Genomic DNA, 72089 nt, shown 5'->3' on the forward strand with positions numbered 1-72089 from the left:
TTCTGTAATGTGGCCTCTGCCTACATTTCCAAACCCATCTTGCCAGCACTCTCCAGGCACACATCTCCAAATCCACCCATACTCTAGCAGTTTCTGCAACAGCAACAGATTCATCTTTCTGTTTTGTTCCCCATTGCCTGCATATCAATCTTTCATTCATCTAATGAAACTAGCTTACAGATCTCAGCTTCCCAGAGACCACTGGAGGTTTCTTTCTTGGCTCGCTTTTTGCACAGCTCTACATGTTCCTGTCATAGCATTTGTTCCACTGTTCTGTTAAGGTCAGGGCCTTCACCATATTCATCTTTGTAGCACCAGGGCCAAGGCAAAGTGTCCAGGTTATAAAAAAACAATCAATAATAATAATCTGGGCCCTACTATGTGCAGGGCAACATTTGGGGAAATATAGGTGTTTCACTTGGGATCCTGACAGAGAGAGATAATATAAACAAATGAGGTAACTGAGGAGAGTAGAAAGAAGGGACTTTTTCAAAGTTATGGGAGAGTTAGTGGAAACCATCAAGGGGCAATGAAACATGGGATGGGAACAGCAGGGTCTTTAGGGACAAGTGAGGTTTGGGTTAACAGTCTGGAGAGGTCTACATGTGAGAACTATCTGATAGGATCCATGGCCTTAGAGGTAGGGAAACAGTCACTTTCAAACTGTTACCAGGCAGGGAGGGAAGCCAAGAGATTATTAGCTATCTCACTCCTCTGTCCTCCTACAAGTGACACTATTGGCCAATCCTAGTCATAAGGCAAAGGATCCAGTTGCTGTGATTTATAAAGTTCAGCCTCCTTAAGCTCAGAACACAGTGATAACAGGTATAAGGGAATTTAAGGGGGAAACAAAAGTGTTCAGCACAGAGACGAAAGTCCAAACTCTCCTCTTTAAAAAGCAGAGGCTAATGGTGGCCTGTTAGAAATTGTGAGAACCAGAATGAGATAAGGAAATTGGGAGAGCTTGGAAATTAGAAGGGCAGCAAGCAGTGGAGCACCAGGATTAATACAGACAGTCCTAATAAAGCATCAGAATAAAGAACAGGGCAAAATGGTGGAAACCAGATGTGAGGCAGAGGGACATGAACTCAGGATTGGACAGGAGACTTTTAATGAAAAATAGAAGGTGGGGACAAGAAAGACTCTTGAAGACAATAGAATTGAGTATAGAGACTTTTTGTAAAACATCTACAGATTATTGATGGGTGAAGAAGGAGCTACTAAGACTGCAGGGGACTAAGATATGATTCCTAACTTTAGGAGCTTTATAAATTTCTTACACAAAACAGGCCAGATGTAATTCAAGAGTGTAGCCCATCCCCTCTCACATCATAGGATCTCAGGTCTCAGAGGTGTCTCCTAAGATCCCTAATCCTAAACCTTAAAACCATTTTTGAAACATTTCCAGCAACACAACCCTCAAATTCTTGGACATCACACCTATCATGCTTACAAAGTAGATAAACATGTAATTATATTTTTATGTTCGTCTAAAAAAAATTAGCAGTAAGTTGGTTATTGTAAGTCTAAGTTTTGATCAAATCTCAACACACAATGCAAAACTCAAAATTTTATTTTCAATCACCATCAGTTCAATCAAGAAAAAGGTCATTTGCTTAACAAATAATGGTTATTCTCGAAATGTCTCTCCATTCTCTCCGCTTGAAGTGCCCCTATGATACTGCTTCGTCCAAGAATCTTTCAATGACAAGAGACAGAAACCCAGCTCAAACTAATTAAAGCAGGGAAGGAAACTGGGAAATCCAGGATTGCAGCTGGATTGTGGCATGTCTGGATCCAGGGACTGAAAGGACTCTGCCTTTCTCTCCTTCTCTGGGTTCTCTTTGGAGGAGACAGACTGTCTTCGCTTGGTGGAGTAAGCCCAGACTCTCCTCCTTTCTTTCAGTTTACCAACTTCGGTAAAAAGACAGTGTTCCATGCTGGCCACAACACAGTTTCCCATGGCTGTCTACAAGTAATTTGGCCTTGATCCGGTGCCCACCACTGCTGTAGGAATAAGGGAGGGAAGGGGAGTGAGCAAAGATTCCATTAACTTGGAATCTCTCTCTTTCCCTGTCTCTTTCTCTTTCTATCTACCTACTACCTACCTATCTATCCATCTACAAGTAGATATATCATTATATGGAGTAATTGTGCTTTGAAGTGTTGATTGAATTGAAAAGAAGGGCTGAATGGAAGGAAAGGCAAGACATGAAAAGGGATAAAGGACATAAGTGTGCCATTACTCCACCTTTGTGATGACTAGGTGACATCAGAATTACTCAGAGCATTGATTGGAAGGACTCCTAGGTTTTGCTCTTGTTCTTTTACCCAGTGGCTTAAACCACAGGGATTTTAGATACAAATACTATGAGGCTCCAATACGCATCTTGTTTAATTCTAAAACGCCTCCTACACCCCTTCTTGCCTTCTGCTCCTTCTCACCTCCCAGCTTAGTTAATTTTGGCATGCAAAATTGTTCCTATCAAGTGAGTCAGCCCAGGGAAGCTGAAGTATGTCAGTGCTGCAAATATTAGATGTATTTGCAGTTCCATATCTTATCTCAAAAATTAATCTACATGTTGCAACCTACTCCACAATCTAGTGTCTTTATTTTAACATAAAATACTGTGTCTCCCAGGTCTTTAACTAAAATAGTAATAGGGAAATAAAGGTTATCAGTATCCTTTCCATTTATACCTCTTTGGCACACTGCTCTGAATACCTCACTCTAATGGACAAATCGGTGTTTACTCTCTCCCATAGAAACCAAACAAGGGTAAGGCCATGGGGTTCTAAATGCAGGCTAGAAACCAATCTTATTGTGCCAATATCACTTTCATATTCTCTGAAATTTCAGTTTCCCTGAGTATTTTGATAATTACCAGAAATTTCCCAAATGGGAAACTAGCAGTTATAGTTTTCCAAGAAGCAACTGCCCTGAGGCATTTCAAATTGTTATAATGTCCATGGTAATCTTACTATTTATTTTTTTATCAAAGTTGACATTTTTGAGGTGAAAAAAAGGCTTTTTGAATTTGAGTCAACACATTGCCATTAAAGTGACACAGTACACCTGGAAATTTGACAGTGCCATCAGCCCATTTGAGAAAGTAAGGTTATAAAGGCTGCAAGAATAAATGCGTGTATATATATATATATATATATATATATATATATATATATATTTTTTTTTTTTTTTTTTTTTTTTTTTTTTTTTTTCTGCTGACCTACCTGCCTGTTCTGCTCCCTGGGAGTAATCCTTAGGACCATTGTTCTGTTTGACCCTGGTTCTGTCTGCAGGGAGGCTCCTTCTTGTCCATTACTCAACTTGGCTATTTCACATATGGGTCTTAGAGACTGTATCTTCCTTTGGGGCTGCATAGCCTGTGAAGCCTGATTCTTTTTCCTTGAAGGTTTGGGGCCTTAGAATTGTTTTAGGTCTCAAACAAAGGATTATTTAGACCAGATTTTGTGGTTTCCTTAGCAATGCAGTCCCTTCAAAAATCCTGTAGGCTTCTGATCTATGTGCCAGCAACCATACACAAAGTTCTCTAACAGGAAGGATTCTCAAACCTGTTGTATTTCTCTGCTTCCTTGCTCCATCTCTTTCTTGCCCTCTCTCCCAACTTAATGATGAGTGCTTTGAGACTCTGCAATGGTAGGTTGGAAGCCTACACTCTTCATCTAATCTTTGCCCCAGATCACTTTATTCAAATAAGAAGTTATATTAGCATTTCTATTCATCTTCTCACATCTCACCTTTAACTGCTGGAGGTCTTATAGCACAGCAAGTCCTCAATTTCTGGACTGTCTATTCCCTTTCAATTCTGCTTGTATACTGGACAGTTCTTTTCTGATATATTCTTTTTGATACCTTGCCAAAGGCAGCCAAGAATAGACAATACATAGTATAACTCCTATCCGAGTCAACCATTTTCCCTAAAACTGTGAGTTAAATCAGCATCTATTCTGCCTCCTGTGTTAAGAGGAGTTAACAACAGTTTTTCCAGCTGCTTTTACACAATGTAACATGGATAATTCATTTGCCATATAGCTTAATCTCTGATATTGACTTCCTTGTTGTCTGACAACTAAGTCAATACCACATATTATAGCTTTACTTTAGAGCAGTCTGATTCAAAACACCCATTCCTATATTAGTCAGCCAGGTCTAAATAAATGTACCCTCAAATCATAGTGGTTTCACTCAATGAACATTAAATTCTCCTTCACACATCATGGTAAGGATGAGATTGGGCAACCCTCCTCCTTCTTGTAGTGGTTGTATGTGGAACCCAGGGCTCCCTAGGTTGCCATGAAGGGAGAGGGAGAGCTCGAGAATTGCACGCGATGATTTTAAAGGCCGTACATGGGAAAGAGACAAATACATTAATGTTTTCTACAATCCTCTGGCCAGAACGCAGTCACAGGGCCCTATCTAGTTGCAGGACAAGCCAGAAATATAGCCTTTCTGCATGTCCAGGAAGAGGAAATGGTCCAGGGAGCACATAATATTGTCTTTGCTCCGGGCAACTGCAAGCTAGTGGATAAGTGTACAGATTCTGGTTTTGCCATGTACTGGCCATGGGACCTTCAGCAAGCTGCTTAACTTCTGTTTGTATCAGTTTCCTTCTCCATAAAATGGGTATAATGAAAGAGCAACTACATCAGAGGGTCACAGTTTCATGTACACAAAGCAATTTGAAAGTTCTTGGTACCCAGTAAGTGCTATATAAGGTTATACAAGTGTTACATAGAAAGTTGTTGAAATGTCAGAACGGAGCACATAATGGTAATTTGCAAATGTGCCATTTTTAAGTGTGTCTATTTGACTAGTAAATCAGAACTTCATTTCTTTTTTAAATCTTAGCCCACATGGCTCTTAGACCAAAGTAATGTGTATCTTCATGACTCATTTTATACCATTTTATTTTAGCTCATGTCAGTTTTAGCTGTGTGTTAATCCAAAAGGATGACACAAAAACAAAAGGTCTTCAGATGGGACTAAAGTGGTTCTCACTCAAGAAACTTTCTTATGAAATGCTCTAGAGGCTTTACTTGATTAATGACTGTCAAATTTACCAGGAAGTAAGGTCTGTATGAGAAAATACTGTTTCATTCATAAATTTATTTATTCATTTACCAAAACTTAATAATCACTTAGCATGTGCCGGGTGTCGAACTAAAAGCAGAGTAATAAATAACTGAATCTCCCTATGGCAATGGGAGCATATTGTGTGCCTGTGAAATAGAATTTATTATCCGTGTTTTTATAAATAGGGAATTTGGAGTTTGAAGAGGCCCCATGGATGCTCTACCTTAATTAGCATAGTAAATGGAGTCAAGATTTGTATCCAGATTTATCTCATACCAGTATCCACACTCTTTCTACTCCACTTCCATGGCGATTATGGTGTTGGCACAAAACAGCTGGTACACTCAAAATGGGTAAGCCAAGGAGAGTTTCAAAAGGGGTTGCAAATAAGAATGTGGGCAAAATGTGGGGAAACACAAGGGATAATGAAACACCCTAGGAATGGTAAAAACTGAGCAGAGTGACCACCTGTAAGCCTAAAAAGAAAAGAGGGTGAGTGGTTAGCAGAAGCCAAAGAGAGAAGGCTGCCTGTCAGAAAATGAGAATTTTAGTCCGTGGATGAAGCCAGAAAAATGTGAACCAACAGTGAAGGAGCCAGGGCAATAAATCTCAAAACTCGCCCTCCCTTTGATCTCCTGCCACTGCTTCTTATTGGCCCAAACACGTGGAAGCCAGAAAGCAAAGGAGCCCTTTGATGAAGCAAGTTCTTTTATATAGTTCAACCTTCTTGGGAACAGAACAGGGTGGAACATTGAGGCAAGAGAGTGAGTTTGAGGGGAACATCAGAAGATAGCCAACGTGAATAAAGGAGGAGAGTTCATCTGAGGTGGCACACCAGATAGCCAGCAAAACCACTTTAATAAACGGTGAGGTCACCTAATTATACAGCAGTTTTTGGAAATACTATTAGCCGTGATTCAACTTGGTTTTCACAGAAATGACTCTATTTTTTAGCATAAATATTACCTCAATTTACCAATATTTAATTATTTTAGTGTAATAATAAATGCAACTGGCACAATCAGGTTTGAGAACACACACATACGACTCTTAGTAGGCTCACACATCATCTAGTGAGATATCTCCTCTCTGCAGAAATGCTTTCCCTCTGCAAGAATTCAGTGGCCAGTGGAATCAGTCCTTGTGCCTTACCAAATGATGAAGCACATCAGTAAAACCAGCAAACTGGATTTAAAGGACAACAAAGAGATCTTCCAGTGAAGTTCCAAGCTGAAAATCTGGCAGTTGTGCTTGGAACTTAAATGGTAAAACATTTGGCTAGATAAAATATTCTAGGTCATTTTTCTTAATCTTTTCTTCCATACAGACTCAACAGCCTTCAGTTTCTTATCACAGCTGTCATTGGTGGTTAACGTCTGTGCGGTACTGATGTCTGAAAATTTCACAGATCGGCGTCTGCTCCACTGTCAGCTTGGACCATTTTTTAACCAACCAGTTTTGCAGGCAACATGAATGATTAATGGAGCCTGTGGGGTGAACTAGCAGCTTGTTTGGTGTTTCTGACCTAGGTTCTTTAAAACTCATTACAGGTACCTATTGAAGCTTTTCTAATGGATTTAAAATAGATTTCACTATTGTTAGCGTGACTCTGCCCTTATGCAATCTTGATTTTCGTGTTCCTGGTTTATGCGTTGTTATTTGTCATTGTTAGGCACTATCAATCGACTTACACTTTTTTTAAAAAGTCAATCTACACTTAGGGTGACAACTTAGCATTTTCCATTTAGAAGACAAGGCACTTAGTACAAAGTTACAATGTCTAAATAACAGGCATTCAACACTAGAGCAGTGGCCATTCCATAATGACTACTTTTGGTCGGGTAGGCGCTTCTTTAAAGTGGGATTTATGTTCTTAATATCACAAATAAGGCCAAGTCTTCACTAAAATAGTGCCCTGGAATACGACCTGTAATGGACATTGGTTATTTGCTCAACATTTGTTCTTCTTTGGCGGCTGTGATGGGGCTGGCAAATGTACTGCTCTGCCTCTGCCCCTTCTTCTTATGCACTAGGCTGGCCAACCAGATGAACGTCTTCCCTGAACCACTGTGATGGGTTCAAGAATGGGTGTGCACGCAAGCACAAGGCCAATACATTTTTTTTCAAGATTTAGTACATGGAGGATGGGAGAGACTATGTATCTCTCTTCTTCTGGGATTGCAAGCAATAAAGGTGGTGTAAACTGGAGCCATCCTTCCTTCTTACTTGGGGAAAAGCATCTGCAGTAGGAGAGAATGGGAATAATTCATAAAGATAATCACCTAATTTAGCATACAGAGAAAAACAAAAGCCTTTTTCACTAGCAGTTCTTTCCTTGGTGAATAATATAAGATTTTAAATCTCCCTGCATTCCTATATGACTCATTTATGCTAACTTAGACTTTGATCTTTGCGTCTTTAGGTACCTCTCAGTTTAGGAAGGACCACTTTGGGCATTCTTGATGGGCATTCCATAAAGACTACATTTGGTGGGGTAGGAAAATTGGGGTGGTGTTAATAGAGGGAGGAGGAATGAATGTGAATGACGGGGAAAAAAAAAAACAAACAAAAAGAATAAAGTTAAAAGTCATAAGCAATAAGTCACCAAATTTGTATTGAAAACCACATTATAACCAAATGTGGTTGCTTAAAGAATTAAACTAGATGAAAGACAAGTGTAGGTTTTATCTTTTCCAAGATTTATAAAGCATTGTGCTGTAAAAATCAAGATTCCAGAAGGACTAATGATATCAATAGCTAAAAAATGTCATAAAGGGTCATTTAGAGAAATTGGAAACATTAAAAAATAATTCAAGCAAGTAAATGGAATTTCACACTGAAAAAGGACAATTGTATGATGTACTCATACACCTGAATATGGACTAACTCCAAAAATAGAATATTTGTGATAACAATTTCTAAGGACTTCATCATTAATGATGACAAAGCCTAGTAAACTTTAAGTGACACCATATTACATAGGAAATAAATCTTTCTGTTTATTCATATTTAGAATATTACATTTGTTTAAGGGAATATCATTACTAAGAGGAGGCAAATTAAATGGAGAAGATCCAGAAAGAAGGAAATATATAGAATTAGACACCAGGAAAAGTGAGTAACTTATCTACCCAAAGTTATTAGTGAATAAAGTATTTCACAGAAGGTTGTCTAGATTTATGAAACATTCTCTGTTCAGTGAACAAACTCTTAAGTAATGTTAACTATTTGGGGGGAAAACATCATAAACTAAATTTTTGTAATTGTACTCCTTCTTCAAAAGAATATATAACATGAGAGTATTTTAAATAGTTGAGTGATTATTATGGATAGCAGTTATTATCTTGCATTATAAAATTATAAGATGTTCAGAGCTTTTTCCTGATTCTGGAGGTCTATGCTTTCAGAATTCTGGTGTTTGAAATTTAACATTCTTTTTTTTTTTTCCTTTCTTCCTATTGAGCCACCACTTTTCTCTTCCTGTTATTGCTGGGATGCCTTTAGGATCTCAATAGCTCATCACTACATTTTGGCTCCCCTATTTGCTAAGGAAGAATTGTGTGTAAGCTGGAATCAATGAGTGAAAATCTAAAACCACTCTTCAGTAAATTTCATTGGCTTTCTAAACTGCACTATTTACCAACTGTCTTAGTTCTCCTGAGCTTCTACCACACACACCTCACAATGAGTTGGCTTAACTACTTATTGGCTCATGGTTTGAGAGGCCAGAAGTCCAACAACAAGATATCTGTGAGGTGTGAGGCTTTCTTGGCCCTGGCTGCAGGCAGTCCTCAGGGTTCCTTGGTCCCCATCACACAGCGATATCCTTTTCTTTCTTCTACTCTTCCAGTTTTCCCCTGACTGCTAGTTTCTCCTTGTGGCCTTCTCTTATAAGGCCTCCAGTAATCTGGATTTAGACCTACCCTACTTCAACTGGGCCACAACTTCACTAAAATTATCATCTCCAAGCAGTCCTATTTACAATGGGACTTGGGTTAAGACTGATAATGATAGTGGTGATGGTAGCACAGCATTGTGAACATAATTAACACTATTGAATTATATATTTGAATGCAGTTAGAAGGGAAAATTTTAGGTTGTATACGTTACCAGAATAAAATTTAAAAAACAACAACATAGGATTATACAGCACAAAGAGTGAATCCTATTGTAAACCATGGACTATAGTCAGTAGTACAATTATAATAATACTCTTTCATCAGTTGCAACAAATCTACCACACTAATGCAAGGTGCTAATAATGGAGAGTGGGGGTATATGGGAATGCTGTATTTTCTGCATGATTTTTCTGTAAACCTATTGCATTAAAAAAAAGGAGGGGTGAAGAGCATGTCTAAATTGGGATACATAATTCAACTTACCACACCAAATGTTTAGATTCTCATAAAATCTCTTTCTCTATATATATTTCTGTCTCTCTGTCTCTTGCTGTAATTCATTTTTGTGTTCCTCACTGTGACCTGGGTACAGAGGCAGCCTCATGTTTGATATTAAAGTCTATGCTTTTATATACATGTGTATATGCATATATGCATCATACATGTATATATTATATATGTATATATACACATACATTATATGTATACATACTATATATGTATACACATGTGTATATATAGTATATGTACATATTTTTACACATATGTGTGCTTATACATACATACATTCATGGACATATAAAGTGTAAAATAAGTATACGGTATAAAGAAGTAAAGGCTTGTTAATTCAATATTTAATAATAGAAAATTAAAAATGCATTTATAAACTTGAAGATGTATCAAAGTGAATGAAGGAGAGAGAAAGAAATCAAGACAAATACTTTGATATAGACATTTTATACTGGCGGCAATACTAACATTCAAATTCTGAAATTTCAATGTATATGTTGAAAATTTTTTGAGGAAATATTTGGCCTGTGCTACATTCTACAGCATTTTCAAATTACATGAACTAAGAAGTTTCAGCCATGGCAGTCTAACGACTTTGAAAATGTCATTAAATGACAGCACAATTTATATTTAGAGGAGAATGATCTTTAGATAATAATTGTTCATCTTGTCTTATTCATCTTTGTCACACTGGCCCAGCTACTCAAAAAACCTTGTTGAAAAAATGACTATCAAACCTTGCAAAAACCCAAAATACATAGTTGGCTGCCTGGCTAGATAGCTAAACATATACATGGATTTATAAATAAGTGTATTGGGAAAAATATTTCATTGGCTATCCAACCAACTATAAACAAAACACTTCATTTATTCAAAACATATTTATTGAGGCTTTAAGATAAATGTATCAATAAAACATAGTGTCTGTCCTCAAGAGGTTTATAGGTGATTTGAAGAATACAATATACATTATGAAACCAAGATTTGCTTATTTCTGCAACTTTGGCATCATAGCTTTTTAAAGTGTCAAGTGAAACTGAAATCTACAAAATTTTATAATGTCATTTCACACATTTATTATTGACTTTCATTAAGCATAGTTGTTATAGTTGCAAATTATAAAGTAAACAGTTTTACGTTTGCTGATTATTTTCTACTTTAAAAGAGAAAACTCTTGGTAAAATAAATAGATAAGACATTCTAAAGGTTATAAATTCAATTCATAGTCATTCTAAAATTTAAGAACATATTCCAGGATTTTACATTCAGAATTAAGCTTCTACTCTGCTTGTTAAATTCATTTATTCATTCATTAAATATACTGATTATCCCATAGTATTGTTTAGTGATGAGGAAATTGTATCTAAAACTTTTTCAACTTTGTACATTCTGGTTTTGTGAATACCCTGGTTCAAAATCTTTGTTTGTTTATTACAAAATATTAAATATCTGATTACAAGGATAAGTCCACTGTTCTAGTTTGCTAATGATGCCAGAATGCAAAACACCAGAAACGGATTGGCTTTTATAAAGGGGGTTTATTTGGTTACACAGTTACAGTCTTAAGACCATAAAGTGTTCAAGGTAACACATCAACAATTGGGTACCTTCAGTAGAGGATGGCCAGTGGCTTCCGGAAAACCTCTGTTAGCTGGGAAGGCACATAGCTGGCGTCTGCTCTAAAGTTCTGGTTTCAAAATGGCTTTCTCCCAGGACATTCCTCTCTAGGCTTCAGCTCCTCAAAAATGTCACTCTCAGTTGCTCTTGGGGTGTTTGTCCTCTCTTAGCTTCTCCGAAGCAAAAGTCTGCTTTCAACAGCCATCTTCAAACTGTCTCTCATCTGCAGCTCCTCTCTCAGCTCCTGTGCATTTTTCAGTGTCCCTCTTGGCTGTAGCTCCTCTTCAAAATGTCACTCTCAGCTGCACTGAGTTCCTTCTGTTTGTCAGCTCATTTATATGGCTCCAGTGATTTAATTTAGACCCACTCTTAATGGGTGGGGTAACACCTCCATGGAAGTTATCCAATCAGAGTCATCACCCACAGTTGGGTGGGGCGCATCTCCACAGAAACACTCAAAGAATTACAATCTAATCAGCACTGGTATGTCTGCCCACACAAGATTACATCAAAGATAATGGCGTTTTGGGGGACATAATACATTCAAACTGGCACATCCACTATTCAGAGTTACCTTTTAAAAATAAACTGCAAAAGTTAATTTGTCTATAATCTGTATTCTGAGAAATTATTATCCAAGTGAATGATTAAATAACTCACTTTATGTGTTACCTGGAACACATAAAAAATCAGTGGATTAACGTACCATTAACCAAACATATAACCTCTTGTTTAATGTCTATAATTACCAAGATGCTAAGCCCAACAAAGCAGAGATGTATTGGTACTTTTCACTACTTTATGCCTATGGCCACACAATAGCATCTGACACGTAGTAATCACACAATAAATTATAGTTGGATAGAACAAAACTGAACAAATGAAGCAATGTGGAAATCTTTCAATCATTTATGAAAGATGTAATGAAAAACTGCCACAGGCAAAGGAAGTGAAACCACATCATAGGAAATTAAAATCCTTGATATATTTTATATATATGTATATTTGTGCACACATGCAGGTGTTTGTGTGTGTGTCCATTTTGAGGTCATCTTTAGAATATCATAGAGGTTGAGTGCTGAGAATGTAAAATGATAGCAATAGTAATATAGATACATACATATCGATTGCTTACCATGTGCCAGGAACTATTCTATGTGCTTTACAAGCATTAATTCATTTAATACTCACAACTGCCTATAAGGTAGATATAATTTTATCCCTATTGCACAGGGAAGGAAATGTAACATAATTCTACAGGTATTCTAAAATGAATGGAAAGCAATGTCACCTTAACAGTTTGACTAGCTTCTCAAAGGACTACAGAAGAGAAAAAAAATATCCTGGCCAGAACTTGTTAAATGTGCATTAGACAAGTTCTCTCAACTAGAAATTACTTCATGCCACTTGCTGCAGGAAAAAAAGGAAGTTTTATTGGGTGTGTTCTGTATTACACACAATGCAGTATATTTCATTGATCAATGATTCTTTGTAAATTCAAACTTGCTTTTTGTATTGTAGAGTGGCTAGAAACAAGTCATAAACAGAAAATTGCAAATTGTGCTAAATTATTTCAAGGTTTCACATATGCTAAAGAATTCCACAGAATCAAGTTAAATCCAAGAATAACTGGTGGAAAAATAAAAAAAAATCCTCACAGGGAAAGGTAAAGCAAGGTGAACCTTACTATTGCCCTTCATGAAGAGAAATCTCAAACTTTCTCTTGATATAAAATGGAAACCAAGTCCTGAAAATGACTAACCAGATAAGCTAAATGAGTTTAGTCAGAAGCACAAGGGCCTGTCAGGACAGCTTTGTGTGCCTCTTTGAAGAGAGTGACATTTAAGTATTAAATATAATTATATATAAATATATATCCAGATATTATGAATAACTATATATTAATAGAAATATAATTTATTGATCTTTTCCAATAATCCAGGCACCACGTGGAGCACTTTTCTTTGATCACTTCATTTAATGTTTGTAATGATTCTTTGATGGCAAGTGTTATTTCCTGATTGTGTAGATGAGGAAGTGGAAGTTAATAACTCATCCAGCGTCACACATGGTAAGAGGTGGAGTTTCACCTGAACACAGGTGGTCTGACTGTAAGTGTGGCGTCACCGTATTTCATTTCTCCATCTCCTCTTCTGAAGCCAAGTTGCATTTGATAAGGGCACACTGGCAGCTGGCCCAAATGCAAATATTGTGAAGGAGAGGAAGAAGCAGAGAAATAAGGCAGCAGGTTACTGGACATCAGTCACCCTTGAGCTGATAAGAGGCCCAACTGCGGTTTGGTGTGGGATCGAAAGGAGAGGCAGACACAAGAGCTATTTCAGAGATTGAATTGCCAGAACTTAGCATCCTTTAGATGAATAGTGGAGAAAAACGGGGAAGTCCCCAGGACCCCGGCTTAATGCTGAGCAAATGTGTGCCCCAAGAAATGCATACAAATTTAGGGAAGTGGTTCATTAATTATTTGCGGTGGGAAAATAATGAGTTTGAGTTTCCTGCCATTCAGTTGAAGATAACATTTGTGTTATTGCATTGTTTCATTCAAAGGATTTATTATAAAATGTTAATTATAGAAAGGATAAAGAAACAAAATTATCAATGGCTTTACCACTTGAAGATAACCCTCTTTTATAAATCAGTTTATTTATGTCAAGTAATTTGTATGTTGGGAACATAAAAGAAACTCACATTATTAAAATAGAATAATATTGTATATTCAGTTTGTGGTATTTTTCTATTTTTTAATTGAGGTATAATTAATCTACACTAAAATATACATGTTTTGGCATGCAGGTCAATGAATTTTAGCAAATGCCTCCCACCACCTTCATCAAGTTATAAAATAGTTCCATCACTCATAGTTTCTCCAAGTCCCTTTATAATCCACTCCTCCAACCATGAAAAAAACTGTTCTGATTTCTATGACCATAGATTAAGTTTGCCTATTCTAGGACTTTATATAAATTAAACTATTCCGAATGTACTCTTTTGTGTCCCGCTTCTTGTTTCTGAGATTCATCCATGTAATATCAGTAGTTTATATTGCTAAGTAGTATCCCAATTTGTTTATCTATTTACCTGTTTTCAGTTTGGGGCTACTATGAAAAAAAATTTTCAGAACTTTGTTTTTTACCAGTTTCTCAGATATATGTTTTCATTTATCTTGGGTAAATACTTCGGAGCAGAATTGCTGTTATAAGTAGGCATATGTTCAACTCTGTAACACATGCCTGATCATTATCCAAAGTGGTTTGTTCCATCTTAGACCCACCAGCAAGGCAGGTGAGGTCCAGTTTGCAGCTCATTCTTGCTGACATTATTGTCAATGATTTTACTTTCGCCATCTAACGTGTCTGAGTGATATCTCTTTGTGGTTTTAGTTTGTGTTTCCCTGACAGCTAATAATGTTGAACATCTTTTCATGTGCCTATATTGGCCATTTTTGACCCTTCTTTTGTTAAATGTCTGTTTAAATACTTTGTCCATGTTTTAAAAACCAGGCTGTACGTTTATTATCAATTTGTAACAGTTCTTTATAAAATCTGGATACAAGTATTTTATCAGATACAGTTTTCCAATATTTGCTCCCAATGCATAGCTTCTCTTACATTTTTTAAATGATGTCTTTTAAAGAGCAGAAATTTAAAATTTTGATGATATCCAACTTATCATTTTTTTGTGATTAGTGTTTTTAATGTTCTAAGAAATATTTGTCTACCATAAGCTAGCACAGATATTCTCCTGTGTTTCCTTCTGGAGCTTTATAATTTTAGCTTTATACATTTATAACTATTTCCCATATCAAGGTAATGATATAAGATAGAAGTCAAGAAACATTTTATGCCATATGGATATCTAGTGTGTTCTATCAGTACCTGTTTAACAGCAACAACAAAAAGCATTGTTTTCCCTATTTGGTATTCCTATTCCTATTCTTTGGCACCGTTGTTGAAAATACAATGTGTGTCGATCTATTTTTGAATTTTCTATTCCTTTCCATTAATCTATTTGTTCATCCTTAAGGCAGAACCACACTGTCTTGATACTGTAGCTTTATAGTAAGTCTTAAAATCAGTTAGGGTATGTCTCTCAATTTTGTTCTTTTTCGAGATCATTTTAACTCTTTTAAGTCCTTTGAACTTCCATACAAACTTTAGATTAGATTGTCAATTTTCACAAAAAAGAAAAATTTTGCTGGAATTTTGACTGTTTGACTCTGTTGCTCAATTTGGGGACAATCTTAGCAATATTTATCTAAACCTTTAACTTTTTTGGTAAACTTTCATGGTTTACAGTGTACTGTCTTACACACATTTGCTAAATTTCTCCTTAAGTATTTTGTGTTTTTAATTTTATACAAAATGGTATTGGTTTAGTGCTTGCTTCAGCAGCACATTTACTAAAATTGGAATGAGACCAAGAAGATTAGTATGGTCCCTGCACAAGGACAATATGCAAATTCATGAAGCTTTCCATGTTTTTATATAAAACCATAATAAAGCAAAATAAACTACAACCAAAAAATGGTATTGGTTTATAAATTAAAATTTCCAACTGTTCATTACTAGTGTATAGAAATACAAAATGATTTTTATATTGATCTTGTATCCTGTGGCTTTGCTAAATTCTCTTATAAGTGATAGTATGAACAGATATGTAGAGAAAGAGAGACAGAGAGATGCTTTAGGATTTTCTATGTCTAAAATGTCAACTGTAAATAAAAAGCTTTAATCCTTTTTTTTTCCCCCAATCTGTGTGCCTTTTATTTCTTTTTCTTCCTTTATTGCACTGGCTAGGGATTCCAAAACAATATTGAATAGTTTTGATGAGAGCAGACATCTTTTATTTGTTCCTGATTTTCAGCAGAAAGCATTCAGTATTTCATATTAACTTTGATGTTACCTGCTATCAGATTGAGGACATTCCCCTTTTTCAATGTTTTGTCACATTTTCATGTCAAGATTATGCTGCCCTCATAAAGCAAGTTAGGAAGTACTCCTTACTATTCTACTTTTTGGAAGAGTTTGTGCAATATTGACACTATTTTTTCCTTATGGACAAAATTGGAAATATGTTTGATAAAATTCACCAGTGAGCTCAAATGGAACTGGTGATTTCTTTGTAGGAAGGTTTTTACTTACAAATTTCATATCTTTAAAACATATGAGTTATCCAAGTTACTCATTTCTTCTTGTATTAATTTTGGAAGTTCTGTTTTTAAGAAATGTGTCTACTTTAAGTTTTTAAATGTATTGGCAAAATGTTTGTTATAATATTACCTATGATCATTTTACTATCTGGAAGATATTTAATAATATTTCCTCATTCTTTCCTGATATTAGTATTTTGTGTTTTCTCTTTTTTTGTGTTTTGTTTTGTTTTTGTCAGTCTTGCTTAAGATTTGTCTGTTTTGTTAATACTTCTGAAGAATCAACTTTTGACTTCGGTGATTTTTTTCTGTTGTTCACCTATTTTTCATTCATTGCTTTCTATGCTGATATTATTTCCTTTCTTTTTTTTTTCTAGTTTTTTTAGTTAAGATTTATTCACACACCATACAATCATCCAAAGCTTTTCTTTTTATTACTTTGGTTTAATTTGATCTTGTTTTTATAGTTTATTAGGGTTGAAGCCCAAGTCATTGATTTTCATTCTTTCTTCTTCTCTAGTATTAAGCATTTAAAGTTATCAATTCCCTCTAAGCACTACTTTAGCCATAGCCCACAAATAATGTTATCTCAAAACTTTATCATTCCATCAAAATACTTTCCATTTTCCTCTTGTTTTCTTCTTTGATCCATGTGTTATTTAAACATGTCTTTCCTAATTTCCAAATACCTGAGGATTTTCTAAATATTTTTTCCTGACTTCTAATGTAATTGTGTTGGGTTTATAGACCATGATTTGTATCATTTCAATTCTTTGAAATCTAATGAGACTCCTTTCATGGGCCATCATATGATCTATCTTGATAAATTCCTCATGTGTGTTGCTGGGCATTGTGTTCCATAAATGAGGTCAGAGTATTTGGAAGTGCTTTGCAAATGTTCTATTATCTTTACTGACTTTTATCTAGTCACCATATCAGCTGTTGGGTGAGGAGTGTTAAAAACCTCTGATTATGGAATGTCAATTTCTCCTTTTATTTTCATCAAATTTTGCTTCATGTATTTTGAAGCTCTGTTATTAGATGTGTATACATTTAAGATTGTTTATCTTCATGAATTAATTGTTTCTACTTTACAATAAAGTGGTAACCCCCTTGTCTTGAAGTCTAATTTATTTCACATTAATATAGACACATAAGCTTTTTAAGTTCAGTATTTACATGGTAGATCTTTTTCCAGCATTTTCCTTTCAACTGTTTCTGATTTATATTCAAAATGGGTCCTTTTTTTAATCTAGTCTGATAAAACCTGCCTGTTAAAATGTTTGGTTCATTTATATAAAATGTAATATTGATAAGATTGGGTAAATATCTACCATCTTGCTATTTATTTTCTATTTTCTTATTTATTTCCTGCCTTCTTCTGTTATCTTGTTTTATATTCCAATCTTTCTCTCCTATTTGTGCCATTTTTTTAACAGCTGCTAATTTTTTAACAAATGCATCTTTAACACAGTTTCCCTTTAATCAATATTTTACCCTTTACCTCTAATTTAAGAACCTTGCACAGTATAATTTCATTTTCCCCTCTCCTGTACTTTAAGCTATTTTACATCTACAAATCTCAAAAAAAATGATACATTGTTATTATTTTGCTCTTAACAGTCAGCTGTCATTTAAAGAACTAAGAAAAATGGTTTTTGATATTTATTCACATTAATTGGACACAGGCCGCCATCTTGGAAGATGGCTGTTGTTTGGGGTAAGGCAACTCTTTTCAAATAAGGTGGTCCCTGAAGTGGGCTGACAGCTGTGGGCTTTGTGCCAGCAGCAATCCCACAGCTGTGTCTGTAAGATTTTATTCCTGAAGAGGTCTATGCTGTGTATCATAATGCCTGCCATGAATATTAAATTATAGCAGAGAAAATTGGTAGTCTATTTAATTAATTTTAGTGAGACTGCCTTTAGTATTTCAACATTGCAATATTGACTATTTTATTATAATATATATTTTTATCATATTAAGGGACAATTCTAATATTTACATTTTACTGACTTCAAATCAGAACTAGTCAATAGATATTATCAGATGCCTTTCCAGGATCTATTGAGATGATCATAAAATTTTCATCCTTTGTTCTATTAATAAGATTAATTATTTAATAATCTTTTTAATAGTAAATAATCAAAATATTCCTGAAATTGTTTTTTAAATATGCTGCTATATTAAATTTTTTTAGAAATTAAATTTTGAATTTTAAATATTTTAAAAATATTGATGTTATATTTAATTTTTTTGCACCTATACTATGTGAAATTGTTTCACTGTTTTCTTTTTTATTCTATATTTGTTAAGTTTTGCTCTCTGTTGTATTAACTTTGTTTAATGATTGAGATTTTTTTGTGGTAAGCAGAATAATGGTTCCTCAAAACCATCCTCATTCTAATCCCCAGTAGCTGGAATATGTTACCTTACATGACAAAAGAGGCTTTGCAGAGGTGATTAAATTAAGGATATTGAGATGGGAGATTCTTCTGGATTATCTGGGTTGGCCCAATGCAATTGCAAGCATCCTTATAAGAGAGACACAGGCGGTTGTAATCACAGAATCGCACAATGTGATTTCAGAAACAGAGATTTGAAGATCCAATGCAGTGGGCTTTGAGGATGGAAAAAGGGGCCGCAAGCCAAGGGAGGCAGGTGTCCTCTAGAAGCTGGGAAAGGCAAGGGAATGGATTGTCCTCTATGGCCTCCAGAAGGAGCACAAGGAAAACCTTGATTTTAGTCCAATGAAACCCATTTTAGACTTCTGAAATACAGAATGGTCAGATGATAAATTTGTGTTGTCTTACACCACTGAGTTTGTAGTAATTTGTTACAGCAGCAAAAGAAAACAAACATACTTTCTCTTATTATTGGCAGAAGCAGTTTATACTGATAACACATTGATGGACACAATACACAGAAACTTCTCTAAATTCACCCCAGATTGCCATAGAATTTATATTAATTTAACTATAATTCCCAGATACAAGGTATCTTAACTCAGAAATCTCTCCCAAAAAAAAAGCAGAGTTCTTAAAGAAAGAGGGCACCCTGAGGAACTGGGGGAAAATTCAGAAATGTTGGACTTCCCCACCTGGGTTATTCTCACAAACATTGAGGAATGACAATTTGGTAGGATGAGCCTTCAATCTTGTGACACTTATTGCTGCAAAGGAGAGGCTAATCCTACTTGTAATTGTGCCTAAGAGTCTCCCCCAGAGAACCTCTTTGTTGCTCAGATGCGGCCCCTCTCTCTCTCTAAGCTGCATTTCAGGTGAACTCACTGCCCTCCCCACTACATGGGACATGACTCCCAGGGGTGTAAACCCCCCTGGCAACGTGGGACATGACTCCCAGGGATGAGCCTGGACCTGGCATCATGGGATTGAGAAAATCTTCTTAACCAAAAGGAGGAAGCAAAATGAAACAAAATAAAGTTTCAGTGGCTGAGAGATTTCAAATGGAGTCAAGAGTCACTCTGGAGGGTATTCTTATGCCCTATATAGATACTCCTTTTTATTTTTTAGTGTATTGGAATAGCTAGAAGGAATTACCTGAAACTGTCAAACTGCAACCCAGTAGGCTTGATTCTTGAAGATGATTGTACCTTACATGGTGTGACTGTGTGATTGTGAAAACCTTGTGGATCACACTCCCTTTATCCAGTGTATGGATGGATGAGTGGAAAAATGGGGACAAAAACTAGATGAAAAATAGGGTGGGTTGGGGAGGTGGAATGATTTAGGTGCTCTTTTTTACTATTATTTTTATTTATTTATTTATTTTTTTGGAGTAAGAAAATGTTCAAAAATTGATTCTGGTGATGAATGCACGACTATATGATGGTACTGTGAATCATTGTACACTGTGGATGATTGTAGGGTATGTGAATATATCTCAATAAAATTGTATTAAAATAAAAAGAAAGAGGACAAAAACATGTGTTTGCCTGTATATTGGGGGTGACACTAAACGCCACGCCTGTCCCTCGGGAACCCACACCCATTTCTCTCTCTTGTAACAGCTTTAATCTATTTCCACTCCTAAATGATGTGAAGGGCAGCCCACTAGCATTTCTGAATTGCTCCTTTTCCTAGATTAGGCTAAAAGTTTGCCTGTGTTCGTAGGTGTTAATAGAACCTCTTTCTTTGTGTCAACAGAATGGCTCTAAAATACTTTGTACGATAAAAGAGTTTTCTGATCTTTGGTCTTAAATGACAGTGTAAGCAGTAAAGTGCATGGCCTTGATCCAATGCTTCTATATATATATTACATATTTTTACTTCCTTCTATCAAGAAATAGGTAATGCTTTACCAAGAATGCAGACTAACTGGTTTGATAAGTTTCATTTACGTTTTCAAAAAATTAATGAAAAAGAGCAAAAAGCAAAATGTTTTCTTTTAACTTTAGTTTCGTTAAAACACACATGCCTAAAGCTTTGGTTAAATATTTAAAAATACATTAAAGAACAGCTATTTCATTCGAGGGAGAAAAAGAAAAAGGATAGGTTTTAAATTTGGCTTTGTTATTACAACACACTGCAAACTCTAGCTCTGACTAAGAAAATTCTTTCATTACCAAGCTATTGCTTTCCGGTCCATATAACTTCCTGAGTCAGTTAGTCTTGGAACTAGAAATTTCTCACTCTCTTTTTTTCCCCCAAGATGATTTTATAAAACATGTTCTAGTAAATTTCCATTGTCATGTAAAACTGAGAGTCAGGGGACTGGGAGAAGAAAGGCAGCTTTTATACTGTGGTTATTGCTCTCTCTCCTTTGTTACATAATTCATCATCCTGTTAAATTGATATGTATAAAATGTCTACTGCATGCATTATTCCGGGATGCCAACCAAACACAGAGGATAAGACTCAGCCCCAACTTGAAGTATGCTTTAGAAAGGAGAAAAAAAAATCTATTGAAGAAACTCAGAATCAACAGATTGAATTTTTAATGACTCTTTTTGACTTAAGATTTTTTAAATACACATATGTCAAGACAAAACTTTCCCACACTCCTAATTAAACCAGACTCATTAACATGGTGAGCATTTCATCCAGGTTTATCCAACTACATTTCAGTTTCAAAACTGAAAACCTGTGTTCCAGAAACCTCCTCAGTCCCAGGCCAAATGAGACAATTGGTCACCCTCTTTATAAATGACCAGATTCAGGTAAATTTATTTTAAAAAGTACTTACCGAGTTTCACATATATGCCTAGCACTCGGCTAGCAATAGTAGGCAGGGGCATATAAACTAATTATTGTTCCGACCAAGAGTTAGATCTTATCAATAAAATAACACATATAGTTAAATGTTTTAATTTTATTTTATCTCTTTATTTGAAAATAGCAACAAGAAATTCCAATGCCTTCTATTATTCTAATAATAAAGTAACACAAGCCTTCGTATCATTCAGTTCTCAGTAAAAATCCCTTTAGCAGTCATTTCTGTCTCGTAGTACAACATGTAGCCCAACTGCACCAAAAATGCCAGCTGAACACAAGCAATTTATAATCGCTGAAAGAACAACAGCTTTGAATTATTTCACTTTGGGACATTGTATGTATATTTTTAAGCCACAATATGACTTAATATTTGTTTTTCTACTGACTTAAATGTTTAAGGACTAGAGAGAAGGTATTCTACCATTTGCTTTTTCACAAAGTAATTTGAAACCTAAAATACACACATTTACTCAGTTCACTTTTATGTAACTAAGACGAAAACTGGTAAGCTATCATTTGGCTTTCAAAATCACACTATTTGATTGCCTGAATGTCGTGAGGGCTCCATTTCAGTTTGGCCACTCTGCATTTCATATTCACATTTCTTCTATTCCTGTGTGTTTTAAATCATGGTTTACAAAAGTTAACAGATCTTGACATTATTTAGTATGCTGAATTATCTGTGATAAGATGATATTTTGCCAAAATTAGAATCCCCAAATCTTGAATAGTCACTTATGTTTCTCAGTGAAGAATTGCTAAGGAAACTAATGAGATTAAGGTTATTACTAATTTAAAAAAATGAGTAAAACATATTAGTTCTCACTCTGAGATAGAGTACACCTGTTTATCTCAAATTTAACATGTACTAAAAAGAACCACTGATTTCATTTTATTTTTTCCCCAAAGCCGTTCTTCCTCATCTCTGTAAATGACATGACCACCCCACCCTCCCTGGAAGCCTAGAACACAGTCATGATTCCCAGCTCCTCTCAAGCCCTTGCAATCTGACATCAAGTCCCCTTTATTCTGTCACAAATACACATGGAATCCATGTCCTTCTCTCCATCTCTTTGTGCACCTTAGACCAGACCACCAGAATGTCTTTCCTAATCAGTAAAATAGCCTTCTAACCATTTACGCTCCACTCCTGCCCACTCAAAATCTACCCAGCATTAAAAGTATGCATAAAGCATAAATTGGGGTCACAACTTCCCTGTTCCAAAACCCTGCAATAGTTTCTTGTTGCATTTGGTATAAAATCCAAATTCCTAACCCCGGCCTGATAACCTGCAAGATCTGGCTCTGCCTGCCCATTCAGGCTCGTCCCCAGGGATTTATCCCTACAGATTCTCGTGGCTTCATCCCCGTGGAGCCTGCAAACAAGGCAAAGCTCTTCCCAGACTTAATATGGTCACACACATGCTCCTTCTCTCACCACAGTGCCCCCTTCTTTTTGCAGTGATTTAAATGTCACCTCCTTAGAGATGTCTTCCCTGACCCTTCTATGTAGAATGAGGCCATTACTTTTCTTCTGGCATTTGTTAGGGCTTAGAATCCTTTGCTCAATTGCATCTGTATTGTTTTAGTTTGTTCCCACTACAAGATTGTAAGCACCATGAAGCCAGAGGGTGGATGTCTTGTCCACATTTTTATTTCTAGCACCTAATATAATACCTGTAATAGAAGGAATACTAAATTAGTGCCTGTTACAGAAATTAATGAATTTTTGTTTATAAAGGTTAAACGCTTTTTGCCTTATACCATTTAATCCTCAGCGAAACACAGATACTCTTAATAGCACCATTTACAAATGAGGAAACTGAAGCTTAAAGAGGCAAAGTAGTTTGCTTGTGGTCATACAGCTAAAAAATGACAGTGCCTGGGTTGAGCCCCATCAATCTGTTCCAGAGCCCAGATTCTTACTGGCCCTGAGAACTTGCAGGAACCCACAGGCTTTGGAGACCTGGGACGAATCATACACGAGCCCTAAAGGCCACTCTTTCTGCCTGGTTAAGAATTGCAACATTGTGATTTTTTCCAATTCTACCATTGTTTCTGTACTTCTTAGCTGGAATTCCTCTAATAAATAGGTGGCTGCATGCTACATATGTTCCATGTTTCTTTTTGTGAGTAACTGAAATTACTAAATAACATGAATTACAAAACTCCAATAGGAAATTTGAATAGACTTAAAAAAGATATTCTGAGAGTAACAAGGGAAAAAATGGGTATTTTCTGATATCCCTCCCTGCACTTATTGATTCGGACTCTTCCTTTTGTCTAGGTAATAAGAGCAATCATTATCTTTTCACAAGCTCAGTAACAAGAGAGATCATGCATTTTTTTAATAGAACAAATTATATTAATTAGAAAAGTAGGTAAATCTCCCTACAGAGATATTATATTGAAAAATCATACATTTTCCTGTTTAAGTCTTGGGCATGAGGGGTTTAAAGAGGTTTCAGCAATTGTTGGTAGAATTGCCATAAGCTAACACTTTCCAAAATACCAAAAGTAATTCATTCACTCACCCACACACCCTTTCACTCTCTCCTGCTTACTCTTTAAGGATGGTCCAAAAAGAGACAATTGGGGACAACATATAGGGGGAAATAATGGAAGAAGTGTATTTTTCACCTAAATCCTATTATCATACCCATAAATTAACTGGAAAAAGCAAAGCAACAGCAATGAACATAAATACAGCACCCTTACAGATCTGGACAGGCTAATCAGCCTTGAACCATGAATCAGAGCGAGTCAGTGCAAACTAAAGATCTCCCAGGATAGAGAATAAGAGAATGAAGACAAAATAAATGTTCAAGCTTTAGAGAGAAGCAAATAAAAATGGCTGCCACATCACACTGGCTTGTGATTGGTGTTTTCTTATAGGTGGGGACCCTTAGTAGATTTAGTTGGGAAGATGTTGGCATATGAGGAAGGTGCTGATTCTCCTGGTTGATGAGTAGGTACACAGTCAGATACATAGGGAATTTTTCTAGTTTGCTAATGGTGCCGGAATGCAAAGCACCAGAAATGGATCAGCTTTTATAAAGGGGGTTTATTTGGTTACACAGGTACAGTCTTAAGGTCATAAAGTGTCCAAGGTAAGTCATCAACAATCGGGTACCTTCACTGGAGGATGGCCAATGGTGTCCAGAAAGCCTCTGTTATCTGGGAAGGCACGTGACTGGCATCTGCTCCAAAGTTCTGGTTTCAAAATGGCTTTCTCCCAGGATGTTCCTCTCTAGGCTGCGGCTCCTCAAAAATGTCACTCTCAGTTGCTCTTGGGGCATTTGTCTTCTCTCAGCTTCTCCATAGCAAAAATCCGCTTTCAACAGCCCTCTTCAAACTGTCTCTCATCTGCAGCTCCTCTCTCAGCTTTTGCGCATTCTTCAAAGTGTCCCTCTTGGCTGTAGCAAGCCCGCTCCTTCTGTCTGAGCTTATATAGTGCTCCAGTAAACTAATCAGGGCCCATGCTGAACAGGCAGGACCACACCTCCATGGAAACTATCCAATCAGAGTTATCACCCACAGTTGGGTGGGGTGATTTTCCATGGAAACAAACTAATCCAAATGTTCCAACTTAATCCCCACTAATATGTCTGCCCCCACAAGATTGCATCAAAGAACATGGCTTTTTCTGGGGGACATAATGTATACAAACTGGTACAGGAATCCTAGACTTTTTTACAAAACTTTTATCATGGGGACATAATGTATCCATAAGTCTGTAATGGTGGGTGTCCCAGTGGAATCTATTTGTATAAGGACAACCTGCTAGGAAACAAGATATCCTAAGAAAAAGGAGAATTGAGCCCATGAGAGGCTCAACACTAAAAGACAATATAGGAAAAAGGCAGGGAAATATTTAAAAGTACGATCCTCCTTCTTTCTCTAAAATCCATTACTGGAAGCTATGTTGCCAACTTGGTAGAGAAAGACACTACAAACATAAAGAGGAGCCACCTAAGAAATTGGGAGGCAGTACTACTTGGTACGTCTCTAGAGAGGCAGCCTTTTCAGCATGTAATGTAAAGTGAATTTGGCCCATTGAAGACTACAGAAAATCCAATGAAGCTTTGTCACATTCTGGGTTTCAGCCCCTTAGTGCTACCTCTAATGTTGATACCCAAGGAGCCCTGGTTGCTTTCAAAGCCAATGACTCTAAATTCTATAGGAGGTGGTACCAGACACAAAAGATGGCACTATTGTCATTGGAGAAACAGGAAGTAGCAGAGTTGGCATGATCTTTTCCTTGAAGGATGGAGCCAAGAAGACTAGGAGGAAGTATGAGATACCCTCAAGGACTCCCAGAAATAACTGGGGAGCTGGTGGTTCTAAAAAGGGGACGAGGAAACAGCCAGAGGAAATCTGTAGTTTGTGTGACTCCACTAGCACCCCACAGGCTGCTATGGCCTGGGAAAATATGAATCACAGATAGTGCAGGCGCACGTAAAAAAATTAAATTTCCTGCCAACAAGAATATTATGGTTTAATGGGGGGAGGTAAAATAGGCAATGTGAATGGAATTTGAAAATTATGTTAATGTTTCATATTACCCACAAGTATAGGTTAAAAGCAAGTGCTAAGTGTGAGTAAATAAGATAAAGGAGTGTATATATGTGTTGTATGTTTTCAATAGCAAATATATCAAGTATTCCATTTTTGTCCAATGCCATCTTTTCTTCACTTATTCCTATTCATCTTTGATTCCATGGTAATATTCTAGACATCCTTGCTTTTTTGTCCTTTCATTGCTCTCCACAGCAGATAGCCAACTCTAGAAGAATCCAGCTGTCCATCTCTTCTGTGACTGCACTGGGTTGATGAGTGTCACTGGGGAGGGATAGACCCATTATTGAGCAAATTAGTGTCACTATGAATTTGTGTTTAGTGCCCTCAACTGAGCCCTAAACATGGATTGGAGGTATTACTCTATTTTTCTAGTTGTTGTGCACTTCCCCTCCTCCCAATAACTCTTAGTCTACACTTCTCAAATATCTTTTCTCTCCACATCCTCACTCCATCTGGGCAAATGACTTGCAGTCATCCCCCAATTTTACAGAGAAAACAGAGCCCACCAGATGAAATTTGCCTCAACTTCTAGTCTCAAAATCTGCAAAAACAATCTAATCTACTTCCGACATTGACTCCTTCCAATTTTTGACAATCTTATTAAGAACCTATCCCCATCAGCAGTCAAACATGTGAAAGTCTATATATTCCTTAGATATGTGTGTGTATGAGTGTGTGTGCATGCATCTACATACCTATGTATCTATATCTATCTATCTATCTATCATCTATCTTCCATCAAGTCTAACTTCATTCTTTCACTAAAAAAGTTCACAAAGAATTGTCTATATTCACTGTCTGTGGTTCCTTACTTCTTATTACCTCCTCAATATCTACTCCTATTTTATCCACTGAAATTTTTCTTGCTAAGTCATGAATAATTTTCACATTACTAAATATAAAGCATACCTTTCAGTCATCATCTCATTTTATCTCTTAGCTTTATTCAACAGGGTTTTTTCTTGAAACTATCATTTCATCTGACTTCCCTGATGCCTCTGTCTTTGATTTTTTCTTCTATCTCTCTTGCCACACTAGTTTCCATTACTAGGTTACATGCCTCCAAAAAACCAATGGATGATGGAGTTCTTTGGGACTCTGTCTGTACTTTCTTGTCTCTGTCCAATTTCTCTCCAGCTTCCAATCCTGTGTGTGTTCCATCCCTGTATCTCCAGCCCCTCTATCTCTGAGTTCCTGATTTATAGATCCAACTGCCTACTCAGCCTTTCCATTTAGATTCTTCACAGCACCGAAAACTCTTCTTGCACAGAGCAGAATTCCTGCTCCTGCTCTGGTTCTCATGGGCATAAATCTAGAATTTGTCCTGAATCCTTCCCTTTCCACAGCCATCACCCAGCCCTGCCAATTCTACCTCTAAAATAGTTCTTAAGTCCATCTCCTTCTCTGCATCCCTAGTGGCACCACCCTAGTCTGTAATAATAAATCAAAATGTAATAACCTTCTAATTGGCCTCCTGTATCTAATATTGCCCCTTTCATGCCACCACTGCCACCCCTGATCCATTGTCCTCGTAGTAGTATGTTGTGTCTCTTTAAAACCAACATCATGATTATGATATGAAGCTCCTTTCCTAAGGCCCTTTAATAACTCCCTATTGTCTCTAAGATAAATTTCAAAAAAATCCTTAATTTACTTTTAAGGCCTTGTATCAAGTAGCCCAGGATTTCTTCTTGCTCCTTTCAAGCAATGGTCTTTTCAGCCATATTATACTTTCTTGAGGTGATAGAACACAGTGCCCTTTTGTTGAGTTATTATAAGACAGTTACCCCTGCCCCTAAGTCTCTTTCTCTTTTCTGTGCCAACACACTCTTTATGCCCCAGATTAATGATCTCCTCGTTGGGGCAGTTTTTGCTCACCATCACCACTCCCTCATCCCAAGACTTTGGTAGCCCTGTATCATAGTCCTTCATCATATCCTGGCACATAATCAAGGCTCAAGAAATATTTGTCCACTGACTTTTGAATACACCCCTGGTCCATATATTAGCCTGAAAGCTACTAAAAAACTGATGTGAATTGGGAGCAACTGGGGGAGGACAGCTATTCACATTACCACTTGCCCCACTGTCAGTCTTACTCAAAGGAGACAGCCTAGGAGAAAATGGAAAACTCTCTACCATCCAGCTGTCCAGAAAGGCCTGGGAAATTGCTACATTGCCAATTGCTGTCAAAATTCACAGTTTCTCCTTCTACTGAGATGTGGTAGCTAGGCAACTTCAATAACATTTGGAATCCAACCTACACATATCTCATTCCAAGGCAGAATGAAGTGCCAAAACTGGCTAGTTTTCCCTTGAGAAACACACTCCCCAAGGCCATGTATATGGGCCAAATATCTATGAAGAAATTTTTATAACTGCTTATATTTTAAGCATGCACAGGTATAATGTTTTGACTTAATTATGTGACATGTCCAGAATGTCTGATACAATATGGGAGAGGTTCAAATTTTCCTGTGAAGTCCATGTGTAAATAATTATCCTGTTAATATGGCACTCACTTGAAGAACTGACTGCATTTTGCAACACTGTAAATTAAGCAAAACAAGCTGTCATTTCAGGAGGACTTTTCCAAGCATAAAATCCTTGTAAATAACAAATTTAAATGAGGTCATAAATCAAATGTCTTGTGCAGAAAGAGACCTTAATGGATAACCTTTCGAGATAGTGATTTTAAGATGAAAGCAACTACTGAAACAGCATTATTCAGAGAGATCTTTATATTTGCCCAGATGCAAATTAGCTGAGGATTGCACATACCACTCAGGGACTCTCTGGACATCACCAGCACTGATATGATTGAGTTATCATCCATTTAAAAGACTGATAATGGACTTAGTGCTCTGGCCCCTCAAAATTCTCAAGTGTGAAATCACTGAGTGCTTCCTTTATTTTTTGGCTTGGAAATGTGCATATAAAACTGTAAAGAGAAAGTGTTAAGTCTAAAAATATTCACACCTTAAGATAAACTATGCTTTAAGACATAATTGAAATTTCTCAGTTGGGGATAAGGAGTGAGATGATGGAACTGGCTGAGTAGAGAAGATACATTTTGTTCTAGCTATTTTACTAGGCAAATTAGTTAATCAACTATTTTTCTACTTTCCAATTTTTTCTTGCCTAGAATTATAAGCACATTTTAACTTTCCCTAATACTTTTGATTAATTCAGGAAAGTGTTTTATTTGTGACAAGATTATATATATCTTGTTATTTCCCAAAATCTGCCCATCAATTAAAACTGAGCAATCTCATTATACCATGTGATTATCCTTAGACCCGAATGGAATTTTAGCTTGGGATTTGCTCAATACAGCAAACATACTGAAGTAAAAATAATGACTATATACTTGTCAGACTTTCAAGATATATATTCATGATGAAAAACTCTAAAAGTATAATAAAATATCCAAATATTTAAATTCAGATTCAATTTTTAATAGTTCTCCAATTTAATGATGCAGTAGAACAAAGTTCTACTCTAGTACACATTTCAGCTAGTCATAGAGTAAACATATTTTGATAAATCATCTTAACACAGACAAATAGCCATAGTTAATTCACAGGATAGAAATTGGAGCATGTCTGTCAGTTGTCTGGCAGCAGGATCAGATCCAAAAAAGTCTGGTGCCAAGCAATTGAGAAACAGCCTGAATGCATTTTGGGCATTGATTTCTGAACAATTTTCAAGAAGTTCAAACCTTGGCCAATTATGTAGTATCATGCTTGAAAAACAGGAAACTGTCTAAAGATGAATTGGTTACTGTCATTTGTAAGACATGTCAAAGCTCATTCAAAGACAGATAAGGTGTTTTGCTGTGAAGTGGCTGTATTGTACTTGAAAGCATAATAGTCACAAGAAAGTTCTCTCTTAAGTACTAATAGTATAACCTTGGGCAAGTCACTTAATGTCCAAGTCTCAATTTTATCATCCTTAAAAAGGCTCTAATAATGCCTTCTTCAAAGGATTAAGAGAAGAACCCTCTGATAAGATAATAAATAAATGGGAAAGTGCTGTTTAAAAGGACTCTACCCATCGTAGAGATGACAGTTACTATTCTACATACAATAGTCTTGCCATGGTATTAGCAAATTTGTGAACTTGGATGTTGAGTTCTAACAATCATCTTACAATAGAATGTTTTAATCTTTATTGCAAGTATGAATGAATTTGACATAGAGAGAACATCTGAGAACTGTTAAAACATTAAAGTAAATATGACTTATCTAGAATGAGTTAGCTCAATCTTCAACCTTTGAGCTCTTACATCTCATCTGCAGCAGGCTAAACTCTGCAAGACTAAATACTCTGGACATATTTGTGCTTATTGGTCTGTCTGTCTTCATGAAAGAGATGTGTCTTGAACTGTTACCTAAAAATTGACTCATATCTAGCTGTATTGCAGGGAGGTTGCTCTTTAGATTAAAGAAACGCCTTGGTAAATCCTTTGCAGAATAAAAAACTCCTTCAGTGTTGAAAAATACCAGCCTTGTAAATTTGGATATTTATATGCATAGTGTTCTAAATGTGGGAATATAATTTCACTAGACTTTTTGGAGAGAGAAGGGGGTGGCTCACCCATAAACTAGGAGAGGTATTTACATTGGACCAAGAGATTATACAAATGAAGAATTCTCTTGTTGAACTCATTATCTAGGGTGGGATAACATTCTATCCAAGCCCATACCACCCTTTTACTAGTACCCTATCCATCTGTAAGTCGAGTCACAGCCACTATTTAATTGGGGTACTGACTCTGTGTATTAGTACATGGATGTCAGCATCTGTATGATAGATGCTGCTTCTTAACTACCCCTCCTAGCCTGTTTGCTCCATTTGATCATGTCCAACCAGACTCTGCCTTAGACTCCCTTTATTTGTGTGTTTATTATTTTTGTTGTCTACTCTGTAGTTGGCTTATAAGGGTCAGAAGTTTGTTTGGATGGACTCTAAGTTCCCAACCTCTCCTTTAGCCCTGTCTTCAATCGGCTCCAATTTAGTTCTACTTGGGCCTGGGGAAGGACACCATATACTCCTGAATCAACCGCAACTTCAGAATCCTATGTGGGCAAATCCCAGGACCTCCTGTTGGTCCTGGAAGAGGGTGTGTGGAGCCTTGATGACTTTTAAAGATTTCATAAATCAGGTCTATTTCCATTTGAAAATGATAGCAAGCCAATCAACAAAAAATTAATTGACCCCAAAATGGAAATGTATTGGAAAATTTGTAACCACAAGAAGAATAAGTAGGGCCCAGAGGCCAATTGGGAATAGAGACTCCAATATTTCCGGAATACACTACATTTCTTCCCCCAACATGTTGGAGAGATTTTTCCACCAACAGGAAACACAGAATCCGGCAACTCTTATACCTTCCTTCTTCCATAGTCACCACCAGAACTTGACTGACCCTCACTATCTCTTTTTCCAAATTAAAAAAAAAAAAAAAAAAGTCAGGGAGAAGATCTCTAATTTGTCCAACTAGGTCTAGGGTTCATTCCTAGACCAACTGGCTAAGGTCAGGCAATGGAGTGTGAACTACTAAGGTTAGTCCCACTGAATTCATTTACCTGCTCTCAGATCATGAAGCAAGGCGGAGAATTATAAGAAGCAGTGGCTCCCATTTGAAACTAGATTTCTATGATGGGAGAAAGACCATTTAGCAGAAGGAGGGAGTGAGGATGGAGAAAGCACTTCCAGAAGAAGGAGGGGAGACTTGTTGGACAGACAAGGCACTAACTATTCATTGGGGTAGAGCTCCAGCTTCCATTGTATCTTTCAGTTTTTTGGCTTTCCTATTTTTCCCACTAACTTCTTGCTGTTTATTTATATTGAAGTTTTCTTAAGGTCAAGATAATTAATGGAGAAGGAAAGCAAATGAATCTGAAAAAAGGTCTACATGGGAATTAACACTTTTGTAGTATCAACTAAGGTCCAGAGATTAGTTGCATTATAGTTATTTTCTCCTCCGAACAGCCCTGCAATAAGATATTCCTTTCCCAGACAAACAAATTGATGCTCAAAGATAACAAACTGCTTCAAGATGATCATTGCTAGCAAGGGCCAAGCTGAAGCTGAAGGCATCTATATGTATCATGAGCAGATACAATTCATGATGAAGATCATGAGAAAATAATATTTGGCATCCAGGCTCATCTTTACCCTTCTACTTTTCAAAAAAGATTTTTCTTTTCTTTGCAGTATTCAAGTCCAAGAACAACTCAGACCATGTTACTGGATTATTAAACAAGAAGTATAAAAAAATAAATGCTCTATTTCTTTCCTTTGGGGTCTGTTTTATTCACCATCACAGTGTTTAAAAGGAAAGTTGAGATTGGGGTGTAGGCCTAGAGAAATGGGACCAAGATGATCAACTGATCTGCTGCCAATAGCCCTTGCTAAAGACTTTCTCACGGCATTATATAGAAAGGAGACTCTATTGGGATTTGAAGGAGAAGTCTCTTAGAAATAAACAATGACTTTTCCTAGAATATCCCTTTGACATATGCCTTCTTGAATCTGTGGATGTGTCAACCAACTCGTGGAAGGTTCTTGGATCTTAGGTTCTGGTCAAATGCCATTACATGCCTAATAAGAATTGCCAAGAGATAAACATAACACAGAGCAAAAATATGGAAGATGATAGGATACTCAGTATGTGCCCACAGAATATAGGTGAAGCCATTCTATTTTATTTTACAACATTTAACATTTATCCACCATGGACAGGCATTGTGCTTGGTTCTAAGCATACAAATAAGATGTGTCTCCTCTCTCAAAATCACAGTGTAGTATGTTTACTTTGAGACATTCCTGAGTTCAAAACTTTAATTCTCAAGATTGTTTCATGATGTGAGTGCCAAGTGTGGCAGATACCTGGAATAGATCATGGGCCAGCTCTGATAACAAGTTTATAAAGAAGCTAATATCATTCCCATGCCATGAGATTGAAAGAACCAGCCTGAAAGATCCATATGGCAAATAACTGACCATATGGATTTGAGTCCATCTCCCTGGCTCTGGAGCCTAAACACTCGTCTGATGCCTCCCTGCCCCCAGGCTGAAACTGCAAGTTGGAGATGAAGTCATCTTCCCTTTTCTGTCTCCTCCACTTACACATTTGGCAGAGAACTGGGGAATAAATCTCGGAATGTGCTCACTGATCTCAGCCCCAACACAGCTTAGTATTAATTTGCTTTTGCAACTGCACTCCATGTTTGTTCAAGATTTTGTTCAATTCATGATAAAGTTGTAAAAGAGCATGAACTGGGGATAGAACATCTAGACAGAGGATCACTAAAGAAACAGAGATGTTGAATTGTATGATAAATGAACTAGACTTGGCAGACATTTATAGAACACTACATCCAACAACAGCAGGATACACTTTTTTCTCAAGTGCTCATGGAACATTCTCTAGGATAGACCACATGTTGGGTCACAAAGCAAGTCTCAACAAATTGAAAAATATTGATATTGTACAAAACACTTTCTCAGACCACAATGGAATGAAGTTGGAAATAAATAAAAGGCAAGAGGTCATAAAATTCACAAACATATGGAGTCTAAACAACACCCTCTTAGAAAACCAGTGGATAAAGGAAGAAATTACAAAAGAAATTAGTAAATACCTTGAGGCAAATGACAATGAAAACACAACTTATCAAAACTTATGGGATGCAGCAAAGGCAATGCTGAGAGGGAAATTTATTGCCCTAAATGCCTATATTAAAAGAGAAGAGACATCAAAAATTGAAGAGTTAACTGCTCACCTGGAGGAATTAGAGAAAGAACAGCAAACTAACCCCAAAGCAAGCAGAAGGGAAGAAATAACAAAGATTAGAGCAGAAATAAGTGCAATTGAGAACAGGAAAACAATAGAGAGAATCAACAAAACCAGAAGTTGGTTCTTTGAGAAAATCAATAAAATCAATGGACCACTGGCTAGGCTAACAAAAAAAAAGAGAGAGCAGATGCAAATAAATGCAATCAGAAATGGGAAAGGAAATATAACTACCGACCCTGCAGAAATTAAGGAGATAATCAGAAGATACTATGAGCAACTATATGCTAATAAACTAGACAACTTAGATGAAATGGACAACTTCCTAGAAAAGCATAAACAACCAACATTAACTCAAGAAGAAATAGATGACCTCAACAAACCAATCACAAGTAAAGAGACTGAGTCAGTCATCAAAAAGCTCCCAAAAAGGAAAAGCCCAGGACCAGATGGTTTCACATGTGAATTCTACCAAGCATTCAAGAACAAATTAGTACCAATCCTGCTCAATCTCTTCAAAAAAATTGAAGAGGGAAAGCTACCTATTTCTATGAAGCCAACATCACCCTAATACCAAAACCAGACAAAGATACTACAAAAAAAGAAAATTATAGACCAATTTCTTTAATGAATATAGACGCAAAAATACTCAACAAAATGCTCGCAAATCGAATCCAGCAGCACATTAAAAGAATTATACGCCATGACCAGGTGGGATTTATTCCAGGTATGCAAGTCTGGTTCAACACAAGAAAATCAATTAATTTAATACACCACATCAATAAATCAAAGCAGAAGAACCACATGATCATCTCGATTGATGCAGAAAAGGCATTTGACAAAATTCAACATCCTTTCCTGATGAAAACACTTCAAAGGATAGGAATAGAAGGGAACTTTTTCAATATGATAAAGGCAATATATGAAAAACCCACAGCTAACATCACACTCAATGGGGAGAGACTGAAAGCTTTTCCTCTAAGATCAGGAACAAGACAGGGATGCCCACTATCACCATTGCTATTCAACATTGTGCTGGAAGTTCTAGCTAGAGCAATTAAGCAAGAAAAAGAAATAAAAGGCATCCAAATTGGAGAAGAAGAAGTAAAACTTTCACTATTTGCAGATGACATGATTCTATATGTAGGAAATCCAGAAAAATCTACAGCAAAGCTACTAGAACTAGTCAATGAATACAGCAAAGTTGCAGGCTGCAAGATCAATACGCAAAAATTTGTAGTGTTCCTATATACAAGTAATGTGCAACAAGACGAGGAAATCAAGAAAAAAATCCCATTTACAATAGCAACCAAAAGAATCAAGTATTTAGGAATAAACTTAACCAAGGACACAAAAGACCTTTACATAGAAAACTATAAGAAACTGCTAAAAGAAATTGAACAAGACCTAAAAAAAATGGAAGAACATACCATGTTTGTGGATTGGAAGACTAAATATAGTTAAGATGGCAGTTTTACCTAAACTGATTTACAGATTCAATGAAATACCAATTCAAATCCCAACAACTTACTTTACAGAAATAAAAAAACCAATAACTAAATTTATTTGGAAGGGTAAGGTGCCCCGAATAGCCAAAAATATCTTGAGAAAGGAGTGAAGTGGGAGGTCTCACACTACCTGACTTTGAAGCATATTACAAAGCTACAGTGCTCAAAACAGCATGGTACTGGAATAAGGACAGATATACTGATCAATGGAATCGAATTGAGTGTTCAGAAGTAGACCCTCACATCTATGGACAACTGATCTTTGATAAGGCAGTGAAGTTGAAGCAACTGGGAAAGAGCAGCCTGTTCAATAAATGGTGTTTGGAGAACTGGATATCCATTTCCAAAAGAATGAAAGAGTATGTCCATATCACACCTTATATCAAAATTAACTCAAAGTGGATCAAAGACCTAAACATTAGCACCAAGACCATAAAACTCTTAGAAGAAAATGTAGGGCAATATCTTAAAGATCTTGTGATAGGAGGTGGTTTCTTAGACCTCACACCCAAGGCATGAGCAACCAAAGAACAAATAGACAAATGGGATCTCCTCAAAATTAAACACTTTTGTACATCAAAGGACTTTGTCAGAAAAGTAAAAAGGCAACCTACACAATGGGAGATGATATTTGGAAACCACGTATCAGATAAGGGTTTAATATCCTGAATATATAAAGGAATCCTGTATCTCAATAACAGAAAGACAAACAATCCAATTAAAAAATGGGCAAAAGACATGAACAGACATTTTTCTGAAGACGAAATACAAATGGCTCAAAAACATATGAAAAAATGCTCAACTTCACTGGCTATTAAGGAAATGCAAATCAAAACCACAATGAGATATCATCTCACACCTACCAGAATGGCCATTATCCAAAAAAACAGAAAATGACAAGTGCTGGAGAGGATGTGGAGAAAGAGGCACACTTATTCATTGCTGGTGGGAATGTAGAATGGTGCAACCACTTTGGAAGACAGTATGGAGGTTCCTCAGGAAGCTAAATATAGATTTCCCATATGACCCAGCTATTCCATTGCTAGGTATGTACTCAGAGGAATTGAAACTTAAGACACAAACAGAAATTTGTAAACCAATGTTTATTGCAGCATTATTCACAACTGCCAAGAGATGGAAGCAGCCCAAATGTCCATCAAAGGATGAGTGGATGAACAAACTGTGGTATATACACATGATGGAATATTATGCAGCTGTAAGACAGAACAAAGACATAGATCATGTAATAATGTGGATGAACCTTGAGAACATTATGTTGAGTGAAGTTAGCCAGAAACAAAAGGACAGATTCTGTATGGTCTCACTAATATGAACAGACATTAATGAAGAAACTTTGGGAGTTAAAAGCTGACAACACAGGCGACCAGGAGATAGAAAGAGGGCAGAGACCAGCCATTTGATGCTGAAGGACTACAGAATGTTTAGGATTGATTGCATAGATCCAGAAATACATAGCATAATACTGTGTGATGGTAGCACTGTATTGTAAGTACACAGAACAAAGATGTCTGTGAGTAAAGCTGAAAGAGGTGGGATAGGAGAATGTATGACACCAGAGGTAAAGATAGATGATAAAGACTGGGACTGTATACTGTGGCAAAAACTGGAGTGGCCAATGACTGTTACTAAATATACAAATATAAAAATGTTTTTGCATGTGGGAAAGCAAATGAATGTCAACCATGTAGAGAGTTGAATAGGGGATGGTATTCAGGAAAAAACATAATCAAAGCAAAATGGAGTCTATGGTCAACAGTAACATTGTAATATACCTCCATTAAATGTAACAAAGGCAGTATGCCAATGCTAAATGTATATGAGAGGGGGATATAGGGGAGGAATATGGGATTCTTGGTAGTGGTGTTATTTGCTGTCCTTACTAGTATATTGTATTGTATGACATGTTATTTTTCTTTTTATCATTTTTTTCTTATTGCTAAAAAAAAAAACAATTTTTCTTGTAGTAAGCAATATGTTCAGTTGCTGATTGTGGTGATAAATGTACAACTTTATGATGATACCATGAACAACTGATTGTACACTGTGGATAAATGTATGGTATGTGAATATAACTCTATAAAATTGTAGGAAAATATATATATAGGAGTAAAAGTGTTGGAGAAAACATGGTGAGAGGGACGATGCCTCACCAATATGGACTAACTACAATGTGTAAACTCAGAATTGAATCTTAGAACATAGCCTAACGTGGACATAATAATTGTAATAGTCCCTAGATTGTAAGCTCTTACAGCAGTTAACTCTATCCCTGAATTGTAATGCCTATCTCTAAACTTTGAGATGCTGATCCTCTAGCGTATAACCTGACTGGTCTCTGGAACAATGCATATCTCTGAGACACCTGAAACTCAGAGCTAGAGCTCGGCAGATATGAATGTCAGTATTAGTGCATACAGCCACTGTCAAAAAAAAAAAAAAAAAAAAAAAAGCTGAAAAAGAGCCCAGACTTCAATTAGTGATATGAATGAAGCAGGTCTGGTTAAGACCAGGGCAAGCCAGGCCAAAGGGTAAAGGTTGAAACTGATTGTGTTTTAAAACTTCAACTTCCATATGAGACCAAGGGAATAGATATCTATTTGGTACAGGATCTAAATTTTCTAAACGGTACAACTCTACAGTCAATTTGTTCAAACACCACAACTTCATGGAACTTTGAATAGGAAGTGAGATACGGTTAGTATAGTCTGGAGTGAAATAGTGACACATCCCAGAGTAATTTGGGCAGATAATAAAAACTATATTTACAGCCTCCCCCTCCCCAGCCCCGAGGATCTGGGGGAAGATGCGGATGTGTTGGACATCCTCACCTGGACTGGTGTTGATGTTGTCACAAACATTAGGACTGGTGGTTTGATGTGCTGAGCCCTCGATCATGGGACTTACCCTTATGAAGCTCATTACTGCAAAGGAGAGTCTAAAGTTGCATGTAATGGTGCCTAAGAGTCTCCCCCTGAGTACCTCTTTGTTGCTCAGATGTGGCCCTCTCTCTCTCTAACTGAGCCATCTCGACAGGTGATCTAGCTGTCCTCCCCTCTACGTGGGACCCGAATACCAGGGGTGTAAATCTCCCTGGCAATGCAGAATATGACTCCCGGGGATGAATGTGGACCCGGCATCATGGGACTGAGAGTATATTCTTGACCAAAAGGGGGATGCAAAATGAGACAAAATAGTTTCAGTGGCTGAGAGATTCCAAATGGAGTCGAGAGGTCACTCTGGTGGACATTATTATGCACTATACAGATAACACCTCTTAGGCTTTAATGTATTGGAATAGCTAGAAGTAAATACCTGAAACTACCAAACTCCAACCCAGCAGTCTGGACTCCTGAAGACAATTATATAATAATGTAGATTACAAGGGGTGACAGTGTGATTGTGAAGACCTTGTGGATCACACCCCCTTTATCTAGTGTATGGATGAGTAGAAAAATGGGGATAAAAACTAAAGGACAAATGGGGTGGGATGGGGGGATGATTTGGGTGTTCTTTTTTCACTTTTATTTTTTATTCTTGTTCTGGTTCTTTCTGATGTAAGGAAAATGTTCAGAGAAAGATTGTGGTGATGAACGCATAACTATGTTATCATACTGTGGACAGTGGATTGTATGCCATGGATGATTGTACGGTGTGTGAATGTATTTCAATAAAACTGAATTTAATAAAAAAAAAGAAAAAAAAAAAGAAATGGGTTGATGAAGAAACCTTGAGGGCACTATATTGAGTGAAATAAGACAGACACATAAAGGCAAAAAAAAAAAAAGCAAGAACTGGAAAATTGAGATGAAATAAGGACATTTTTCCCTATCTAATTTCTAAATCTAGAATTCCAACCAAATCTGAAGAGTCAATTGGGTTATTTTAATTTTTTTATTTTTAAAAATTTATTAACTGACCATTGTAAGCGTTCTCTGGCATAGCATAAATTAAAAATCAAATACACACATATATCAGAGACTTGGCTGGAAAAAAAACAAAAAATTACTGAAAGTACATTAGTAAGGATGAAAAAGGCTCAACAGTGGTTCTAGGAGAAGAAAAATAAGAAAGAAAGAACAAAGGTCTTCCATGACAATCTTTAAAGATAACTCTTGAGGACTTCACTGATTTTTTTTCTGGAGTTTTGTGAAAGAGGTCACTTCAAAAAGAATGAAGTTTTCCATGCTTAGATGAAAAACTATGGCTCAATTGAAAATAATATGCAAATTAATTGGCTGTGATGTAGGAACAACTTCTTGATTTTATTCTTGAAGTTAGTTATATTCAATTTTAACAAAGGACTTTTCAAATCATATTCATCAATTTTTCATTTTATCTTCCCAATATTTCCTATTACATATTTCTGATACCTACATAGGCAAAACGTCTTCTACAACCAACACCATTTTAATTAAAATCCCTATCTATATCAAGACTTTAATAGAAGTATTACTAACCCTCACTAACATTGTATCTAGACCTCTTTGACATAAGTTATCTTATTTAATCCTAAAGCACACCATTAATGGTGGGTTATATTATTGCTATTGTACAGATGAGAAAATGAGGTTTAAAGTGGTTGAGCCAAATGATCAAGGACACCAAGCTTCTAAGTGAGACACGCAGAGGTGTGAGCAGAGAGGGCTTTGTCTTCTGCTCGCCCATGCTTGGGCAGCTTGACTGCTTTCATCCTTGATCCATTGTTAACATGAGGCTATTGCTTCCTCAGGCTCTGTGTCAGCCCTTGTGAAAGATTTTAACAGTTCAATGATATCCCAGACATTCACAAATATTCGGTAATTCTTAGCTGAACCCCTATTTTATGAAAGGTATTATGCCAAGCAGTGTTGGGGATAGAGAATAACAGGACCCAGGCTTTCTCCTAGTTTGTGAATGATTACAAATATTCCAATAAGCAGAAGTCAGAGATATTGATATTTTTAAAGTGCCACGGGAGATATTGATATTATTTAAAGTCATGGGAATTAACAGAAGAGAGACATGTCGTGATGATGTGACATGCCTTCATGACAAGACCCAAGGACCGAATTAGGAGCCCGATGGTGAGGGCCAGTAACTTCAGTCTAAAGAGCTCATGTAGGTGCCATGCATTTTCTGTGTAAACTCAGCCAATAAATTATTCATATGCATTGCTATATGCAGCCAAGGCTACTGAATTTAGAATAATCTGTTGTTTGTTTGGAAAACAAAAATGAAACTGAATAAGGCATTACTGCTAATCTCGCTCTTCCTTTTCATGGTATATTCTTATAATTACTTGTCTAAAGATGACATAGGTATTCTGTTACAGTTAGGTTACTCTTTAATTCCTGGTCTACACAGTATGAAAGAACAATGTACTTCTGGAAGAAATTTCCTCTTGTGTTACCAATCTTCTCAGGTATAATCATATTTCAAAATGAAATGCAAAGGTTTTACTATATGGTGCTAATAAAAAAAAATGTATGTGATCATCAGACAGAAGAATCTAAATTTAAAGACCATTGTGATGGTTTGCTTTAGATATTGTAGTTTACTTGATGTTTTAACCTGACATCTTTAGGACTGAAGGAGTCACCTCCTAGCAGGTCCAAGGTTTTGATTAGCTTCGATGAGATCCTTAATCAGAAAACAGAAACCACTGAGGGATACATCAGCAAGAAGGGTACATCAATGGCAGTTCTTTACAAAATAGGCTTATTGGGAACAAATATTAAGAGAGACATGGATTTGGTCTTGATTCGTTAAAACTCTTTAAACAGCATCACTTATCTCAAATAAGCTAAATAGCCTAAAGAAGGTCAGAAGGTCATAAGATAAGAATCACTTAGAAACAATATAGATCTAGATTATTTGAAAAGTATTAGCATATATATGGAGCTCCTGCAAATCCACAAGATAAAAGGCATGGAACTAAGCAGGAAAATAAGAGGCAAAAATAGGAATAGACAATATTCAGAAGAGAAACCCCAAGTGGACCACAAAGCACATGAAAAGATGCTCAAGCTCACTAGTAATTTGTGTAAGCAACTTAAAATAACAGTGGGAACTACTTTTTGTTATCAGATAGGCAAAAATTAGAAAGTTGGTAAGATCAAATGTAGCTAAGGACCTGGGGAATGGAAACAAGAATGATTAGACATTGTTGGAGTGTATCCTAGTGTCACTGTTTTGAAGAGAAATCTGGGAACATAGTGGAATTAATTTGCAGTCTCATTTGTCGGTATACTCCTTGGGGATAATCATCCATAGGTCCATAAGGGGACATGGCAAGAATATTCACTGTAGCTTTGTTTGTGGCAGCAGAGAGTTCAAGGCAAACTGGGTGTCCATCACCAGAGAAGTGATAAGTAAAATGCTGTGGGTAGGTGCAAGGGAAGGGCATGCAGCAGTTAAAAGCAATGCACGACAGTGCCCCCTTGAGGAGCCTGTGGAGAATGCAGGGGTATTCGCCTACCCCACCTCCATGGTTGCTAACATGACCACAGACATAGGGGACTGGTGGTTTGATGGGTTGAGCCCTCTACCACAGGTTTTACCCTTGGGAAGACGGTTGCTGCAAAGGAGAGGCTAGGCCTCCCTATGGTTGTGCCTAAGAGCCTCCTCCCGAATGCCTCTTTGTTGCTCAGATGTGGCCCTGTCTCTCTAGCTAAGCCAACTTGAAAGGTGAAATCACTGCCCTCCCCACTATGTGGGATCAGACACCCAGGGGAGTGAATCTCCCTGGCAACGTGGAATATGACTCCCGGGGAGGAATGTAGACCTGGCATCGTGGGACGGAGAACATCTTCTTGACCAAAAGGGGGATGTGAAAGGAAATGAAATAAGCTTCAGTGGCAGAGAGAATCCAAAAGGAGCCGAGAGGTCACTCTGGTGGGCACTCTTACGCACACTTTAGACAACCCTTTTTAGGTTCTAAAGAATTGGGGTAGCTGGTGGTGGATACCTGAAACTATCAAACTACAACCCAGAACCCATGAATCTCGAAGACAGTTGTATAAAAATGTAGCTTATGAGGGGTGACAAGGGGATTGGGAAAGCCATAAGGACCACACTCCACTTTGTCTAGTTTATGGATGGATGAGTAGAAAAATAGGGGAAGGAAACAAACAGACAAAGGTACCCAGTGTTCTTTTTTACTTCAATTGTTCTTTTTCACTCTAATTATTATTCTTGTTATTCTTGTGTGTGTGCTAATGAAGGTGTCAGGGATTGATTTGGGTGATGAATGTACAACTATGTAATGGTACTGTGAACAATCGAAAGTACTATTTGTTTTGTATGACTGCGTGGTATATGAATATATCTCAATAAAATGAAGATAAAAAAAAAAAAAAAAAAAAAAAAGAATGCATGTAAAGTGCTTGGCACAGTGTTTGGCCCATGAATGGCAGTTGCTGCTATTGTCATGAGTATGTCGTCTAATAGAGCATGAATATTTGCCATCACAATAAATATATTTTTCTCTTTAAAATAAACCCTAAAATTTATCAACAGAATTTTTTAAACTAATTACTCCTTACATGATTATATATTTGACAGTGAAGAAGAAAGAGACTTACCCAAGTGCATTTAGCAGTGATTCTCAATCTGTGCCCCTTAGAGAATCCACTGATAGCTATTGACCATTTCTTCAAAGAAATGCACATTAACATGCAAATCCTAGGTCCCTAGATGGCATCAGTGGCTCCCTGAAATACCCATATTCTCTGAGCATGTATGTGCCTGCATGTCAAGTTTTGACATTCCTCTGTTCAGGCTTTCAGCAAGTCTTTTTATTAGGTGAATTTTGAATACGGGGAAGTACTTACACTGGCTGCTGGTTTGCCCATAGGATAAGAATATATTCATGGTGATTTCTTACCTTTTAGGCACTTTTAAATACAAGTCACCTATTTTCACAAGTGCAAATGAGAGTGTGGACCATGTCTTACTAGTTTTTCTAGCCCCACTACCTACTGGAGAGCTAGACCTGTTCTCAATATGTTCTGAATAAATAAAGGAAAAATGTGAAAAAAAAAAAAAAAAAAAAAGCATTTCCTGAGGAGTTCATCCAAGTTGCCAGTTTGCTGCCTGCCCTACAGAATTTGGACTCCTGCATATCCACAGTTGTGTGAGACACTTTTATAAAATCTTATATTTATAGATCTCTCTTGTTGATTCTGTATCCCTAGAGACCCCTAACTAATAGAGGTGATGAATGCATAGCTATGTGATGGTACTGTGAACAGTTGATTGTGCACCATGGATAATTGTATGGTATGTGAATATATCTCAATAAAATTGAATTTTAATTAGAAAAAAAAAAAAAGCAATGCACGAGAGGTATATACAGAGACATGAAAAGATGTGAAATCACAATGTTGACTGAAAAACTAGAAAAAGAAGAGATCTATCTCACCCAAAAACCCTATGTATTTTTATAAATATAGATATATATATGTATATCCCAAAACACATGTAAATGCATCAGAAAAGATGTCAAACTGGGGGGAGGGATTTTTTTTTTTTTTTTTTTTTTTTTTTACAGAAATGGGGGTCAGGAATGCAGTGAAAAAATACTAAAATGACATTTTTAAAAAGTGGGATCTTGCATGGATCATTAATCAGAGTGCGCCATGAATTGTGCAAGAGATCCAGACAGAGGGAATGGGGTGGGGGGGGAGGGAGAGAGGGAGGGAAGGAAGGAAAGAGGGAGGGGAAGCTAAAGTGTAAATACAAGGAAATAATACTTTTCTTTCATTTCATTCAACTAATTTGTATACAATGCTTATCAAGTACCAGGCATTGTACCGTACCACTTACTCAACAAACAAGCCAAAGATTAAACATACAAAAAACTGTTATTGTTCACAGTCATCACCTTGGGATACTATATGCTTACTTTTCCAAGGTTGGCATTGCTCAGAATTTTTCTGGAATTACATTATTTTGGCATTCCCACTTCGGAGCCTATTTGAATCTCAAGGAGCTATCTCAGTACCTTGGATTCACATCTTATTTTAACAGCAATGAAAAAATACACCACCTAATACAGTTTGTAACTGCATAACTTTTAGCAGTTTCAAAAAAATGAAATCCTTTTCCATTTGTGGAAATGTGTGGCTGGCTCTGACCCAGGTATATGAAAAATATTTTGAACAACAGAAACATTATTGAAGCTTTGCTTCTTGCCTACCATCACCCCAAGGTGATTACTTTAAAGGACAGTACTCATTTACATGTTAAGTACATTTATTAACAAATAAAAAGTTTTAGGATATCAGTTAGGGTTCTCCAGAGAAACAGACCCCAATAGAATATATTAAAGAGATTTATTTTAAGGAATTGTCTCCTGCGATTGTGGGGACTGGCATGTCTAAAGTCTGTAGGGCAGGTCGGAAAACTCAGGCAGAATTTTTATGTTGCAGTCTTGAGGCAGAATTTCTTTTTCTTCAGGAAACTTATGTTTGTTCTTAACATCTTCAACTGCCTGACTGAGTTCCACCCACATTATTTAGTAGAATCTCCTCCACATAAAGTCAACTGATTGTAGCTGTTAGCCACATCTACAAAATACTTTCACAGCAACATCTAGATGAGTGTTTAAATAAATAACTGGGTACTATAGCCTGGCCAAGTCAACACATAAGAAACCATCATATGCAATAATCAAAAAAAAAAAAAAAAATCTCCTGACTACATGCTTTTCCTTTGGTCATGAATTAGTTCATTTATTCAATAAATGCTTATTGAGCATTCACTTTATGTTAGGGTCCGAACTGTGTTGAGGATAAATGATAAACCTGCTTACAGTAATTCACAGTCTGATGGTTTTACTTTAATACTTTGTGGATTTATGTAAATATCCATCTGTATTAAAGTGACTTAAACCAAATTTCTGGCAAAATGTTAATTCTTACATTTAGCACTCTTTTGTATTCTAGTAAGCTACAACCCTCCACCTTGAAGGAAAACACATTATAAAAAGAGAAATGTTTTCCAAGTATTAATCTGTCCATGGTGGAAGAATGTCAGGGTTGTGCCATCTCAACAGACCTAGCAGAAACTGCCAAGAGGGGTCAAAATGTCTAGAGTCTGTGCCTAACTCTTCAAAGAGCTACTGAAGAGTCTTCTCTGTTGCAGATTCTTTTTTCAGGAACCATTTATTTCAAATTCCAATCATCCTATTTATATACTTTATTCTGTTTCAAATCTTAACCTTTAATTTTAGACAAATTCTACACTACTTGGGATGCTTTCCTCTAACCCTATACATTTGAGTGGTGTTTAAAACCTTTGTACACTGCTTTAGCTGTGTTAGTGATTGTACTAAGACAGGTTAGTTATGCTGAAAATTAGCCTCCAAGCTTCAGAGACTTAACCCAAAAAAGGTTTATTTTTCCCTCATGTTGGAAATTAAGTAGTACCTGTAATGGAATAAATGCTCACTCGGTTCTGGAGGGGAAAGGAATTTATTTATGATCTTACAAGAACAGGTGCACAGCCAGAAATGTGTTGGCAGGTGCGCCAAAAATCAGAACATAGCATAGTTTTATATTCTAGGCCTAAAACACAAGTCCCTTCCAATTCTCCATTGGCTGGATACTCCAGAGGGTATAGTCTATCCTAGAGAGCTAACTAGCCTGCCATTGGAACCTTGAATTGTAGTCTATCAGAGTTTAGTCTGCTTTTGAGATTTTGAATTGTACAGCCTATCAGAGAGAGTTAACTAGTTCAAATTTTCCACTGAAAGTCCCCACCTTTGACCATAACCCCACATTCTTTGACATTCCAGTAACCCTGGTTATCTTTCCCATATAAGGAACTGGTGCTGATTCTAAACTTACAACAAGGCGCTCTTTCGCTCTTTCCTTCCCCTCACTGCAGGGCTAGTTTAAGCCAGCTCTTCCACCCAATCTCCATTTTCTCTATTCCATGTGGCCTTATATGGAAGCTTAACTTAACCCTTTCTTACACTCATGCTGCATAATCAACATTGTCAGCAGACAGTCCCACTTCCCCAGTGTACTTGTCAGGGCTCCCCAGAGAAACAGAACTAACAGGAGGTAGGGCTCACTATGTTCAGCTGAACTAGGAAATCCTTGCGTGAGTTTCAAGATCTCTACCCTCCTGAGCAGACCATGCCCCAGAGCCATCCACCCCAATCAGGACAGGCGGACAAACACAAATTCCGCTTATGCTACCTTGTGTTTCTAGTGCCTCTACCACAACTGGTGTTTCTAAAAGGCAAAAGAAGGTGGGGGTTGGCATCACAGTGAGCTTGAATCTCACCACTGCCACTAACAAGAAATAAAACCATGGACAGGATGCTTAAACTCTCTGTGTCTCTATTTCCTTTCCTGTAAAATGAGAATAAAAATAGCACCTCCTTGTAGGGCAGTTGCCAGGCTTAATGAGGTAATTCCTGCAAAACACTTTATATGATGAGACCCAGACTCCTGTTCCTTTTCTCCTACCTCTGGCTTTGCTCACATTCAGCAGTATAGCAATTATATTTACCAGACAACCAAGCTAAAGGAAAAGTGGCTTCCGGCAGTGGACTGCCTCACCCATGTGATCTTTCCAATTGCCCTGGTTAGGGAACTGCAGGAGGTGGGATCCAGGTTCAGGACCAGCCCCTGGCACTTAAATACTCTTCTCCCTTTATGTGTGTATTCAGCAACCTTTATGAGAACATATTAGGGTGAAATGTTTGGAAACAATTGACTGTAACAGTGTGCCCCCAGGCAAAGGGCTGAGGATGCCAAGATCAGCAAGACACGTGTGGACGCTGTCTTCACAAAGCTGATGATCCCAGCGGCGGGGCAGACAATTCACGAATGTGCTAAATGGCACATTAGGGGCAGACAAGGGCATTATGGCAGAAAATAGCATCTACCCATGAACCCAACTCAACAAGGTTAGGATAGGGCAAGAGGCCAGCAGTGTTCACCTCCCTTCATAGAAACAAAATGAGTGGGTAATAAGTGGTTTGGAGAGTTTATTAGTTTCTTATAGCTTCTGTTTTAAATTACCGCAAACCCAATGGCTTAAAACAACACATATATTTATTCTCTTACATTCTGAAGGGCAGAAGTCCAAAATGTGTCACTGGTCCAAAATCAAGATGTCGGCAGGGCCATGCACCTTTGGGAGGTTCTAGGGGTTGACTCATTTCCTTTCCTGTTCCATTTCTGGGGGTGCATTCTCTGGCTCGAGGGCCCCTCCTCCATCTTCAAAGCCAGCAGCATCTTGTTTCGTGGTTGCGTTGCCTTCTTCCCCGTGTCTAATCTCCCTCTGCTTTCCTCTTATAAGGATGCTTGTGATCACATTTAGGGCCCACCCCAGATAATCCAGGAGACTCTCCCCATCTCAAGATCCTTAGCTTAATCATGTCTGTCTGCAAAACCTCTTTTGCTATTGTGCCGGTTTGAATGTATTATGTCCCCCAGAAAAAGCCATATTCTTTGATGCAATCGTGGGGATTAAGCTGGAACGTTTTGATTAGGTTGTTTGCATGGAGATGCACACCACCCAACTGTAGATGATAACTGATGGTATATTTCCATGGAGGCGTGGCCCCACCCATTCAGGGTGGGCCTTGATCAGTGGAGCCACGTAAATGAGCTGAGTCAAAGAGAAGGAACTCAGTGCAGCTGTGAGTGACGTTTTGAAGAGGAGCAAGCTTGCTAGAGAGGAACATCCTGGGAGAAAGCCATTTTGAAACCAGAACTTCAGAGCAGACGCCAGACACATGCCTTCCCAGCTAACAGAGGTTTTCCGGATGCCATTGGCCATCCTCCAGTGAAGGTACCCGATTACTGATGTGTTACCTTGGACACTTTATGGCCTTAAGACTGTAACTGTGTAGCCAAATAAACCCCTTTTTTATAAAAGCCAATCCATCTCTGGTGTTTTGCATTCTGCAGCATTAGCAAACTAGAACAGCTATATAAGGTAACATTCATATGTTCCAGGGATTACGACCTAGATATCTTTGGAGGCAATTATTTGGCCAACCACAGAGGGGTTAAAAGCAAACTAATTGCAGGGAAAGCAGTGAATAGGTTTTTGCTACAAGGAAAATGAAGACCCAATCTTGGGGGTTCAGGAAAGAGATCTGGGAAAAAGTGACAACTTAAACTGAGATGAGCCCTATGATGAGCAGTGAAAAGTGCTGCAGAGGCAGATGGTACCACTTGTGTGAAGGCCCAGGCAGAACAACAAGGCAAATCATGAAGGTTTATCTGCCATATTAAGGAGCATGGAATTTATTGTTAGGGCACTGATGTGGGGAGAAGAGGACTGGGATCACTGGGCATTTTAAGCAAGGAAATGACATCAGAATTTAATTGCAGATCAACCTGCTTTGAATGAGAAGTTATATTCACCAAACTCCCCCCATTAACAAGGCACCATGTGTCAACTTGGTCAGGTGATGGTGCCCAGTTGTCTAGTCAGCAAACACTGGTCTAACCATTACTGCAAGGACATTTTCTGGTTGGTTAATAAACCAGAAGGCTGGTTTAGAAGGCTGGTTTATTAACTCATCAGTCAATTGATTGCATCTGTGGCTGATTACATCTATAATCAACTAAGGGAGTGTCTTCCGCAATGACAGAATACAATCACTTGGATTTAATCCAATCAGTTGAAGATTTTTAAGGAAGAAGAGAGAACTTTCACTTCTTCAGCTGGCCAGCCTCTCCTGGGAAGTTCATCGAAAACCTTCATCAGAGTAGCCAGCTTGCAAACTGCCCTGCAGAATTTGGAGTCATGCACCCTGTCCTACAGAATTTAGGCTTGTGCATCCCCACAGTTGTGTGAGACACTTTTATAGATCTCATATTTACAGATATCTCCTCTCCTGTTGATTCTGTTTCCCTAGAAAACCCTGACTAATACTGAAGAAGGGGCACTTCCCAAATATGGGTTTGTTGCTGCACACGGCTTAATAGAAGCCACACCGAACCCGGCTGAAGAGGAAAAGGTGGTTTATTTTACGCCACTGGAAAGCAGAGGAAGTTTTCCCACATCTGCTTCCCCGAAGTGTTTCTCCAATTTGGTTTTATACCCAGGTTCAGAGACAAAGAGATAATCATTCCACTAACATGCAACAAAAGTGATAGACAAAAGGCCCGTCTATCTGGGAGGTTTGGGGCAATCTCCCAGTGATTTGTTAGTTGGCTAAACCCATTAGAGACAAAGGGAGTCAACTATTTTAGTTAAGATGTAACAGGTTTGGGGAACTTCAGTAATTTGTTATCTCCTGTTTTCTAGGTGACACCTGGCAAAGGGGAAGACTTTACATACGTTTCCAGACCTTACATTTACAGATAGCTCCTTTGTGAGAATAAGAGCTACCATTATAGCCTGTTTTCAGTTTTAAAGGTTACATTTTAAGGTTACTTTACAATTTCCTCCTTGTTTAGAGTTTTTTAAGATTATATTTTAAAAGTCACTGTTACCATACAGCACCCCAAATAAACACATTATCTAAGTGAAAACAGGGGCCTTGCTTTGGCAATAGAGATTCAAGCAATTTCTCCACTGTCCATATCTGCCATGGCACTTGCACACAGGCTTTCCAACAGGCTGTCCCCTCCTCCTAGCAGATGCTCATTGGCAATGTAAATAAGGTCAAAGGATCCCAAAGAGACACTAATGACAAGGATTTTTCTTTAAACAGTAAGCTATTTTACTGTGGAAGAGAAAAGATGACACAATCCTGATCCCAAAAGGAATTTCCACCTGGAAGCAGCTTCAAAGAGGTACCTCCAATTTAAATATAACCCCTCCCCCAGTGAATTCTCAGCTGCTGCGTTGAGTCTTTCTCACCTGCTTCTTACTTCCCTTTCAAGCCACCTGAACCACTGATCTTCACCTGTTATCACCCCTGCCTCCTGCTCCAGCTGCAAGTGAATAGGGAAGATCCCTTGTTGAAAAGGAAAGGGGGAACTGATATTTACAGAACCCCTATTCAAATATATTGTAGGGATTTCTTTATACTTTTACTACATTCATTTTGATCCTTCCAGCAACTCTGTGAGGTAGATAAAATCCCCATCCTACATGTGAGAAAATGGACCTCATGGTGATTCATTTCCTGGGGCACTGCGTTGGAAGCTAAGTCTTGCAAACCTATCCCAGGACACAGGGTGCAGTGGCAGAGGGATTTGAGGTCAGAATTTTTGGGCTCACACTTTTCCAAGTGAATCATAACAGGGGTTGGTCCTTGTTATCAAGGTCTTATGTTACCAGGGCTCACACAGCTTGCTGAGTTCCTGGCTCCCTGGCTCACCCTCCTTTCCGGTCCCCGTGGCATTCTCAATTATTGGCTGTCTGCCCACTTAGACTTTGGAGTTCTCATATTACTTTGCCCTTGTGTGTCTGAAGCCTCCTGATTCCTGACTGCCCGCCTGGGTCCACCCCACTAACTCTTTGGTTTGTGCCCAGTTCTGAGCTGTTCACCTGCTCCAGTGTCCCAGCTCCACTCTGTCCACAGCAATGCTTGTCTGCCAAGTCCCTCCCAGGCAGGACCCAGTTTCTTCCAAGTTTCCAAGCACCTGTAACTTTCTGCAACCCAAAGGCCCTCCAGTCCTTTTTAATCATGTCTTTCAGCAAGAGAGATCTTTAGAAATTGCTGTTTCCTCCATCTCCTACCATCGATCATTTTTTAAAACTAGCTTATTTTTACAAATTAAGTCCGAAGGAGCCACACGATGAAGTACCCATGTACCCTGTTTTTATTAGAGACTTAGAACCCAAGAGATCCCAGTTATTTCTTACGAACTGAGTGTAGACAGTAAGTTTACTTGTGGTTTAACTTGGTTTACTTGTGGTTTAAATTGGTCAAAGAATATAGTCAAGAGAATGATAAAGCTATGAGAGCTGGATGGTCAGTTAGCCATTTAGCTTGCTGAGATATAGTGCTACTTTGCTATTTTATTTTTTAATATGGATGACTTTGTAGCTAATAATAATGTATTTCCTGATGCAAGGTAAGATATGAATGATCAAATCTCATGCTCCAAGGTACAAAGTAATTACTGCAGAGAACAGAGTTCCTTTGCCTGTGTTTCAGAGGCGGGGTTGGGTGGAAGACGGTGAAGGTGAGGGCGAGGGAGAAGGAAAGGGAGAGAAAGAAAGAAAGAGAGAGAGAGAGAGGAAGAAAGAAGTAAAAAAGGAAGGAAGGGAGGAAGGGAGGAAGGGAGAAAATGAACCACCATGCACAATGCAATGTCTTCCTTCCTTGGAGCCCTCACTGAGCCCCCACTCCAATTTCCCAGCCAAGGTGCTGTGACTTTGAAACATAAGTGATATAGCTTGAGCCACAGTATATAAAGCTCTGATTTTTGCCAATCCCTTTAAAGTATTTCCTTTATTTGCTAAGATAAATCTCCTCCCTTTAAGTAAAACAAAAGTATTGTTTTGCTAACTTACTATAAAGAATATAACACAATGCCTGTGTTACTGTGATTTTTTTAAACAATAGAAGCCTGGTACAGAGGCTCTCTTTTAAAGTGGATTGTTATAAACTAACAGCAAAACAGGCACTGTGCCAGGTGGCACTAATTTGTAATCCATGTTTAATGAAGATGTATTATATTAATCATGGTAATCCAATACCTAGTAAGTTCATCTGTTGTTTTTTTCTTAAGATGGTGTTCAAACTAAATTACTAAATCAAAACAACAAGCACAAAAACTGTAGCATGAGGATTTGAATTTCACAGATCAGGATTGAGGTAAAAGCTTTGCCAATTACTAGCTAGATGGCATCAGGCAGATAATTTAATCTGAGTTTCAGTTGGAGAGATTAAAATAAGAGATATTAAAAAGTTAAAATAATGGTACTAACCTCCTAAGCTTATTGTGTGGATTAGAAAAGATACTAGGCATAGTGTTCAACATATAATAAAAATTATCAGTAAATGATATTTTAACTAACTATAATATGTTTCTCATTCTTGAACTTGACATTTTAGAAAGAAATCCCTACATTGTTTCCACCTAAAATATATATTTTGGTGAGTAGCATAGTCACTAAATAGGATCCTCAAAGCAAAAATTCCATAATGGATTTACTTATCATTATCCACTTACTTACAAAGTAAACATTCCTTATGCCATTGAAATTAGACTCCTTGACAGAAATTAAGGTCCCTAGGCTCTTGCTGCTCAAAGTACAGTTAAAGAACAGGCAACAGTAGCAGCATCTAGGAGCTTGTATAATATTTTGAATCTCAGACATTATCAAGATTACTGCATTTCAGCAAAATTCCCCAATTCATAAGTACATCAAAGCGTTACTCAAGTGCAGTGGTTCTCAGATTTTAGCCTGTACTAGAAGTATTTTAACTAGTTGTTAAAACCAGATAGCTGGGCCCCAATCCAGAGTTTCTGATTCAGTAAGCCCAGATCGGGGCCTAAGAGTTTGCATTACGAACAAGTTGATGCTGGTGGAGCTAGTCCAGATACCACACTTTGACAATGACTGGGGTGTTTAGTAGAGCCAGAAGGGTCATACTCTGTAGTAAGGTGAAGCTAGACCTAGAGTAAGGGCTACTCTAGACTCACTCTAACAAAGCTTAAGAACATGTCTCAAAAGGATCAAATTGATCCACAAGTAACAAAATTGCCTGCCAGAACAAAGGCTAATCTGCTTTAAAGGAAACTAATAAAACTCAGACAGTCAACAATCTAACATTCAAAATGTTCACCATCTAATCAAAAATTACTAGCCATGCCAAGAAGCAGAAAAATGTGACCCCTAACCAGGAGTCAATCAAAAGGAACAAACACAGAAACCAAAAAAAAAAAAAGAAAAGAAAAAAAAAATTAGAACTAGCAAGAGTGTTAAAACAGCTATTTTATATATACTTGATATGCTCAAGATTTAAAGAAAAGTATAAACATTAAAAGGAGAGAAATTGAAGATATATTAAAGAACTTAAAGCAACTTCTAGAGATGAAAAGTACAAATGAAAAACTTACTGAGTGAGATTAGCAGTAGATTATATACCACAAAAGAAAAGACCAGTGAACTTGCAGACATAGCAGTTGAAACTATTAAAACTGAAGTACAAGGAGAAAATAAAACACAGAAGAGAGTTCAGCAGAGTCGTAGTGGCTTATGGAACAATACAAAGTAGTCTAACATAGTACAATGAAATCCCAAGGGGGAGAGGGCAGAAAAAGTATTTGAAAAAGTAGGGGCTAACATTTTTCAAATTTTATATAAAACTCTAAATGCAGAGCTCCACAAAACTCTATAAACCTCCAGCAAAATAAACACAAAGAAAACCACACCAAATGTGCATGTTATCCATTTATTGCTTCTCAGCCCTGAAACCACCCTTCTTTGCCCAGTTTGCAGGCATTTTTCCTTTACCCACTTTCTCAATGTTAGAATTTGTCAATAGAGGGCTCTGGAGGGACACTTCAAGGCTGGAGCAAGAGGAAAAGATTTCCCTTCCTGTTTCTGGTGAGCTGCTATTTTGTGGGCAGCAGCCAGAGGATCAGCATGCAGGAGACTCAGTGGTGCCCACCCAAGAGGCCTTCCCAGATCATCTGTGCTAGAACCCTCCAGCAGGTTTCTCCATTTCTGGCAGCCTGTTTCTATGGACCAGCTCTGGCTGCCCACACCCTCCAGCACGTGTCCCCGCTACCTTGGAGGTCACTTCTATAATCAGCTCTAGCCCACTTACACTCTCTGGCAAGTTTCTCCACACCAAATGGGCCTCTCCTCTGGAACAACTCTGACCTGTGCCTTCTGGCAAGATTTTTCAACACGGGCAGACTGCATGTTCTCGTGCTGGCAACAGCCTATCCAAAGAAGTCTGACTCTCTGACTCTCAGCGAGATTGGGGGTGGGGGGGAGGTAGAGGAGATGGAGATGCATCTTCCAAGTTTAGTGCTTTTTGAATGCCCTTCAACCCTAAGGTAGTAGCTACTTCCCGAAATTACTACCTCTGTAATCCTTAGAACTCTTTTGTACCTCTCAGTAGTTAAATGTCTTTTACTAGTCAAAGATTCTTTATTATATTTTCCCTGTTCAAGTTACTGTTGTAGTTTTTGTCTATTGCCTGATAAACTCTGACTGCTGTAGAATTGGTGCTGGGAGTGGTGCTAAGAGACGGACTCTCAAAACTGGGAATTGTAAATTGTTTTCTTATTGTCCTAGGGCTTGAGCACAGAACTGATTTCCTTGCCAGCTGGAAGGAAAATAAACCCCAAGTATTTAAAAGGAAGGAAAAATAAAGAAACAGAAACCAATTAAACAAAATATAGACAAACAATGGAGAAAATACATAAAATCAAAAGATTTGTTTTAAAAGATCAATAACATTCATTAACTTCTGTTTAGATTGAATAAAGAAAACAGATAAAAGATACAGATTACAAATAGGAATAAAAGAGAAGGTATCACTACAGACACTAAAGTGATTAAAATATAAAGAAATATTTAATAACTTCATGACGTTAAATTTGAAAACTGATGAAATGGACAAATTCCTTGAAAGGCAAAAATTGCCAAAACTGACTCAAGAAAAAAAATTACAAAATCTATATTAACCAATATCTATTTTTTAAGTTCATGTAATTTAAAATATTCCCACAGAGAAAACTCCATCTCCAGATGTCTTTACCAGGGAATTCTAACAACCATTTGGAAGGAAACAATACCAGTCCTACAGAAAGTTTTTCAGGCAATTGACGATAAACGTTTCCTAAATCATTTTTCAGGGCCAGAATGAAACCAATGATGTTAAGAAAAAAGAAAACTATATAAAACTATATATCATGACTATAAATGCAGAAATCCTTTATGTAATATTAGCAGATACAATCCAGGAATATATAAAAATTATACTATGACCTGATCAAGTGGAGTTTATGTCAGGAATGTAAGGTTGGTTTACTCTCAAAAATCAAATAACATAATTAACCAATTAACAAAATAATGGAGAAAAATAATATGGTCTTCTTACTAGAAGCAGAAAAGGCATTTGATAACATCCAACATGCATTCCTGATAAAAACTCTTGGCAAACTAGGAATAGAGGGCAACTCCCTTGTATTAGTTAGGGCTCTCTAGGGAAACAGAAACAACAGGAGATATCTGTAAATATGAGATTCTATAAAGTGTCTCATGCAACTGTAAAGATGCACGGGTCCAAATCCATGGGGCAGGATGCATGAGTCCAAGTTCCATGGGGCAGGATGCACAAGTTCAAATTCTGTAGGGCAGGCAGCAAGCTGGCAACTCCGATGAGGGCCTTCGATGAACTCCCCAGGAGAGGCTAGTTGGCCGAAGAAGAGTTGCGGGTTCTCTCTGTTCTCCCTTAAAAATCTTCAACAGATTGGATCAAATCCAGCTGACTGAATTCTCTCATTGCAGAAGACACTCCCTCTGTTGATGTAATCAGCCACAGATGCAATCAATTGGTTGATGATTTAATAAACCAGCCTTCTGGTTTATTAACCGGCCACAAAGGTCCTTGCAGTAATGGTTAGGCCAGTGTTTGCTTGACACCTGGGCACCATCACCTGGCCAAGTCGACACATGAACCTAACCATCACATCCCTCAATGATAAAGCTTATCTATGAAAAAACTATAGCTAACATCATGATTGAAGATTCAATGCTTTCCCTAACGGGGGAAAAAATCTCAAAAGTAAGGATTTCTGCTCTCAATTCTTCAATTGTAATTCTACATTACAAGAAAAACAGGTAAAACAAAAACAAAAACAAAAAAAACCCTACAGATTGGAAAGAAAGAAGCAAAACCCTCTGTACTAGTAGCAACATGACAATGTCAACAGAATATCCTAAGGAATCTAGAAAGAGAAGAAAACATAATGAATATATGTGTATTGCAAGGTCAAAAATAAAAAATAATTGTAATTCTACATGCCAGCAATTAACAACTGAAAATCCAAAATATATATATATATATATATAATTTATAATAACACTGAAAACACAAAATACATAGGCATAAATTTAACATGCATGGACAAGCCCCCTACTTTGGTAATTTCAGAACGTTTTTGAGAGACATTTAGCTAGCTTTAAATAAATCGTAAGATATACCATGTTTATGGTTTGGAAGAATCAATATTGTTAAGATTTGATTGCAATGAAATGCCAATCAAATTTCAGCAGACTTTAATGTAGAATGTGACAAGCTGATTTGAAAATTCATACAGAAATTCAAAATTGAGAATAGCAAAAGCAATTCTGAAAAAGTGAAAAAAAGTTAAAGGTCCTTGTTGTGGATTTAATTGTGTCCCCCAAAAAGATATGCTGAAATCCTAACCCCCAGTACCTCAGCATGTGAACTTATCCAGATGAAAGATCATTACAGGCAGATTTAGGCAAAATATCTGCAAATCATGTCTACTAACAGACTTGTATCTAGAATATATAATAAACTTTTACAATTCAATAATAAAGAGACCAATTATAAAATGAGCAAAGTATTTGAATAGACATTTATCCAAAAAAGAGATTCAATTGGCCAATAAACACATGAAAAGATGCTCAACATCAAAGAAGCTCAAATCCAGACCCAAAAAAGATACCACTTCACACTCATTAAGATGATTAAAATAAAAAAAATCAAACAATACCAAGTGCTGAGAGGATGTAGAGAAACTGGAGCTCTTATACACTGCAGGTGGGATTGTGCATCCACTTTGTAAAACAGTTGGGCAGTTCCTCAAACTGTTAAACATAGAGTTCCCATATGACCCAGCAATTCCTCTCCTAGATATAAGCTCAAGAGAATTGAAATATATATCCACACAAGAGCCTGTATATGAATGTTCATAACAGTGTTATGCATAATAGACAAAAAATGGAAACAAATCCAAATGTCCATTAATTGATGAATGGATAAACAAAATGTGATATATCCACACAATGGAATTTTAGTCATATAAAGGAATGGGGTACTGATACAACATGCAACCATGTGGTTGAACCTTGAAAACATTATGCTGAATGAAAGAAGTCAGTCACAAATGCCACAATGTATTATTCCATTTATATGAAGTGTTCAGAATAGGTAAATCTATAAAGACAGAAAGTAGATTAGTGGTTGTCTAAGGGCTAGGCAGTGAGGCTTGGTGGTGGGGGTGGGGGTGGGCGTGAGGAATGGAACTTAATGAGTGTGGGATTTCTTTTGTGGTTGAGGAAAACGTTCTAAAAATGATTGGGTTGATGGTTGCACAACTGTGGATATACTAAAAATCATTGAATTGCACATTTTAAGTGAGTAAAATGTATGGTATATGAATTATATCTCATTAAAGATGTTATATTAAAAAACAGAAAAGAGTTAGCATTAGATTTCACACCTAGGAGGGCATTAGTGAGCTTGGCATGAACAATTTCAGACTTGAATTGGGAGACGGGAGGTAGAAGCCAAATGTGTATTATAAAAAAAAAATGGAAGAGGCAATGTGAAAACAATGAATGTAGATCACTCTTTTTGAAAGTCTAGCTATAAAGAGAAGAAAACACAGTGTTGTTAGAGGGCTATGTGCTGCAGGGAATGGTGAAATAGAAGGCAAAAGGAAGAGAAAGGAATGAAAAAGAGGAAGTGGGATTGAGGGTTGACTGAGTAAGGTGTGAAAGGAAATGGAATCTTATAGATGCAAAAGGGTTAACCTAGGATCTGAGGTCACCACTCTTCCACTGAGATGGGAAGGAAGAAACAAGGAATGAATGTTCTGCCCTCAAGTGGCTCAAAATCTACCACAGCAGCTGGGCTGTTTGGCTGAGGAAATATTGCTGAGATCTCCGAACCTCTCCAGTATTCTGATGTTAGCCACCATGACGGGTGATGGTAGTCTGTGTGTGTGTGTACGTGTGTGCACACATGCACGTGCTGGAAGGGGGTGAGGTGAGGATCCTTCTCAGTGAGGGTCCTGCCGAGAGGAAAGTGACAGTGTCCCACAAGAAAACCTGAAAGTTTTGAAAGCACATGCAAAACAAAGTTTTGAAGCCACTTATGGGGGATGCTCAAGCTAAATTTATATATTTTAAAGTAGGGGCTGCAAACTCAACTATCTATAAAGTCTCCAGGTGGGTCATAATAATACCCAATATTTACTGAGCATTTATTATGTTCAGGCACCATTCTAAGCACTTAACATACATAAATGTATGCAATCCCCACACCAACCCTACTTAAGTCTACTTGATAGACAGAACACTAAAGCACAGGTAGGTAAAGAAATTTGCCAAGGTTACATAGTAAGTAGGTAGAGTTAGGTTTTGCAGCCAGGCAGTCTGAGTGAGAACACATACTCTTAACCATCAAGCTGTATTTCCTTTCTGCAAAAAAAATATAAACAAGGAAATGGGCAGGGTGGGCCTGTGTGGATGGCAGACCTCATGCCGGCACAGAAGGGGGCAGCCACTACATCTGTCCAGCTCATTCCTGACATGTAAGAATGTGGGGCCCAGTATTCCAAGATCATGAGAATTTTATTTTTTCAGCAGAAATCTGAAACCTGAACTTGTAAATGAAATCTCACAATTTTTTACATATTGGCAATTAATTTTGAAAGTTTTATATCTTGTGTGGCAAACATGTCTACAGGCCAGTGATGGCTCATGGGCAGCCAATTCGTGACCTCTGCTTTAAACAAAACTGTAGTCTGCTAAGTGTCCAAGGGACAGAGTGTTATACATACAAAATATGATAAGATTTGATATGTGTGAAAATGGCATTTTGAAATGTACAGTTTAAGGCAGAAAAGTACACACATTAAGAAACAAGCAAACAATTATGCATCAAGAAGAAAAATGGGTAATAAGAACCCAAATTCAAAGACGGGAAGAAGGCAGATATTTTAGAATAGTGAAAAAGGCACTGTGCCACTGTCATTGACAAGGACAATTGGTATGAGACATCATTCTCCAACAAGGATAAATATGATCTAGAAAAATAAATTTCTTGCTATAAAAATCCTGTCCCGCTTATATCAGGCACACTGTATTCAGTGATCTGTTAACAAATAAGAGGCAAATCCAATTGCCGCCTCACAAGGTCACTGAAAGAAGTAAAAGGAAAAACAAAAGAGCAGACAGGTGTGAGCCTGAACAAATACATCCCTTCCTTATATTAATTAATCATTTAAAATCTGTTTCAGACTTTCTCCCAGGCAGATAGAACCGTGCACTGTAAGTGACTCCAGGTAGAATCCCTTACCTCAAAATAGAAGAACACTAAGAAAGGGGTCATATGCTCACTCCAGCTACATGAGCCAAGACTGGGGCGGCAGCAAAAGACTTCAAGTCCTATTCCCAGAGGGTAAATAGATGCTAAACAGACAAAATCTCGATGTTCCCCTCAGAGGATAACTCCTGGATTTCCTACCCTCTTACATACATTCAAGTGTGTGGTTTAAAGAGAGGCTGTAGTGAAAGTTACAGGAAATGGGTGGGGCTGCTCATGAAAGAACCAGGAGGAGAGAGCAGAGTGCTGATGGAGAAATAGAAAATCAGTAAACACTGACTTCATGAACTCCCCAACTTTTTCTGGGACTGGCTTTGGCTGACAGAGGAGGCCAAGTTACCATTCAATGCCTATTCAAGAGCCTACCCTAATGCAGCTAAACAGCTAGGCACCCAAGGAGCCCGAAATAAAACATGTGTATCAGGTAAACACTTATGAGGAATGCATTATTATCTTAGTTTAATAGTTTAAGAAACCAAAGTTTAGGGACTCACCACATTCCCAGAGTAGAGAGGGAAAAAAAGAGAAGATAGGAGCAGGAAACCAGTCTAATTAAATGGTCCATCAGGGTTAAGGGTTGCCAGCAAAAGAACAAAGGACACTGGTCATTTTAAGCAGAAAATAAATCTAACAGATATGTACAATGGGTTCCCAGATTTAAGGAAATATTGCAAAGTCTGGCTTGGAGAAAATAGGAGCTAGCAATTCCTCTGGTTATCCAGAGCCATTCTTCTCCAACTTTCTGCATAGGAATTACATGGGGTCTTGGTGAAATGAAGACTCAGCAGGTCTGAGGTGAAGCCTGAGATCCTGCATCTCTAACCAGCAGCAAGGTGATGCCGAGATTTCCGGTCCACATACCACACTGTAAGCAAGGGTCTAGGTGGCAGAAACCTACAATGGTCTCTTCACAAGTGGTGCAAAGCAAATCCAACTTGCTTTTTGGTTAGTGCTGTGGTTTTTCTCTCCGCTTGAGTTTCATACACCAAAGAGCACATATCTGATTGGTGAAGCATGAATCATCTGGTCACCCACTGGCATTGATTGATGCATCCATGGGAGAAAGGTAGTTCCTCAAAAGCAAAATAAGGCTGCTGGCACCATGAGACAGGACAGCGACTGCTGAATGGTCCTGCAGTGACACAGGCAGTAGGGTTCACAGCTGGGATGTGAAAACAGATTGCCATGTCAGGCATCTTCAACACCTGCCTGGAATAATATAACTAGGGTGGTGTATCGAAAACGGTGCTGTACACCCTATTCATGGCCCATTTTCAAACATTAGAATTTCTGTCTGCAATTAGAGGATTAAAAGACACAAACCAACATCAAAGTGCCCAGTAAAATATCAGCATCCACACAGAAGTCCACTGTTATCTCACTATTCACCGGGTTGCCCTTCAGACCTCAGGCCCTGTTTGGGAGAAACTGTTTGCTGCCCCGAGGGAACTCTCTTTTATACTCCAAAGGCGAAGTGTCTCTTTTCCAATAAAGAAATTCTTTTACTTACTTGTAGTTTAATCTTATGCTTAATCGTATGCTCCACCTCCTACCTCTTAACTACAATTTTACATCAAATCTCATGCCCTCTCAGCTGAAGGGTCCTTCTGGCAGAATTGCTGAAACAACAGCAGCATTAAAGAATGGCTACTGTTTTATGAATGTGTCTTCATGTAGCTGCTGCTCTAAGCTAAGACTTCATGTGCATTATCTCATTTACTACACATAGTGTGGGGTTTTTGTACTGGTCAATTTAGCTGAACTGGAACCTCATTTCCCTGATTCCCGTACCTGAAAATCCAGGTTACATGTAGCCACAAGAAAAACTTAGATGAGATTTGGTGAGGTAGAATTGAAGCGGCGGTCACTCAGCTCTGGTCATTGTTGGTTAGAGGTGGTGAGGGACAGATACAGAGTTGCTGCTGGGTTCCAGCCTAGCCTTGATTTTCCCAGCTCAATGAGCAGCTCTCTATCTCTACTGATGGCCTTGCAGACCAATGGTATCCACAGATTAGGGTCATCAGATTTAGCAGGTAAAATCACAGGAAGCTCAATTATTGTATTTCAGATAAGCAGCAATGAATCATTTTAATATAAATATGTCCCATGCAATATTTAGGATAAATTTATACTAAAAGTTATTTGTTGTATACCAAATTATTTGGATTAAAGATTATTTGCTGAATGCCAAATGTGTACAAGTGAAAGTATACATACATACATATTTGTTCTCAATTGTATATGTATTTGGAATTTTGATATCCATTAGTGATAACAGTTGAAAAAAACAGTTTCTAGAAAATCCTGGAGGTAAATTTTCATATAAGCCAAAAGAAATGTGTGGAACTGCTTCTTTGGATAATATTAGTTACTCAGAAGAAGACTTAGCTCATTAATGTTCAGATAAGGATGTATTTGAATGGAGGTTAATGAATACTCAGCGTGGGAGGAGGCTTGAGACAGTTTAAGGCTGTGAAACAAATTCAATATTTAGAAGAAAACGATAGATAATTCCATTTAATGAGCACACAGTAGACTAATTATTGTAATGAAACATGTTTAATTAAAAACAAATCTGCTTTCCAATGACTATACTGATGGCAAACCAGCTTAGAAAGCCCTCAAAGATAGCTAAAGACAATACATATATATCCTGCAGGGAAAGTTTACACAAGGAGGATAAGCATATTTGTTTATTGTTATTGTTTAAGATTAGCATTCTAGCAATTGTAGTTTCTTTTAATGTAAATATTCCCTGATTTCTTAAGGCAATGTGTGGCTTAGCAGGGAAGAATAAAGTAATTGAGACGCAAAGAAAATCTTAGGAGAATCACTCAAATGAAGTTTAATATGGATTTAGAGGGACATACGAAATTATAACAAGTTTCATTCAAGTAATTGGTGCTGAAATCCATTCATGGAATCAAAATATCAGCCAAGCCCTTACAACTCCAGTTTATAATGGGACCTGGAAATGAAATATAAAGCATATTTATGTTCCACTTCATTCCAATGACCATCAGTTGCTCAGTGGAGAGGGGACACTTAAATGAGACTAAAACTAGTAGTTTCAATCCAGGGCGGCCAAAATGTGACCCTCTTGCCTCAGGTTCCTATGCATGTCTAACAGTGTGTGAGAGACTGTTGCAGTATGGGAGGTGTTATCAGGAATATCCTCGGGAAAATATCGATCTTGGGGGCAAAGTCCTAATTATTAATTTTCTTGGTCTATTCTGTCCTTAAGCCCCCACCTCTCATGCCTCCTCCCAGACAAAAGCTGGGATGAAAGCAGTTCTGTGCTGGAATTGACCTGTGCCAGCTCAAGAGTCAATTGTTAATTTTTTTAAAGAAACTTGCTAGATGATTATTAAACACCTCTAATATTAAACATTAAATTATACGAACTTAAAAGTAAATAAATTATATTAGAAACAATGGTAATAAATACTCAAAACTCAACAATTTCTAAATTTTTTTACTATATTTTTCTATTATTTTTGCTCTTGACATTATCTACTCAAGATGATTGAATCTGGACAATGGCTATATCATATGCTACTTTACGTCAGTAGCTTGAAATTGACCATGATCTGAGTATTTCCACCATGCAAATCAGCTTATGCTCCAAATCAGAGCTCACTACAAACCCAAATGGTTGTTAAATCTTTAACAGTACGTGACTGGGTGGAGGTCATTATGGAGAACTGCATCATGGTGAGTAGATGCTACATTTGGGAAAAGGAGGGTGGCACTTGAACTCTGGATGCTGTATGGAGCAGAGGAAAATTATATGTAAGGTGAGTCTGCAGAAGAAACCAGAAGGATTTGCTGTCAATGGATTTGTCACTGTGAGGAAAGTAAGTGAAAACAAGACAGCGGCAAGGAACAGTTGAAATGAGAACTTAGAAATGCAATCAAAAGCAAGGGGTTCCCAAAAAGTAGATGGGTGGTAAAACCGGGAAACAATTATTGTTCTAAGGAGATCAGCAAATTTAATAGGGTGTGTCTTATGCGTGGATAGGAAAGAAGCATTTAAAGGCGAGAACACTGACTTCCACATTTACCTACACTACTTCAAACAAAACTGCGTGCATTTCAGAAATTACCTCTTCTCCCTCTATTCAAAGTTCCTAAACCTAACATGTCTGATCTCACAGTAAAAAGAAAAGAAACCAAAAGAAAGCAACTTACACTGATGAATGATTACCATTCCTCAATACTAGGGCAATTGTACACGCACACACACACATACCAAGTTAGCTACAATAGCATTCACTAGGGAAAACTTTTGGGGACAGAAATGGTTGCAGAAATGCAGATTCTGAGGTGCTCATGCATTCTGGTAAGGCCTGATGTAAGACTAAGATGACCCTAACTGCTGAGTTGTGATGCTTTAAGCCATATGATAACAGAAATGACATGGCAGAAACTTGGCTCCAACTGTATCCTGCCACTTTAGTACTCATGGGTGGTGGGAAGCAACAGTCCCTGCCATGCTACAACCTAGGGGCTAGGCTCCAAGCCTTGTAGTTTCAGTAATATGATACACAAAGCTAGCAGTAGGATTTGCAACATCAAGGTTTATGGCTGGGGAATGCATTAGCTCTTCCCCTGGCATGATCATGGGGTTGGCATTCAAGACTTGCATTTGACCAAGATCCTTCACCCTGAGTCTTCGCCAGCTGCCATGTAGCTTTGCAGGATACCAGCTCTTTTTCTGGGAAGCTAGTCTGCAGGGATCATTCTTGGGCATATTTATTCTTATTTCTCATTAACCTGCAGCCTGGATCTCCCAAGAGATTCTTGGAATGTAATAGATAAATTCATACAATTTAATCATTCCCTACTAAATGGAAAGTTCATGGTTTTTTGTTTGGTTGGTTGGTTGGTTTGGTTTTAAACAGACAGGTCTTCTACTGTCTTTCTCTCAGTCTTGCTGGAACACTTCATCCTCCTACCAGAAGAACAGGTCTTAGCAAATTAAAACCCCTTTTATGAATACCTAGAACAGGAATAACAGACTTCTTTGGTTTTTTTCCCAAAGCATCAACTGCTCTGAGGGAAAGAGTGCTATCTATGATTGATTACTGGTGCTTGACATGGTTATAGGGGCAATAGGTAGTTTAAAATGGGTCAAATATTTGTCATTATCACTTCAGTTTTCAGTAAAATATATTTTTTGTTGGCATGTTTGTCTCCTTAAAACTACAAGCTACTGATTTCCACTGTGGTCTTTCCAAGGGCTATGCCCTCATATGTGAGATAATTAGAGGAAATTTAGCTTAATAGGCTGTATCTACCCTTGGATAATTTTCTAGCAAGGTCATTATGTCTAAAGTTTGAAGAACATCAATAGTTCTTCAAAGATTTCTTTCTCTATTCTGGTGTGTTGAAGTGCTCAGTGAAAATCTCACCCATGAAATGTGTTGTTTTTTTTTTTTCTGTAAAAGTAACAGCAACATCTGTTTTCTCTTACCTTTTTAAACACCAATCCATTTCTTTATTTTATGGATCTTAAAGTCATTTTCCATTGGGTAAATGCAAACATCACCAAAATGAGGAGACAACAATATATATTCATAAACTATAGGAATCATTTCTATGATTCATGAATTATTAGTAATAATTTTTCAGCATTTATTAGGTACTTACTATGTGTTAGGTACTGTTATAGTATTTTACAAGTAGTATATCAGTCAACAGGAGAATAACACTGCCTCTCAAAAACAGTGTGATGAAAAATATAGAGACCAGGATCCCATGAGAGGAAATGATACTCTGAAATATGAAACTAGAATATTTCCCCACATTGGATTAATTTTTATACCCTCCCCATTCTGAGCAAAATAATTGTGCACTCACTAAATATTTACTACATTTTCATATTTATGAATATTCCACAATTAAACATCACTTCATATCTATTTCACTTCATCTCACAACAACATTGAAAGTAGATAAGGGCAGGAAAATAACCCCCACTTTGTGGATGAGTAATGAACTTCAGGAAAATTAAATGATTTTTTTTCAAGATAAATGAGTCTGTTCATTTCAAAGTTTGTAATGTTACCTTCATGACACTGCTTCCCCATTGGTTGTTGGATGGCTTCAACATTTGAGTGCCAATTTCTTCTTCAAATAGAACCTCGAGTTCCTGCTGGTGAGTGGCTCATAAATTCATTTCCCTGCTCTAATCTTGACATGTACTTATAGAGTTCTTAGGATAAAGTTCATAATCTGAAGCATGACCTACAAGTCCTCGAGGACCAAGCCCTCTCCCAACCTTCTAGCTACACCTCAAAATACCCCAATTCACTTGGTTTCCTAAACACTGAGCTTCTTCTTAAGAACCTTCACATATGTTGTTCCTTTGTTGTTTAGAATCCACCCCCACCCTTCATCCTCCATCCTTCAATCAGGCTAGAATTTATTCATCTTTCAGGTCTATGCTTAATCAAAGCCTTCCCTGATGAACCACATTAGGGGAAGACTGTTACTCAGTCACATGCACACTATGTAAAGAGAACAGTTGTCAAGGCCCTTTGACTGCCAATATATGGATCAATTTCCTATGTCTGGTCAGGTTCCCAAAATATGAGTTGTGGTGAGAGGTGAAGCCACCTCTCACAATGGAGGTCTAAAAGTAGGTACTCATATTCCCAGTTTTCCTTTCATCTAGGTTGCAGATACATGGTCTAGGTTTAGCAAATTAAATGCACCTGCTTTCAGCTTTGAATGGAAAGCTAGTGATTCAAAGAAGCATAGAGTACAAAATTTATTTCAAAGGTGGTGACAGTATCTTTTATGATTCCATTTTATCTCCTTTGTTGGCTGATTAGCTACAACTCATTTTTTGTGTGTGTGCTTTCTTTAGAGTTTATGGTATATACATTTAATTTTTCACAGTCTAACTTTTCTTGTAATACTATATTACTACAAGTAGAGTATAAGGACTTTAGAACGCTAAATGTGCATTTCCATCTCATGACTTTTTAATATTGAAGTCATACAATTTATTTTTACATACATCATAAATCCAAAAATACACTGTTGCTATTTTTGCTGTCAACAATTAGCCATTTGAATTTAAAAGATTTAAAAGAAATTTTTAAAGTATTTTGTATTTACCCAACTATTTATCCTTTCTGGCCATTTTCCTTCCTTTGTGTTAACTCAGATTTCCAACAGGCATCAGTTTCCTTCTGCCTAAAAGACTTCCTTTACCATTTTCTGTAGTATATATCTGCTATCAATTTTTTTGCCACTTTTTCCATATCTGAAGAAGTCTATGATTCACCTTCCCTTTTGAAAGACATATTTGTTGGATATACAATTCTAGTTTGACTGTTCATCCTTTAAGTAGCTTAAAGATGATGTTCTACTCTATTCTAGTTTGCACTGTTTCCTATGAGAAGTCTGTTGCATTCCTATCTTTCTTTCTCTGTATCTAAAGTATCTCTTTTTTGCTGGTTTCTTTAAAAATTTCTCTTCATCATTGTTTTTAAGCAATTTGATTATGATGTGCCTTCATGTAGATTTCTTCATGTTTCTCATTCCTGGGATTCATTGATCTTATTAGATCTTTGGGTATACTTTTCATAAAATTTGGTCATCTTTCATACATTACTTCTGCAAGTATTTTTTCTGTTTCTTCCTCTCTCTCTTGCACTCCAGTTACACATATATTAAAACACTTGAGGTTCCCCCACTGTGCACTAAATCTCCGTCCATTTTTTCAGGTTTTTATTTCTCTCTGTTTCATTTTAGATAGTTTCTATTACTATGTCTTCAGGTTCACTAATCTTTTATTTCAAATATATGAGATGCATTTATTGTAACTGTCTCAATGTTCTTTCTACTAATTCTATCACCTGTTTTGTTTCTTGGTCCGTTTATAATGATTAATTATTAACCTCATTATGGATCAGATTTCTTGCTTCTTTGTATGTCTGGTAATTTTTTATTAAATGCCAAACATTGTAGACTTTACCTTGTTGAGTGCTGGACACTTTTGTATCATCTAAATATTCTAAAGCATTGTTCTGTGATTCAGTTGAGTTATTTGGAAACAGCTTGAGCATTTAGAGGCTTTTTCAAAAGCTTTGTTTCACACCAGTGTTCACAGTGGCATTATTTACAAATGCCGAAAGATAGAAGTAACCTAAGTGTCCATTAGCTGATGAATGGATAAGCAAAATGTGGTATATACACACAATGGAATATTATTCAGCCATAAAAAGGAATGAAATTCTTATACATGTGACAACATGGATGAAACTTGAAAGCATCAAGTTGAGTGCAATAAGCCAGACACAAAAGGACAAATATTGTATGATCTCACTGATATAATTGGAATAAGCAAACTCATACAGTCAGAGGCTAGAATATAGGTTACCAATGGATGGAGTTGGGGTAAAGAATAGGGGGTTAAGGCTTAAGAGGTACAGAGTTTCTATTTGGGATGAGGAAAATGTTTTGGTAATGGATGGTGGTGATAGTAGCACAATATTGGAAACATAACTAACAGCACTGAATTGTATATTTGAAAGTGGTTAAAAGGGGAAATTTTAGATTGTATATTTGTAAGTAGAATAAATTAAAAAATAAAATCCATGGGACTGTGCAACACAAACAGTGTACTCTAGAGTTAAACCATGGACTATAGTCAATAGCACAATTTAAGAATGTGCTTTTAACAATTGTAACAAATGTACAGCATCAATGCAAGGTGTTAATAATATATTGGTATATGAGAATCCAGTATTTTATACATGGTTTTCTGTTAACCCACAACTTCTTTAATTAAAAAAAATAAAAATAAAAGGTTAACTTGCTGACTGCAAAAAAAAGGGGGTGGGGAGGGGAGGATTGAATAAAGTGAGATTCAGAAGCTAGGGCATTTGCTCAAGCACCCAGGTGGCAAACGAAGGATTCCATATTCTTTCAAAGGCTCCATACCACCTTTTTAAAGCTGGAATACACTATGTGCTGTGTTTTAAAGGACAAAAAGCTTTATAAGGCAGAACCAGAGCTGCTTTTATCCCAGCACTGAGGCAATAACTTTCTGAGTTCTTTATATAATGCTACATTAATTAGGAGATTTTCCACGCTGGCTGATGAAAACATGAAGTACTCCTGGCCCTGTATGATCTTCTGAGATTGTACCTCTGATCCTTTGGGATATTTCTTTCCCTGGCCTCAGGCAAGTTACTTACCTATACATGCTGATCAGCACCCAGCTACAGACTTAAGGGGGTCCCTTTTGCTGACTGCCAGACCTATCTATGTATGCAGTAATTTCTTCTCCAGTGCTCTGTGGACTCTAGAGCCTTTGACCTCTTCAAATTTTCAGCTTTACCACCTCAACAAGGGAGGCTGCTGGCCTCCGCCAAGGTCTTTCCTCTTTGCACTATGGCCTGGAAACTTTCTCCAAGCTGGGGAAATCATAAGATTTACATCATTTCTTTCCCATCTCTGAGCTATCAGTGTCCTAAATCACCTGTATACAATGTTTGAAAGCCAGTGTTTCACATATTTTTCTGGGATTTTAGTTGTCTCATGTAGGAGGATAAATCCAGTCCCAGTTGCTCTATATTGGAGAGAAATGAGATGTTTCAGTTTTTGAGACATGGGAAACTTGTGCCTGTTCCTGGGGAAATAGTGAGTATAAAATGGCAATTGAAAATTGAAGAGGGAACAGATAAAATTAATGGATTAATTTCTTAAAGATAGTACAAAGTAGGAAATAATGAATAGCTGAGATTGGGCACAACTTTGGATGGGGAAAGAGACAGCTCTTATGAAACCAGAAGAAAGGAAAAAGGAATGGTGACAATGCAGAGAATTTTAGATGCAGAGTTTATTAGTCAGATGACACTTGACTTGAACTTCTATTATGTAAAGTGAATAAAACAGCTACTTCCTGAAATGAGGAAGAATTTCAGCTACTTCCTGAAATTAATAATTCAGAAAATACTTATGGGGCAGGAAAGTGGCAAGAAGAAAGGAATTTCAATAGAGGGAGGAGAATGTGTAAAGGTCTGGAGGCAAGAGAGGGTTACCGGAAACGTAGGTGGATCAACAGAGCTGGTGATGGGAAAGCTCATCAGAAACAACACCCCAGAAATGACCTGAATGCATTCCAGGCTGTTTGGAATGCCGAGATCCTAAGATCCTGAGAACAGTAGGGAATCCCAGAATAGTCTCAAGTAAAGGAGTGACTGATCAATTTGTGTTTTAGAAATCATTCTGATGGCAGTGTAGAGAACACAAGGGAGGGAAGCAAGATTGTTAGAGGATTCATTGTGAGAAGGAATAGTACTCTGATATAGAGTGAAAGTAGTGGGAATGGAGAGAAGTGAATGTATCCTAGAGACTAAAATGGTAAAACTGCCAGAACCTGGTAACTGATTAAATATGTGACATGAGTATTAACTACCAAGGGAAACTCCTATGTAACTGGATTGATGGTGGTGTTTTCAATGAAATAAGTACTTTACCTAACACTTCTTGGTAAAGTAAGAGAAAACAGGAAAGGTTGGGAGTGTCTAGACATTTTTTTTCTTTTATCATATTGTCTCCTTTTGTCAGGCACAAGGATACTGAAAATGAGAGAAGCTTTAGGATAATAACTGAGAAATGAGGGATGGAGGAAAATGACAACTGGGAACCCCAAGGCGAAACCACGTTTAGATAACTTGAATTAATAGTAGAAACAAGAGTCTTGTTTATGACATTCTTTCAACTACACTTGGCAATATAAGAGTAGAATCACAGAGGGCATATGTAGATGATGGATTGAACCCAAGCTGAAGAATATGGAGCTATAAGAGCAAGTTAATAGTAAAATACAAGATGGCAAACAATAGGTGGGACTAATAAGCATCATTATAATGTCTTCCCATGAACACAGGCTGGATGTGTAAGCCAGAAAAACCAAAAGGGGCCAATGAGAGAATAAGTAGGGAGTAAAAGGTTGAAGGCCAAAGGATGGAATGAAGGAGAGAGAGGAAAAAATAGGAAATGGTCATCAGAGAGAATATCAGTGTTCAAGGGAATGGCAGTGGCAAAATTCCAAGTAATAAGGTGGGTCCAAATGTGATTTCATCTTATTGAAGGTAGCAAGTGGTTGTGAGGCAAGACTGTTGAAAATGTAATATGAATGTTGACATCCCAAAAAAATGGGATCCAAAGGAAGTCTGTGAGTCAGGTAAGCAGCATGCTTCCAGTAAACCATGGAAACAAGGATGGGGGAAGAGCAGAAGGGTAAAACTGTGAAGAGCTCCCAGTCAATTGTGTGGAGGAATAGACAGAGTGTTGAGGTGGGGTGTGACGATGAGTGTTTTTCATCCTTTGATTACAGAAGTGTTACTTTTATTTGAAGGCAGCTGGCATTGTCAAGGGTATACAGGTTTTGGTAGTGACCATAAGAGGCGAAAACATTCTAGGTAGGGTTCATTTTCAAGCCCATAATAAGATGCAATAGAGGAAGCCTTGATGAAAATATTCTTCATTTCCCTGGGCATTGTGGGAGCAAGTAGAGGAGGAAAAGCAGGGATGGTTGGGGATACACAGGGTAGCAGGGAGCAAGCCAGAAGGAACACAGGCAAAGTTTTCCCTTGGTGGCAACTTGTTACATAGCCATACTGAGGATTTTCTGACTCATTAGCATTTTTGGAAACTCCAAGGTCATTTTAAGTTTATTCATTAAGACTTCTTGAGTCCAGCAGGGCTGCTGAGCATCTCCATGATGAATTCTTTGAAGAGGTCTTCCCTTTGAATGGTCTTTAAGTGCTTACTGAAAATTCTCGGACAGGAAAAAAAGAAAAATAAAAGAAAAACCAACAGAAGGGCCATTCCCTGCCAGTCTGGATCTGAACAGAGAGGAAGTTCTTTGATCATATAAATCAATGTAGAAAACTTTAAATTTCCTGTAAAATAAATGACATACATCAAATATCAAAAAGGGATGACTAGGAAGTGAAGAAGATAGGAGGTAGATACAAAAGGTTTCACCCACACCCTGTTTTGTGGTTTTTACCCTGATGCCACCACCACGCCTTTGAGTTTCACTTATTAAAATAATAAAGAGGTAGGGTGACTAAAACCTGCTGACCAGAGCATAAAGCTAAACACAGTTTCTCAAAGGGTAAACCTGACAGACAAGATCAGGATTCACTTGGAGGATGCCTGGTGATGTTAGCTAATATTTTTTCCAACCTAGACTACATGGGTGTGCTAATGTGTGTAGCTCTGTTCATCTTCAGCTGGTCTTTGAGATTAGTCTCATCTCCTTTACTTCACTTACAAAATTCTGACATTAAAGCCAAGGATAGAAATTTGGGGAAAGCAATCCAAATCTTACACAGAATCCAGTTTTTAAAAATCTCTTTAAGTGCTTAAAAGACAACAACA

The 72089-nt window shown here is 37.5% G+C and overlaps 1 non-coding gene across 1 annotated transcript; it reads left to right on the top strand.

The window, feature by feature from the left end:
* Positions 1-15517: 15517 nt before the first annotated feature.
* Positions 15518-15624, top strand: LOC119509698. Its single transcript, XR_005211761.1, has one exon. It is a non-coding gene; the product is annotated as a U6 spliceosomal RNA (small nuclear RNA).
* The last annotated feature ends 56465 nt before the right edge of the window (positions 15625-72089 follow it).

This window comes from Choloepus didactylus, chromosome 14 (assembly GCF_015220235.1).
Source record: "Choloepus didactylus isolate mChoDid1 chromosome 14, mChoDid1.pri, whole genome shotgun sequence".
In the NCBI taxonomy this organism is placed as follows: Eukaryota; Metazoa; Chordata; class Mammalia; order Pilosa; family Megalonychidae; genus Choloepus; species Choloepus didactylus.